This window comes from Podarcis filfolensis (assembly GCF_964270895.1).
Source record: "Podarcis filfolensis genome assembly, chromosome: 7".
NCBI classification, from domain to species: Eukaryota; Metazoa; Chordata; class Lepidosauria; order Squamata; family Lacertidae; genus Podarcis; species Podarcis filfolensis.
In genome coordinates this window covers 40,076,290-40,148,378 of record NC_139603.1, presented here as the reverse complement: position 1 = coordinate 40,148,378, position 72,089 = coordinate 40,076,290, and the positions used below count along the sequence as shown (strand labels likewise).

Below are 72,089 nucleotides of genomic sequence, written 5' to 3'. Positions count from 1 at the left end.
AAAACAAGTATGTTGTGCTGCCCACTTTCACACTGTTATATTTTCTGTTAAAATTTCAACCCCTGGTGGATATGTTTTCCTGACAAGCAGAAAGAAAATAACTCTCTCTCTCTGTGTGTGTGCGCACACACACACACACACACACACACATTATTTCATTTAAGAATCATTTTCTAGAAAACATCCCAAACTGACAATAAAAACATCAACACTAAAAGTATATTTTAAAACAACAGTACAAGTACAAGTATAGACTTTGATAAAAATATCCAGTTAAAAGGCTTATTAGAAAAGGGTGACCTTAAATAAGTACTGGGGGGAAACACAGAATATGATGCATGTCTGCTATGTAATATGAAAAGGAGCTGCCTATTAGTTCCACCCCTCCATTCCCATTGCCTTCTCTGCGTTGAAGAGTCTGGTGTGGTGTAGCTTCTGTAGTATTGGGTCTTCTTGTGCAACGTAAACCTCTGGAAAATTGGGGTTCTGACCATGTTAGGAGCCTATATGAGTAGAAGCAGGCTCTCCGCTTCGGACAGTCACCCCAGACAGTTACAGGGATGAGAGGTAGATCTAGCAGGTTCATCCCTACAGCCCAGATTAGGGCAGGGGGCCACACATGAACAGCATTCATGACATCTTCAGAGACTGAGTCTATGGCTTGAAAACTACCATTACCCATGAATCACATGATTGTTATCTGTCAACCCTAAGAAAAGAAGTTTACTGTTAAAACGACAGAACTACCAGGAAAAAAAGTAGGGAAGGGAAAAGCACTAACTGAATTAACCTTTTCCTTCCTTTCTCAAAGCACAACAGCTCCCCAAAGACCAAAAGAACCAAACAACCTGCATTGGTTTGTGGGGGATTGGTTTTTGGACCGATAGATCACTTGACTCCCATCAAAGCTGCTTCATACTTCAGAGTCAACAGAGTTGTCAAGGCTGCCATGACGGATGTTTTTGCCACGACCAGTTAAAAAGCAGAAGTAAATAAGGTATTTGCAGGTCTGTTATGCATGATTTATCTTCTCCTTGTGCTGGCTGAGAACACTGGGTCCCACAATGTGTATTATTTATGAATGGGTGTGGCGAAGATCAGAACCCGAAAACCTGCTCTGTTTTTACCACACATGCCGCAAAAAGACAAAGCATTCCTTGGAGAGGTCTCTGTCAGTGTGGTGCACCTGATGCCTGGTGGAGGAATTAACAGGTCAACAATACGTACAGAGTCAGCCAAAGGAAAATAAAAAAAAGAGAGAAAAAGAAAAGCTGGGCAATAAATGTCACCCAAATTCATGTGCTATGTGCAGTCTTGCCAGCGTGAGTACAACTTTGCTGCTGTGCTGTCAGCAGAAATTATGTTCTGCCTGTATTGCTGGGTCACATGGCAAGGATTTTCCTTGTTACACAGTGGCACGGGAGAGTTGCTCTCTGTCACCTTCCATCTGACATTTTATAGGGATTAAGAAAATAAGTCAGAAAGGAAAACATATTATATATTGTTTTCCCTCTGCAGCTGACTACCAGTAATCTTAAAAGTCAACAAATGTCAGATTTCAATTTGTTGTTCACTGAATTACTGCAATCCCTCAGAGCTTTGTTTCTCTAATTCATTCATGTAACGTTACTGGGAAGCACCATTTCGCCTTACTCTGCCTAAGTGTTTGTGCTGTGTATCTATGCATACACACATCTGATTGGGTGTGCACCCACATCATGCACGCTCTGAAATGAGTCGGTGGTCTGCACCCAATACTGCCTCCACAACATCCTTCCTCCTTTGACCTAAGATGGAGGAACGTACTTTGAGGCAGAAGGGGAGACAATGATCTTTCCCTGGTAGTAGGAAGATACTCCATTGGAATGTAGCAGTGCTCTCATCTGTGACCTCCTTCTCACCTTTTATCTGATTCCTAGGGTGGCTTTCTTCAACTTGGGGAAGGAAGAGGTAGAGTCAGCAGTTTTGAGGATAATGAGATTGTTTTTAGTTAATAGCAAACCAATGGAAATTAATTGACTTGAGTTAGTTACGCCCATTATTTTCAATGTGTCTACTTTGAGTAGGGCTGACACAGGATGCTACCTAAGATAAGCAGCATTTTGCTCACCACAAATTGTGTTGACCTCAACTCTGCTTGCAGGAATTTTAGGAGCAGTGTTCACTGATGAGAGAAACATACTCCTCTTCTCACAAGGCCCAAAGGGTTTGCATTGGGTCTGCTCTTGAAGGGAGGTGGAATAAGCTAAAATCATGTGGATATGTTGGACAGTGGGACCACACAATGCCCCCTTTCTGGTTTGTCTTTTTATGGCATGATGGATCACCTATTCCTGCCAACAGGTGTCAATATAGGTAAGACTGGGCGCTTTGGGATTGGGTAGATTTTTTTGGTCTATTTTCCTGTTTGTCTGTGAATACTGGGCATTTTACATATACATTATACTGCCCTTGGAGGGGCGATTGCACTATTGACAAGGGTGGTTGTCAGCATACATCTGTATCAAGAGACAATGGAAGAGTGTGTCATTGGGCATAAAGTCAAACCTCTGGAGAGTTACAGCATCTGCTGTGGCTGTCGAGATGTGTTTTATTGCGGATGAGGCAAATGAAGGCATCCAGTTTTGCTGCTACATATGCACCATGGTGTTTCTTCTTTTTGACAGGGGTGATGTCTGCTTAAATAGGTTGGTGACATAGGGCAGGGCGGGGGGGGGAGCACCAGGAGAGTCACAGGTGAGTGTCCTCTGTAGGGATAGAGGACAAATTTAATTCAGTTCACATTTAAAGGTGATTAAACCTTATTTGGGTTTACCTAATTTGCCCTTCCTGAAACAATATGCAAACCAAAATGCAGCCATCCTTCGAGAGTCACACTTCTCTGAATTTTGCAATGGAGTTTTCCCAGCAAGTAATGCGTACAGACATACATTCCCTGGATCATGGCTTCCGTTATTGCTGTGGAGCTCTTAAAGCTGGAAAGAACCCATCTTTGAGCTTAAATAGATTAAACTTTGCAAATAAAACTTTCAAGAAACTACAGGGTGGATTTCAACACAGTACTAGATAGAACTGCTGCAAATCTGCTTGGTAATGGTAAATAAATTTGTGGTAGTAATTGCCCAGTTACCTGTATCTTGCCTTTTTCTTTCAGGCATGGAAGTCGCCTACACTTCCATGTTTCCAACACACTGATTAAGTACTAAGCAGCAGCTATTGTCTTTTGCACTTACAAAAGAGAAGGATTATTTTCTGATTTCTCTTCTTAACCCACATTTGTAAACACATTTAAAGTGTACTGTTTTTTTACGTGTATAAGACGCCCCTATGTATAAGAAGCCCCTTATATGGGGGGACTCAGATTTAAGAAAACGGAGGGAGATCTACACATGTATAAGATGCCCCCAAATTTTGGGCATCATTTTTTAGGAAAAAAACCTAGTCTTATACAAGGAAAAATACGGTACATGCCAATGAATGTGATATGGGACAAAGTTTATAAATGTCACTGTGGCTATTGTTTCTTAGCGATGGCTTCTGTATCCCTATGTGGGGGTGGAGGAGGGAACCACAATGTTGTTTACTGCAGAAATCAGTGCAAATTGAATTATGAGAGATGGCATCACTTTAAGATTGTTCATTAGGCCACACCTACTGAGCAAACTAGTATTGATCATGGATTGCCCTTGATTTCACTTTGTGGTGTAACACTGAGAAAATCAACCACAGAAGATATTATCAGAATTTGGTTTTTCACTTAGCCATAAGTGAACATGTAAAGGCTAAGAATTTAAACTTTAAAAGGCTTTACATGTATTAGAAAGCCCCTTTCTGTCAAATTGGTTCTCTTTCTGCTTACTTGTTGACTTCTGTAAGAGTGCTATCATGGATTGCACACCTGCATATAAATATATACACACACCTTCACATATAAATTGCATGAAGGGGGAATCACAGGATGCTCCCTGGATGTTCACACATTGGCATGGCCATGTGTACTGAAGGAGATGATGACAGGATTACAACTAGTATGAGGGTTCCTACTTCTGTGTTCAGGAAGCCTATGTGTAAGCAACAGGTTACACAAAAACATCCAGATACCTCAGACATCTATGCAATCAGCAGTCCAAATCCCATGGAAGCCTAAAGGGGAGTCATCCATAGACTTATTCCATTCACTTGTTCAAGTTGACTCATGCACATATAGGGGTTGCCCCAGCAGCAAGTCCAGAGTAGGGCTGGATGAATCTGTAAATGTTGGTTTCTCTTGACTTCATTTCATAGTTTTAAATGCAGTGCATTTTATTTTTTTCAGTCCTGGAAAATTATCAGCATTTTGGCATGTTTTTGCAAGAAGTTCCCCCCTAATTGTATGTAATTTTGCATGAAATGTTCCCTAATAGAGTGCATTTTTGTATGCGATTGTCACAAATATATACCTATTGATGCATGCTTTCTCCTAATATATACATTGTTGTACGCATTTCTTTTTTATCAAACTGCACCGCAGAATCTGCTGCAAATTTTGAAGCATACCTGTGTTTCGGTTTCCCCAACATTTATGGAAGTGTAAATTAGGTAGGTTCTTATTAACCCAATTTTCTCCCTCCCCCTAGGCCAACGGCAGTAGCAAGATCAGCAAGAAGGCCCTGCTAACTGGTTATTATCACAAAATATTCCTTTTTTTTTTTTCCAGCAGAATAATTTTCTGAAGGCATGGTAGCAGCTAAATCCAAACACCCTAGACCCAAGTCTAAGACTTTTCTTTATCTTTCTCTGCACTTGTTGAATGCTTGGTGAGAAGGAGAACAGCTGCTTGCCCTTAGGAAGCCTGGAGCCTCTAACACAAGCTTCCAGAGGCCCTACAGCAACCCAACAGCCAGATCCTTATTCGCAAGGCAAGAAGGAGGACAAGGAGGTAAAGACAGCAATTCCTCTGAGCCCACCTATAGCTTTCCTTGTTTATCTGGAGTGAAAGTAATGAAAGCTGGAAAATCACTACCAGAGCAATCCACAGATTCATTTATTTGTTGCAGCAAAAACAACACAGAATCTTATAGTACCTTAACCTGAACACGTTTTATAGCATAAGCTTTCATGGTTGATTAAAAAGATATATAAAAGAGCAATCCTATGCTTGTATACTCCGAAGTCAATCTCACTGTGTGTTCAACAGAGTTAACTCACAGGAAAGTGTTTGTAAACTTAAAGCCTATTCCATTTAAAGGGGGGTTTCTTATTTATAGACCATCAGGTATAAATGTTTTCTACATACAGTAGTATCATGTGCAGTACATGCCAATGTTCCCATCAAAAAATGCAAAGCTCAGGTACTTGACAACTGACATGCCAATGCTACAGGCATGTGAACCGGTGGAGGATGGTCCACTAGGACAAATAGGGCATTATCCCACCAACGCCAGCCTGCTCTTAGTCAGCCCCAACCTGCTTGCATTCTTAGTTACAACCAGTGAGGGATGGGCCATGGCTCAGTGGTAGATCATTTGCTTTTCATGCAGAGGCCCCAGATTCAATGCCTGGCACCTCCAGGTAGAGGATCTGCAATCCTATAAAGATGCTACCAGCCAGTGTAGACAATAATGAGTTAGACAGGCTACTAGTCTGACTAAGGATAAGGCAGTTTCTTATGTTCCAGTCAGGGCATCGCTCTACCTGTCATTGGCTTTAGCTCCGTTTAGTCTTGGTCTCCTTGCCTTCCACTCCACCAGTTCCAATGGTCCCAAGTCCCAATTGATGTGGGCTGGTGAACAACTTATATAGAACAATGTCCTTCCCAGGTATCGGTCAGCTTAAAATTGACCTACTTTCCAAACTGAGAGTTCTTCTTTGGCTCTGATGGAAGAAAACAAATGAATATCAAACCCTCTCAAACAGAAAAAAGTATTTCTTATGTGAGAAGTCTTTGGGGACAAAACTGCTGCATCCCAGATCCACTTTTTGCTGTCAAATAATTGCCCATTGTAGGGATGTCAAACAATTACAAAGCAAAACACACTCGCTTTCCTTAAAGGACTGTATACCTCCTCACCCGCCCCCACTCCATTTTGCTTTCCAAAGAAAGATAACACAGCCGAGATTGTGTTTATTCTCCAACTACTTTTAGTACTATAAATATTTTACTCTCCACTTGCATCTGTTCGATAGTCTAAAGAGTTAAACTCCCCGAAGAACTGTTAATGCATCCAAAAGCTTTTCTGTGTCTCTCCCCCGCATGCCTTCCATTATTTAATGAATTTCAAAAGTCTAGTGGCCACCACCAGCTAGAATGCTAGGAATAGAGAAATTCCAAAATGGTATACAGGGAGCATTGCCAACTCTCCAAAAAATAGCAGAGAGGAGGCACTGGCAGTAAAGGCAGTGAGCTGGCCATCTGCTTAGTTAAAAAAAATAAAATTGCCTGAAAGAAAAGCAGAGGAGCAGCACTTCAGTTAAACAGAGCAATAAAACCAACAGGGAGAGGAGCATTGCAAACAGAGATAAAATAAGAGTCAATCAATTGTCAGTTTATCTGGCAATGCAGAGCACATGCAGATAGTGCCTCAAGGAATGGCTCACACATGCATGCTCATCCACAGATGACCTAATATTAGAATACTTTTTATAGGAAAATATTCAGTAGAGAATTATTGCAGTAGATAACAAAGGATCTGTGGCAGTTGATGAGCACAGTGTTATAAATGCTTATATGAACTCACTCAGAATTCAGGAACTGAATACACTGTTTCCACTGAGGCCTCATCGACACTTTGACTTGCCCATGCCAAGAAAGCACAGCAGTTCTCCATTTGTCCTATGCTTTCTAGACACAGGTCTGAGCAATTTTGCTTTTGCCTCCCCACTTTCCCCCAGAAAAAAACCACTCTTTAGCACTAAATTGGAACAAACGACAATCTGATTCAGCACAAAACCATGGTTTTTCCCAGGGGGGAGGAGTGTGTGGCTCAGTCAGGAGGCATAAGACACAAAGTCCAACTGCAGGGGTGGGGAATCAGCATTGCAATGTTTATTTATATTCTCTTAACTTCAAGCAAATACATACCATTTCATTAGCTTACTGTACAGGAAGTTACAACCCTTTCTTTCCAGACTGGTGTTTTATTGTAGGTGCATTCTGCAACATCTTAGCACAGTGATGGCCAAACTTGGCCCTCCAGCTGTTTTGGGACTACAATTCCAATCATCATTGACCACTGGTCCTGTTAGCTAGGAATGATGGGAGTTGTAGTCCCAAAACAGCTGGAGGGCCAAGTTTGGCCATCACAGTCTTAGCACAACAACAGTGCATCAGTGGTGGATATATACTGCTTTAAGATTGTACTGCGTTGCTTCTCCAGCGCTACCACATTATTGCTGTTTGGAAGTGCCTATAAGGGCAAAAAAACCCCAAAACATCTGTGATATTTTAAACAAAAAAAATGGGATTTCAGGAGGATGAGCTGGGATTTGCACTGATTGGACTGCCCCAAAACCTTTTCAGGCACAAACACTATTAAAAGCTAGATGGCATGTGACTGCCCCAATAGCGTCAAGAGCACAAATCATTCATGTAACCTCAGACTACTCCTCCTAACTAGAGAACATGAGGATAAATGCAAGAAGTTGACCTGCGAAATACAGAAGACTGCAGTATTTTTTAATCTTTAATATATTGATGAAGTCCTGCCAAGACCACACATCTCCGTATGTGATACTCCAATTTGATCTCAGTGGGCTGGAACAGTTATGACTGCATGAGCTACTGCTTCATATTAAAGAAGGGTAACCAACAGTTTTGCTTTTAAGAACTCACTTTGGCTCCATTTAGCTTGTGGTTTGTCCTTGGATGCCCTTTCCCTGCCTCTTTAAGTTGTTCTGATTTATACAGACACATCCTTGGGCGCTCCAGAGCAAGCACTGGATGATGAATGTTACAAATCTGCTGCATCACATTAACGGGAAATGTATCATTGGCTGACCAGAAGTTAATGAAACAATTCACCAAATACCAACACTTCCTCAGTTTAGTTTAGTTTTTATTATTATTATTATTATTCACATTTCATTACACTGAAGTTTTCTAAGTTCACAAACTTCTAAAAGAGAAACATTTGGTTTGAGTGAAGTGATGGTGTTCAAAAGGCTTAATGTGCTACTAGCATTGATTTGAAGCAGTTATGCTTCACAATATACAACTTGAGAGTGAAGTTTCTAAGATCATATGCATATTCATATCACAAAGATGCACAATGAATGTACAATGCTGTGCATATAATCAGAAGAATATAAGATGAGCCTGATTGGATCAGGCCAAAGGCCAATCTAGTCCAGTTTCCTGTTCTAACAATGAGAAACCAGATGCTGATGGGAAACTAGCAAACAGATCTGAGTGTCTTTTCCCCAGTTGTAATTTCCAGCAAGTGGTATTCAGAGGCATAGTTTCTCTTATAGTGGAGGTAAAGTATGGCCATCATTGCTAATGAGCATGCCTATCACTGATAGCCTTTATCTTTCATGAATCTGGCTAATCCTTTTTTAAGAGCCCTCCAAGTTGATGGCCATACTAAATCTTGTGGAACATGTGTTTGCCTTGGTATTTCAGAGTCAGTGTATGTAGTGGCTGGGATGCTGAATTTGTGCTTTAAATACTTGTGCTCAAATCCTTCTTTGGCCACAAATCCCATTAAGTAGCCTTGGGGCATTCAGTATATTCAGTATATCTCAGCCTAACCTATGCCAACAGGATAGTTGTGAAATTTAACCAGGAGAACCTATGTATGCCTCTCTAAACTGAAATGATGAGAGTTCAAATACATATTGCCTAGAGAATGCAGAAAATGCAATCACAATATGCCTTTTCCTCAAGGCCTCTTGGAAATTATACATAATATCAGAGATTGTGGACTAGTAAATCAATATATCTATGGTCCCCTAGGCTGGTTGGGGATTTTGTACATTGACTGAAAAATGTGCACACTTCCTACTTGTGTATCCATTCTCCATGAGGCCTGGGAAATGTGCACAATGGCCAGCCAGTATAACTATCATCATCTTCATCGTCACAATGTATTAATTGCCTTCTAAGCACAAGATGATTTAACATAAAATAATTAGTTACAAACACAAAATTAACAAATATGTTTAAAACAAGACTAAAACCATGAAAAGTGGACACCCATGGTAATGACTCATTAATGAAACAAAAATGTATTCTATTATGCACATTAACCACTCAGCCACATACCTCTTAACATATACACATGTCGCTGGAAAAATTACTGTAAGCATGATGGATCTTGGGGCAGATGACAGAACATTCAGATCCAAAATCCAACATGATGAATCCAATGTGGAATATTTATCTGGAATTCTAGGGTATGATAGATTGAAAAAAATTGCAGAAGGGTAAGTTTTGATCCAACCCAATATAACTTGATTTTCACAACCACCTTGATATATTCACAGACATGCTTGGTGAGGATGTGAGAGACTGCCTTCTTAGTGGCCCCTCGCAGACTTTGAAACTGTCCCTAGAGAAGCTAGAGTGGCTCCCTCCTTGCTGTCCTTCTGCCAGCAGGTGAAGACTTGTTCCAACAGGCTTTTGGGAATTGATTGCTTTTAATCAAAGGGCTGGAACCGTGCTGTTTTTATTGTAATTATCTGTATGTTAATTCTATCAGTGTTTAATTTAAGGTTACCAGACATCCCTGTTTCCCAGGGACAGTCCCCGGATTTACAAATCAGTCCCCATACAAAATCCATTGAAGTTGAAAAATGTCCCCAGATTCATTGAAAAAAAATCTGGTAACCTTGGTTTTAATTGTATTTTCATAACTGAATTTTCTGTCTTCACCTGTTCTTGTTTTTATCTGCAAGCCACTTAGAGTCCCATCAAATAATATTTCAAAAGATCTGACTTTGCTTAAAATATTGTCAAAAGTATAAGCTATGGTAGAAAGACTGAGCATACTGCACTAAGTAACAACCGAGTATAGATGTAATGACAGAAGGAAGGTGACTTAAACAAAAATGTACTTGACATCACCTTTGTGCACTTTCAAAGACTGGAATGTTTACAGTTATCCATTCCAATAAACCTTTCCCACTAGGGGTCATGGTTGTTTTCACAGTTTGTCTTCCTTCACAGACAGTTTCTTTTCTCTAGAAGTCTGGTGTTCTGTATGGAATAACTCCAGCTGAAGGAGGTTCACAATGAAAGCACTGATCCTGAAGAAATAGAAAGCGGATGTGGTAGCTAAAGAGATTTCCAGCTGTCCTGTGGCTCCATAGGCAGAAGTACAGATACAGATACAGTTCGTACAAAACTCTTAAGGATCAGAAAATGCATTTAAATCCATCACAACTGGCCACACCAAGCCACTTATTTTCCACTCTTCATCCTTCCCACTATGATCTGATTCTTTAAACCAGATTTTTGTACTATAAATGCTATGAAGTGTTATGGACATAGTGGTTGATAAGGATCATAGCAGGGTTTCCCCTTCGAAATCATGAAACTGAGTTGGCATGTAAGGTTTCACATGGTTCTATGATCTCTAGACAGTGTATCCCTTCCTTCCATCCACCTTCCTGGAGTTCAGAACCACAAGACCTGATACAGTCCCCAGTGGTACTGTATTGTGCTCTAAGAGCATAAAAAGAGCCTGCTGGATCTGGCCAACGACCCAGCTAATCCAGAATCCTGTTCTCACCATGGCCAATTAGATGCCTGTGCAAAACCCACAAGCAGGATCCAGCCACTGTTAGATAAATTCAGCTCCGGTCCTCCAAGCTGATATGGCTCATCTTCACTTGAGCCCAGCAGAGTATAAAACACCCAGAGTCCGCAACAGAAGGATGAGGCAGGTGTGGCTACATTGCTACGCTTTATTACTAAGCTATGCTGAGAGCATACAAATATACATCTTGTCTCTGTGAGAAGCAGAGAGCAACTCCAACAAAGAAACGACAGTACAAAGGAAACAGGAAACCAGTAAACGTCACATCCCGTCTCCCTTTCCCGTGGGAATCCAACAGTATCTGGACTATGGAATGAAAACATAGTCCTGTGACTACCAGCAGCTGCTCAGTGAGGTAAACAGAAACCAACAGCCACAAGAGCACTCTTCTTTCCTGTGATTTTCAGCAACTGGTATTTAGAAGCATTACTGCCTCTGAACATGTAGACAGATGGCAGCTATTGATAACCTTACCATCCATGAATTTGTCTAATACTGTTGTTCAGCCATCTAAGTTGGTGGCTGTTGCTGCATCCTGTGGGGGCGAGTTCTGTGGTTTAACTATACATTGCATGAAGAGTGCGTGCAGGAGCCAGGCCCTGTGACCAGTAGGGCTTTGCAGGACTGGGGCCTTCCCAAGTTTGTTCTGGAGAAGCAAGGCATGGCCACACAGGTGAGGCCGCTTGGTAACTCACTGCACCTGGTGGCAAGAGCCAAGAAGGGATATAAGGTCAGTGTTTCCTTTCGGCTCTTTGCCACAGCAACACGTTCCTGTCTTGCTGCATTTGGCATCTTCAGACTTCGGCTTCTTGACTCCTTGCTTCTCGACCCTCGGACCCGTGACTTCTTTCTTCTAGACCCTCGGACCCTTGACTTCATGACTCCTTTCTTCTCGACCCTTGGACCCTTGACTGCATGACTCCCTACTTCCTGACCCTCAGACCCCCCTGGCTTCTGGACTCTCATTCCTGCTCCCTCCCCACCATCTTGCCCCCGATCCCGACGTCCTCATCCGGGACTTCAATCACCCATAGACCAGACCATGACAGGTACTTTCTTTTATTTGTTCTGAATTTTCCAACATTCAGCTTCACTGGATGTCTACAAGTTCCAGTTTTAGAAGAAAGGGAGAAAAAAATGCAATGCCTTGCATAATTTTATAAGCACTTCTTATTTGCTTTTTCTCTAAACCGAAAAATCCGAGACACGGCAACCTTTCCTCATAGGGGAGTTGCTACTTGGCCATTTTGGTTACCCTCTGTTTCACTCCACTCCCAAAATGGGCCTTTTCTCTTAAAGTATTTTAACCATAACATTGCCTTGTCCTAAAACGTTGATTCTCTCTCCTCTCCGTCTCCTATTTGCAGAAAATCCCACCTAAAAAACCCAGTTATGTAGATTTGTTGCATGGCATCAGAGCCGGCAGGGGAAAACCATGCTCTCCCTGTCAATGACCATGGTAAGCAGCAATGACAAATGCAGGGCATTGTGGGAAGCTCATTCATTAGTCTGAGGCACTTGTAACAGAGCACAAACTGTTAACGAATCCTTTGGCAAAATGTTCTGGCACCTCTCATTTGTGGGGCCACATCTGACAGCACAAGAACAAAGGAGGTTCGCATTGCGCGTTCATGGGCTTGCCCAGACAAGTGCAATGCTTTTGATCCTAAATGGTTTAAATAAAGCAAGATAAATCATAGGTGACTTATTTAACTTCCGTGGTCACCGAAGTATGCAGAACTCACAGAAAAGACTATATGTTGCATACTAAACATTTGCTAACTACAGCTGCCAGCAATTATAGACCCCTTTTCAACCTAAACGCACACTGGCATAACAAATTGAAAAACAAACAAGTGTACCGTTTTCCCAACTGGCCACCAGAGACTTGAATACATAAATTACTCCCCACCCCCCTAAAATGTCATTACAGCATGAAAGGGCAGAGTGGTGCATTTTAATTAATTTCTAAAGGACACATTGTCTTGGCTTCCCCTCTCTCCTGCATCATTAATTTTGAAGCCTATACTATCTGAGATGTCTAATTAGCATTTCCTTGCATACACATCATTGCGACTGTGGCATCACACAGACAGCCATCTCTGAGGATTCAAATGCTCCCAAAGGCATCTGTAACTCTGAACAAGGAGTTTCCTGTATCATAAACTCGCCAAGCAGAATCCGTTCATGAGATGGGTCTTCCCTGTATTGTCTGGTGAAGGCAATCTGGCTTAATTTGTGCTTACTATACTTGATCATGTCCACATTTATAAGTCTGGTGACTTTCCTATGCCTGGTTTTCTATATTTTGCATAATATTCCCTCAAAGCTCCTGCATCAATTTCCCATTTCAACAACTTAATTCAATCTTGGGCCATAAAAATGTAATTGTTAATGGCAGAAATCACAGCTCCCCTATTCCCCAAAGGTCCATTCATTTCCACAAACCTCATCGACCACACAGCTGATTGGCCTTCATTGTCCATTATCCCAGTGCTTGGAGAAAACTTCTGCTTTGGGTAATGTTAATGAATAATGAAGATGGCTCCTAGAAGACTTTCTTATGAAGTGCAGCAAGAAGGATTTATTGCTGAAATCCATTTGCCAAGTGGAAACCAAGTGAATATCAAAGGACTCTTAGGACTATCTATTTTCCATGCAAGTTGGATACTATGTACCTAAGTGAGCACCAGGGGACAGATTTATGACTGTGCTTGAACTATTAAATAGTCTGGAACCAGATATTTAGGGAGATGGTCCCCCATCCCACCTCAGATCAACTCTGATGTGGCGGTTGGAATAGACATAGGAATAGCAAAACTTTTGGGTTCTCTCCATTTCTCATTTTTCCCATTCATAAGTTCAATTCTCCACATTTCCACATCAGCCTTTCTAAAAGATCAATTTCTTGCTAAGTGCAAAACAAACATTATGTGGCACTCAGTGGATGAGGAATTTGCAAAGGAATTTAGGAATGAGACAGAAATTTCATTCATTTAAAGGCAAATCTACCTAATTTGACCTTTCAGAAACAATATGTAAACCGAAGCACAGCCATCCTTTGAAATTCACATTTTCTGAATTTTTCATTGTAGTTCTCCAGTCAAGTAATGTGCACAAGAAATGCATATATAAGTGGATATGTGCAGATTTGCATTGCAATGGAGGAAAATGCATACAAAAATGGATGCAAAAAATGCATTAAAATGCTGTGAATACTTTTTTTATTACTATTAAAGCAAATCAATGTGGAAATGTGAAGAACTTGAATGGAAGAATGAGAAGCTAAGAGAAACCGTAATTGATAGATGTGCCCTTCCCTAACTGCTGGTCACTAAGCAAAAAATTTCACTGTGTATCTCTGGTTATTTCTCTTGCTTCTGAAGACTCTTTTTTGCACAAATTGTTATTTTCAGCCCCATTCTGCAGTGGAGTGTTGCTTCACGTATCTTTTAGAAAAGTACTGGCCCAATGCAGTATCATATCACTGAATAGCAAACTCATTCTCCAGGTATAAATTGTTATGTAGCCAAAACAGCACCATCCATTTACAAGAGGAGGCTTTTGGAAGCTAGGACAAACCACCAGGGCTGCATAATAAAAATCAAAAAAGCTTTTGAGAGAGAACCTTAAGTGGAAGAGAGAAAACCCCAAACACCTCCATAAGGACAGAGCATGCTAATTGACTATGCCAGGATGCGAAGTTGAATAAAATATTGGGGTGCCAGGTAAGCCCCGCCACACATAATCAATCACAAGATGCAATACACACTCACCATTTGAATTGCAATGCCCATCAACTTTGAGGGGCCCAGCCCCTTAAATATTTTATGGGGGAGTGAAGGAACCGCCAATGGAATTGGCTCCAATGGACTGTGGGATGTTGAATAAATACTGGAGGGGAGAAACTGTATTTACTCTCTCTGTGGTGACCCCTTTTATTTAGAACAAGTTATCCAGTGAGGTGCCAGGGGCTAGACAGAAGAGAAATGGTAGAAACCCCCTCTTCCTGCACCTTCCTGAGAAGAGGACAGTATAATAATAATAATAATAATAATAATAATAATAATAATAATAATAATATCTTTATTGTCATTGCCCCCTCTCAGGGACAACGAAATTACTTGACTGCTCCATAAAAACACTAATTAAAACAATACAGTATAGTACAGCAAGGAAGATTAGATGACTTTCAAAGTCCAGGCTTCCCATTCAGGGCCGAGATCGCTCTGGAAAAGAAGCTGTTCTTAAGACGGCTCGTTCTTGTCTTCATCGTCCTGTATCTCCGTCCCGACGGCAGGAGCTCGAAGAGACAGTGACCAGGATGCGATGGATCTTTTACTATGTCCAGTGCCTTCCTATGGCACCTTGTGGCATAAATCTGCTCTAAGGTGGAAAGTGGGCAGCCAACAATGCTCTCTGCTGCCTTAACAACTCTGCCCAACCCCATCCTGTCCTGGGTAGTACAGCTTCCGTACCACACACATAAGCCATAAGTGAGCACGCTCTCAATGGCACAGTGATAGAAGGCAAGCAGCAGTTTCTGCGGAAGATGGTTTTTCCTTAGAATTCTCAAAAAGTACAGTCTCTGCTGCGCCTTCTTCACAAGCCCCCTTGTGTTGACACTCCAGGACAGATCCTCTTGTAATTCAATGCCCAAAAATCTGAACGTTGTTACCCTCTCCACACAGACCCCATCAATCAAAAGTGGCTGGATATTGCTCTTCTGTCTCCTGAAGTCCACCACAAGCTCCTTTGTCTTCCTTGTATTTATGAGCAAGTTGTTAGCTCTGCACCACTCTGTCAGCCGCTCCACCTCATCTCTATAGTCCGTTTCACCCTCCCTTTCAGGGATGAGCCCAATCACGGTTGTGTCATCTGCAAATTTGACAACCCTATTACTAGGGTGAGCAGCGACACAATCGTACGTGTAGAGAATATAAAGGAGTGGACTGAGTACGCATCCCTGTGGTGTTCCTATGTTAGTCTTAAGCATTTTAGAGGTATAAGGGCCCAACCGAACCCTCTGGGAGCGGTCTGACAAAAAGTCCAGTATCCACCCACAAAGTGATAACGGAAGCCCCAGATCTTCCAGTTTAGACATCAGACGTTGTGGTAGAATGGTATTAAATGCCGAGCTGAAATCTAAAAAAAAGCAGTATAGATTTAGAACAGTGGTTTTCAGAAGGTCATAGTTCAGAGGCTGCAGAGGGGAGAAGCTGGGAAATATTGAGGGAGCAGCAAGAAGAAGCACCAGGGGAGAGACAGCTAACAGACTCAGTGTCTCTTGAAAGCATTCCTGATGCCCCCTCCCAGAACCAGGCATGGCTTGAGGGTATTAGAACAGAAAGCACAGAGACAGAAAGCACAGACCAGCCAGCACAGGGGTGATGTAGAATAGGAGGGACTGAGGGGGGGGGACTTGGAGCAATACCATTATCTAAGACAGACTGCATTCCTTCTTCTCTCTCTGTAAATATTTAATAAACCACCTTGGGTTTTTTTTTTGCTTCTTGGCATCCCACCATGGGAGAGATAGGATTCCCTGAAGCCTTGACATGAGGTGCAGTTCACCATGCTGGTGACAGGTGAAGGCAAACCTCTTTGAGAAGGCTTTTGGGGAGTGATGAGAGATACTAAGCATTTTAATGTCTGAAACTGCTACTGTTTTTTTATTGGTAACTTAAGTCTGCATTTTTGTTTTATGCTTTTTTAATTATAATGTTTCATTCTGGTTCTCAGCGATGCCACCCTGTGAAGCTGGGATGGAGGGGGGATTATAAATATGCCTGATAAATAAATACCTGGCATAGTAGAATAGAGTGGAATATTCTGGAAAAGGGCAGGGGTGGCTGGCTGGAATTCTGAACAGAAGCTCTCCACACTGTAACGTTTTGTGACAGGTCCCAGTTGCGGAAAACATGAACTATCAGACTATAAAATAACCTTGGAAGCAAATTATCTGTCTCTTCCCTTGACATGGGCCTTAGTGATACAAACCTAATAGGAGATGTTTCACTCTGAATGTTTCATCACATCAACGATCACATTCCATTTTTTTTTAACAAAGGCAAGAGAAAGAGATGGGAGATGCACAAAAATGCACGCAAAAATTATACTCCAACGTCACACAAATGGCTGATAAAGATTTTTTTATTAAGTGACCTGACTGGATGTGACAATGATGAAACTGCAGAACGGATAGTCTGGGTATTAGTGTGAACTTGATTGACTGGTGCAATGCCTGAAAATGATTGCCAATTCAGGAGAAATTTAGATAAACAAGAGTAAGGTTAATGATCTGTGAAAGGCATTGATAGACAATGCAAATTAAAAAAAAATGCATCAAAAGGAAACAATCAATGCTCACCATATGTTATTCACTGGACTTAAGCCTCAATTAGATCATAATGGTTCCATGCAACTAGCACAGTGTTCAAACACTGCAGGAAAAAAATAGTTGAGGAAGCAGTTTTCTGACAAAGTGATGCTTTACTCAACAGTCTAAAAAATATTGAAGTATTTTGAGTCGGCTGACAAAGTCTTTGAAAGCTTCTAATTTTCAAATGCTGGGTGAATTGACATGGTGCAATTCCTCAACAGTCTACCCTTTCTGTATTTAGAGCAGTGAAATAGAACTTTACAATGGAGAACAGGACAGTAGGATAATGCTGTAGGGAGTCAGTTCATTCCCATCTCAGTCTGATGTAGCCATCAAAGGTTTCACATGGTGTATTTAAAACCATTGTTTAATTTAACACGGTTCCCTGTTTTACAGCATGCTATATGGGAGAGAAATCTCATCCACTGACTCCTTTCACTTTTAGACACACACACACACACTCTGCTAAACAGTTGCTGCTGGTGGGGACGGGGGGAGAGAGCAACAGGGCCAGGACTGTGCTGCTTACACTGTAATTCAAGTACTATGCTTATGAGAAACGCTGAGGAATATCAGGTTTGGGCCATATTCAAACCATGTATGTAAAGCACTATGATGCTCCTTTAAACAGTCATGGCTTCCCCCAAATAATTTTGGGAGATGTCGTTTCTTTTTCTCGCCCCCCCAATAATATTTATTAAGTTTTCCATTTTAACAATCCAATAAAAACCACATTAAAAACATTCCAAATTATAAAATAACCCAACAGTCCAAATGTTATGCCAAATTATAAATCTTTGGTTGGCTTCCCATGCTCTGAGGTTGGGGAGTGATGATCATCTCACATTTATGCTGCTTCTCCAGGTAGTTCCAATAAATCAATCCGATGTTAATCCTTTGTTTATTTTTAACAGCCTCTGAGTTCATCTGGCAAGCGAGTTCAACCAATATAGTATATTTCTGTGTGGGTGTTTATTTTCTTTTTTCCTTCTTTATATTCTTTGTACTCAGAGTCTGTCCATGGTGTTTCACTTTCGCTTCCTCATGCCTGTGATTCTCCACTGTGACATGTCCCAAAATGGAGAAAATCTGGCTTTTGGCCAATTCTACCACGCATATGTCCAAACTTCTTTGTTTTATCTCATTCCAAAAGAAATAAGCCTGTACTTTAGCAAGAAACCACAATTTCCTTCTTCTAGTCTTAACAATTCGTTGAAGGTAATTGCAAATTCATAAATCATTTCCACACAGTTAATAATTAGACCAAAATTATATCAGTAATACAATACTCTACTTGAGTACATAAACAGTCCAGCAGTCAGTCCTTCCAGGGAGATTTGCCAGGTAAGATAGCATATACAAAGTATATCAGAAGGAAACAAAGGAGGCTCACTTCCCTTCCGTTCTGACATACTAGTCCCATACTGATGGTAATCCTCTCTTCCACTTGAATCCTTTGGTGGGGTGGCTGAATCAGTTAGCAGCATAGTTTATCTCCCCTCACTCAGAGCATGCCCGAAAAAACAGGTATTTGTTGCTCATGGCAGCAACTTTGAAGAGTTGCCAAAGAGATGCATGGTGCTTTGCACCCAGCACCTCCTGCCCCCTCATTCCTTCCGGATTGGGGGCAGGTGTTGGGCGATCTGCGGATGAAGCTGCCCCCCTGGGAGATGTCATTTCTTAAGGGTGCTGACAACGCCAAGGTTGCAGGTTCAATCCCCATAAGGGACAGTTGCATGTTCTTGCATTGCAGGGGGTTGGACTAGATTTGTGTTTCCCAAACTTGGCTCTGTCTCTGGACTACAACTCCCATCATCCTTGGCTGACAAGACCAAAAACATCTGGAGACCCAAGTTTGGGAAACACTGGACCAGATGATTCTCAGGATCCCTTCCAACTCTATGATTCTTTGAGGAGAACCATATTCCCCTCCCAAAGCTACATTTCCCACTGTTCCCTGGGAAGAGGGATTGGTAAATAACTACCACTGCTGAATATTTCCCCTAATATAAACACATAATTTAATTTACTGAGTAAGAGAGAGCAGAGTGGGGATTATGATCAAAGATGAACAAGCCCCAAAGCTTTCCCAAGCAATGCTTGGGGAAACAGATTTAGCAAATTCCCAAGAAATTACAGAAACATCCATTTGTCAATCATAGCTGACTGATTTCTCAGGGTCAGACACTCTAATTTTTAAGATGTATGCCAGTATACCCTCCTGCCTATAACAGTAGAATAACACTCTGGCAGTACCTATAATGACCTTTGTCATTACGCTGCACTAGCACAGCCATCAATACTCTCCATTGTAAGCATTTATTTCCTGGAATGTCAAGACTTTCCCTCTGGCTATAAATTAGCTGATTTGTTATATTTAAGACATTTCTAAACTGCTCTTCAAAAACATTTATCCCAGGGAAGTTTACAATGCAAATATATCCAAGTGCTATGTTTAAGCTGGAGAAGGCAAATAAAAATGAAGAACGGCTCACATCTAGAATTCAAGTCCATCCCAGAGCAAAACAAAAGAAGTCAGCCAAGCAAACGAAGACGTCAATAAACGGCAAACTATTCTCAGCAAGAGTGGAAATGCTAGCATTTATAATCCTCACTTGGTTAGGTAAAAGAGATAGGTAAACATTCACAATGCAGGCCTAGCTCTGCTGGGTTGAGTGAGTTGACCTGTGGTGGTTCTCCAGATCAGCCAGTGGGTTCCCAGCTCCAGCAGCATCAGTCCCAACTCCAGATAAACTGGGGCTAAGCCAGCTGAGCACAGACTGGCAAAATTTACATTAGCCTAAGCCCAGAAAAATTGGCATTCTGGGGAAGTAGTAGGGGCAGGCTGCTCCTTTCATCACACCTGCCTATTCACATGCATCACCTGCATTGGGCTAGCATGTTGTAGGTGCAATGGGAGCATTTATATGAGCCAATGCCATGCTGACTTTGAGAACGTGCAAAGGCGGCCTGAAATGCTTATGTATCCTGTTCATTTTATTTGAACCACTGGATCTTTCAAATTACGAAAGAACGCCATGAGCATTGACAACCAGTTATCCTAACAAACATTCTTCTATTAGCTTTTCACCTCCTCTTTTGAATTTCGTTTAAAAATTCCAAGCAGGTTCCAATTCTCCGGGCCACCATTTTTATTATAATACTGCTGTGCGATTCCTTTCTGCAGCAACCATATTTTAATGTAATAAACTCAATTAAACTTGCATACACAGGTTTTACTTTGCAGCCAGCGTTGTGCTAAGACTTGCAAATGTTCCATTTAAAGCTGTCATAATTATTTTATACCACTTATTTATTCATTATTCAGGCCCAGCTGGGCCAAAATCATTAAGGCTGTACTGCCTCAATAATGGGGAGTTTAGCACTTAATGACCCTATTTCAAAGCTCTGCAGGAACACTCATAGGACAACACAGAGGTTCCCTTAGAATGTTTATAGGCTTTCTCCATTAACCTGGGGCATCTATATATGTAGAACAAAGATATATACGCATAGATTTTTTTTAAAAAGTAATGCATGCAAAGAGCTTTTTTTGAAATAAGATGATGGTAAAAAGCTAAAGGTACCCCTGACCATTAGGTCCAGTTGCGGACGACTCTGGGGTTGCGGCGCTCATCTTGCTTTACTGGCTGAGGGAGCCGGTGTACAGCTTCCGGGTCATGTGGCCAGCATGACTAAGCCGCTTCTGGCGAACCAGAGCAGCGCACGGAAACACCGTTTACCTTCCTGCTGGAGCGGTACCTATTTATGTACTTGCACTTTCGAACTGCTAGGTGGGCAGGAGCAGGAGCAGGGACCGAGCAATAGGAGCTCACCCCATTGCGGGGATTCGAACCGCTAACCTTCTGATCAGCAAGACCTAGGCTCTGTGGTTTAGATCACAGCACCACCTGCGTCCCCTGATGATGGTGGGTCTCTATACAGCAGCTTTCAATAAAATATCACAAGATCTTGTGTGCTCCAAGAGATCTCACAAGATCTTGCCTGGTGAGATCTTGCCTGGTGCTGACACATGACCCAGGAAAGAGGCTTTGGGAGGGGAGGCAGCACCTACCCACTTCACCTCAGGCACAGAAATGGGGCAGACTGCTACTGTTCCTAGCCAGAGGTGTAGGAAGGGGGGTGCGGAGGTGGTGGACCACCCCAGGTGTAAATGCTGAGGGGGATGACATTCGGCGCACCACCAGCCCGTGACTCCCAAGCCTACCCTGAGCCGTCGATGGGGACGACGACAAAATAAATCCACACTGGGTTCCACCTGACCTTGCTATGCCTCTGCTCCTAGCCATATATGCAGATAACCAGGATTAAACCTGGGACCATTTGCAGGCGAAACAGATGCTCTGGCGCTAAGCTATGGCCATTCCTCCTGTCACTGGCAAACATGTAAAAAATGCTTCCCTCCCTGCTGTCTGCATTCTTGGATGAAGAACTGAAGGCGGGGGGAAATCAATTGTGTCCATGGGTACCATCTTGGTGTTCCCAAGTATAGAATATTGGATGTCGACAAGAAACACTTTCTGTTTGGCTCACATTTAGAAATCACAAGTAGAAAGGACAATTTATGGGACAAAAACAGCACAACTATTTTTAAAAATATTTTTTAAGAGAATGATTTAAAAAATGACCTTTAAGTGCATTTTGCTATAATATTACCATGTATCCACAATCCACTGCTCTACAATAAATTAATATCAGGATAAATCAATCAATTCCTTTCTGTCACCTCCCACCCAAAATGCACATAAAAGTAATGTCGTCAATCGCAATCCATTCTGTCATTCTCCTTGTCTTTAACAGCTTTTAAATCCATTAACACAGGACTGATTCATTCATCCCATGCTCTGGAAAATGTTAATTATTTTGTCAAGAAAAGAACATTACAGAATCAATTAGTCTATACTTTAATTTCCCTGGTAACTTTAAAAAAAGCACAACTCTTAAAAATTAGATCCTCCTTCCAAAACATATACTGCAAATTTTACTTCTCTCAAACTTCAAAATGAAAATTTTAACTTCTCTTTGGCTCCAAGGGAGGCATTATTTGACTAAAATGATGGATCACCAAATGTAATTGGGCTCCAGCTCCCATCAGCCCCAGGCAGTATGGCCAATGGTCAGGAATAATGGTAGGCCAGCAGCAACATCTGATGAGCCATAGGTTTCTCCACCCTGTACAGCCCAAAGTTGATCCTCTCAAGCTATAGTGTGCAATTTCTGTTGCAGTGTATAGGAGTGGTGGATATGTATGAATACTCTCATCCGGTATTTTCCATTTTGCTGCAATCGGTTTATTTGCCCCAGTTCTTTCTTCCATTTCATTGTCCACTGATGACAAAATATACATTTTTATGTACCCCATGATGTATAATAGGTACACATGTCTTAGTCATCAGCTGAAATTTACAAACCAATTATAATCGCCCCTGTGTGCTCCCTTTAAAGTTAATGAGTTTCCAGAGGAATGAGGCAGGTAAGGACATGGCTGAGCTGAAAGGGGCTTGTGGGAACCATTGATCAGCTGATTGACGGTACCTGCAGAGTGCTGTGTATCTGGTTTCCCAAGCTCCAACAATCAGTAGGTCATTCAAGCTGGTGAAGTCAGATACACTAGGCTTCAGAAGACCCAACAATCAGCTGTTTCTCTGGTGTTGTGAAGGACCCATGCTGATCATGGGCTCGCACAGCACTATTCAAACGACTTCACAAGTTCCATGCACAGTGCTTTGCATGGGCTATGCCTTTGCCCATATGGTTTTATTTTAAGACACGCAGCCAAAAATGGGACACCTGATATCCTCATAACATCAGATGATTGATAGATAACTGGCCCTACCCACCTGTTAAAACATGGCCTGTGAAGGATGGGGGAGATAATGGTCTCGCCCACTGGCCAGATCCGTTTTCCCATCTCTGATTTAGGGAATGGATGGTCAAAAAAAATCAGTCAAATCCAGATTGTGTTCTCCACTTTTACAAAGAAGCTCAAACTTTAAGAATCATAGATGAAGTCCATAGGTGACAAAATTTATCAACTTCTTTCCTTTGGAAAAGAACAATGAAAATTGCACTCTACTTGATTTTTTAAAAAATGACAGTAAGAAGCTGATTGAGGCTTCAATCCTAACCCCATTTACCTGGGAGCAATCCTCACTGAATTCAATGGGACTAATTTCTGAGTAGACATGGTTAGGATTGCAAACTTGGTGCATACAGGCTGCTTCTAACAATGTACAGCTTGCAAGATTTCAGAAAAACAGCAATGAGGTACCTTTTGGGAAAGCTGCAATTATACACTAATGTATCGCCTTCATTTGAAATTCCTGTTGTAGCAGGTTGGACTAGATGATCCTCACAGTCCCTTCCAACTCTACAAGCCTATGGTTCTATAATGTAATTGCAACAACTTGCCTTGTAAACAACTTCAGAAAAAGCCTTCATGGCAAGAGTCTATGCTATGATGGGGGTCAAATGGGCAGATGGAAGGAAATCTGCTTGATAGTCTGATTTCCACAGATTCCTCAGACATCCCTTTCAAGTGGTGCTAAGCAATGTAGGAGCCCCCAATTATAGTTGGAAGTGAACACAACTAAAAGTACACAAATGCACTTTTGTTGTTGTTGAAATCCACAATAAATGCAGCAAACAAGAAGCACAAGAAAGATCACTACATGTCACTTAAGTCCACATGCATTGGGGAAAACACAGGGAGATATGTCATTTTGACTTTTCATTTCAGGTGCAAATGGTCCTAAAGTCATGTCCCCAAAAGCAGAGCTGCTTCTTCAGAGGACATCTTCCTAGTCTACATTTATGTGTTGAGCTGGGTAGGAATAGACAGACTAAGTAATCACTGAAAAGATGAACAGTGAGAAATGTTACAAAAAGAAAATGGATTTTTAAACAAAAAACCTCTCCCTATGAAAATGAGCAGTGGGCTATTTCCGCTTCTATTGGAAATGGAAGAAGGTCAAATGAAATGCTTGTAAAGACGGCCAAGGATCTGAGCCAGGCAGCAAAGCTCTGCTACGGCCCCATCAATATTCCAACTCCTACGGAGTACGCCGACCTGCCATCAGTTTAAAGTCACTGTCCCATGCTGACATTTCTCTTGCAAACTCCGTGCTGCTTCCTCATCCGCTGTAATTTAGCATGACAGCTTTTGTCTCCAACCTAACTGAAAATTTACAGCAGCTTAGAAACCCAGGCCTAGAGATGCCCGGGAAATGTGCTCCCCTCCCATCTTCAGAGACTTGTTCATATGCGATAACATTTAATGCAGTTAAGCACAATTGTGTCTATTTGTTTGCAGAGTCAGCCCCCACCTTCTCTCTGGAGGAGGAAGAAGGGGAGGGAGGTTTTCACTCTTTCTTTCTGAAACTACTCAGATTTGGAAAACAACCATCAACTATAAATGATAGAAGCTTAAATGTGTTGGGGAGGGTGTTCTTTTCAGAATATAGCTGAAATCCTATAACCATTTATCTGGGGGTAAGACCCATTGATCTCAGTGGCCTGGTTCACTCATCATGCTAAGCCAGGGCTTAGGAGATCTTTCAGCATCCTCATTGTGCTGTTGTGTTGTGTTGTGTTGTGTTGTGCTGTGCTGTGCTGTGCTGTGCTGTGCTGTGCTAAGCTAAGCCAGGGTCTGGTCCAAAACTGGGCTTGTGGTTTAGGTCTCCTGAACAAACCATGAGCTGTAATCCATCGGACAAATCTTGGTTACAGCTCATGGTTATTCTGGAGAGAGCCATGAGCTTGGGTTTGGACAAAATACTAAGCCAAATCATTGCTTAGCTCAGCAGCAGGACAAGAAGAAAGGAGCAAAGAAAACCACAATCTTCTTTCCAGGAGTCCACACATATTCTTGAGCCCTGCTGCCATGGTTTGGCTTATCGTGATATGCAAACCAAGCCAGTCAGACTTACTTCTGAATAGACATGCATAGGTTTGTGCTCTAAGGGGCACATTACAGACCTATTGAGCATCATTGATAGATACTGTATTCCTAAGAGATGTAAATGAGGATGCAAGTGGCTTTTGTTAATCTTAGGTGATTACAAAGGAAAAGGAAAAGCACCTGCTCATGCAGACAGCCCTACTAATGGTCAAGCAGTGTGCCTGATAGCTGGGGACAGAATCAGAAGCACAACCCTATTCCCCAGTAACCATAAATCGACCCCTACACACCAGTAACACAGAGAGATAGATTGATATTGTTCAGGAACTCTTTTTCTTTTCCTGCACGACTTGATAACTTTTTGATTGCAGTGTCATCATTCACTGATCAGTTTGTTTCTCCAATTCCATAAACCATAATCTAACAATACTTTGTCCAGATGTGTGTTGTTAAAAAACCATGACCACATGTATTTATGCTAATGTCTCTATAACAGAGAAAGAAAACAGTGGCTTGGATCTTGAGTTGCTTTTCTTTTCACACAGGTTGCAATTTCTGTCAACTGTCTCCTTCATATGCTCCTCCCCATTAAGAATCGTATCCTACACCATTCCCTGGAACTTCAGATTTTTGGGATGCAAAGTGGTGAGATGGGAAAATCCTTTTCCATACGGGTGAAGTCTGTTTTGCTCTTAGAAGAAAAGTTTGAGTTCAAGTCAGAAAAGTTAATGTCCTTTGCAGCATATCCCTTTGAAAAAGGTATGTGTTTTTACAGCCCTCTAACCAATAACATTTTGTCCTGATTATGGTCTTGCTTCCCATGCAAGGAGCAATGGTCAAGGGGAAAGAGTATTGTCAGTATGATCCATGCAGCCTGTCTGGATTCACAGAATGCTGTGTAAGATAGTAAGTCTGCAGGCTTGAGTTTGCTGGTTGATGCAACAGGCTGATGCAATACTTTCTATGGAGGTGCTGGGTGAGAACGACTCAGCAGTAATGTGCTGACAGTTGATTGGCTGTCATCAGTTTAAAAGGGAAACCTATCCAGCAGTAAAGGTGGTGGTGTAGAGGAGTGTGGTCAGAGAGAAGGAGTCTTCCTATTTGCTTTAAGGTGCAGCCAGGTACTCTGTCTGACTGTATGAACTGCTTCTGTAGATATTTGTATATATTTAGCTCACAATAAATAATACTGCACTGAAGAACCTGGAACTCTGAGCATTTCTGCTTAAGCACCGCGAGGAATTCGTGACACAGCCTCCTGTAACTGATGAATCCATGAGTTACTGAGTTGATGTGAGAGCCAACTACATGGACAAATTTGTCCAGTGACTATTGCACCATCTTAATGACGTATGAATTGTGAATCAGCATGCCTGATTTTTAAGCATGTACATTCCTGATGGATGGTTTATAGCAATTATGATTTATTTGATGTGAATCTAATTGAGACACACTAAACTCTTTGCAGACTTAGAATAAAATAGCTCCAGTATTCATTCATGACCCTAGCTCTATCTACCAGTCATAAATTCAGTATCGATTCAAGTCATTTGAGTGGCAAAAGGATCCATTTTACACCTCATCCATCACTAACAGCTTCCAAACCACCAACTCCTTTTAGTAGTTATACTTACAAAATAAAACTCTGACAAGTCTAATAAAGATATAATCAATTGGCTATCCTGGAAGCAAAGGATGTTTATATCTTCCAGACAGAGTGATCTTTTATCCGAAACAACAAATATAAAAACAACAGAAGTGGCTCACTATTTTTCAAATAATAATTGAAACTGGGAGACTGCAAACAGTATAAATATTACTTTATTGCTTTGTTTACCTATAATGAATTACAAAAACTTCACTAAAAGCAAACTGAAAGAAAGAAAATTGTGGGACTCTGGAGCCCCATGAAAAATAGCCATTATGGGTTTTCACACAAGACCTCTAACTCAGATACTTGTGTCAATAAATTCATTGCCCAAACTTTCCTTAGCTAAAGCAAAGCTTTGTTATCCTTCTTTTTCCCAAATGAAACTCTGAACAACAAAGTCTGTTCTTTCTGAAAGGACTTGGTTATTAAATAGATCACACAAACATTCCAGCCAAAGTCATTTGACTTTGCTTCCATGTGGCTGTGCCCCAGCCCCGTAAAAAGGACAAAGGTAGCACAGAATGAGGAAGCAGTGTTGGGGGAAAGAGTGGAGACCAGTTGGGCTTAGCTGTACAAACCTTGCCTTCCTCTCTTGACAGGAGTGGAGGAAATTCCTGCTTCCTTGGCCAGGGCTAGTTCTACCATTAGGCAGAGTTAGGTGGCTACCCCTGGCATATGCTAGTGGTTGGGGAATGCTGGTGAGGGGTTTCCATACCCTCCAACTTTTTGAGAGGGCAAATCGGGACACACACACACCCCTCCTGCACTATGCCACCACCACAGCCCTACTGCTGCCTTATCTTTGCCAGCTCATGCCCTAGCAACCTGAGGCCCCCTTAGAGCATGCACTATATGGCAGCCACATAGGGACATTCTGGGTGAGCATCTCAGTGCCAACAGCAGGCCTGTCTCTCACTCTCTCTGCCATTGCAGCCTTGGTCTCTATGCCACAGCCTCCATCTCCATGCCACTGCCACTGCTGTCACCATACTTCCAGAGGCCGCTGCCACTCTTCTAGAAGCTGGCACTTTTGGAAGTGCAGCAGCAGTGATGGAAGAGAAATTGGGATATCTGGGATTGCGACTGGAAGCCAGGGCGGTTTCTGTCAATCCAGAATGTCCCACTCAAAATGGGATACTTGTCTGGTATAGGTTTCCTGTATTCACACCCGAAGCTAGTCTGCTATGTCCCATTACCATTGGTGAAACAAGATTCTGCATGCCCCATTGGCTTCTGATCTTGGACTTGTGGCATATCACCTCAGAAAGCAAAATGTCTTAGATGGATCCTGGCCCTGGAGCAACTGGCCATCAGAAAGTCCAGGGCAGAATGCATCCCTCAAGCAGTAGAGAGAGCAAGGACTAGGAGCACAAAACCCTAAGCCCACTACCCACCTTCCACAATCCTTTGGGCTGGAGCTCAAGAAAACAACTTGCAACAGAAGGTGCACAGCAAATTGTCTCCTGACGCTAGACGAAGTGACCTTAAAGAGACATTGACTCTTTCTTCTTCTTCTTCTTCTTCTTCTTCTTCTTCTTCTTCTTCTTCTTCTTCTTTTTCTTTTTCTTGGGACTGCGATGAAGGGGAGAATCGAGTAACACTTGAGCAGCATTTATTCAGAGTCTGGTGTTTTATCAGATGCACGAGATTTCATATCACACCTGAAATATTCAGTGTCTCTCACATGACAGCTAGCACTTAAGAGTGTCAGACTCAGGTTAAAATCCCATCTCAGCCATGAAACTCACTGTGTAGCTTTGGGCCAGTCATTGCTTCTCAGCCTAACCTACCTCACAGGATTGTTGTGGGGATTAAATGAGGAGGGAGGAGCCATGTACCTTGAGCTCCTTGGAAAAATGGGTGGAATATAAATGAAACAAACAAACAAATAATAATAAATATTATGTTGTTCTGGACTTCTTAAACAATAAAAAGACTTCTGTTTTCCCATGCTGATTGTTTGGCTTCCTATTTCTCCTCTCGTATCCTCCTTTACAAATTAAGCCCGCCATGTTGTCAACTGGCTGCAGTCCCATTATGAATGCTTACTGGCACGCATCAAGTTCTTAGCTTGCCCCTGACTGATTTGTATTATACTGATTGATTTGTACCATCCACCCAGGACCTGCAGTGATGTTTCCCGTCATCCCATTATTGGGCTTGGCCTGCTAGATGATGATGCATGAAAAAGGCTTCTGGAGACTGTGATGGGATTTGGCCGACAAGTAAAAATACACTTACCACCCCAGGCATTTAAATGAGTAAGACTGCCAGGTTTGGTATTTAGTATTCGTATATTGTTGTTCTTATTGATAGTTTTAATTAAAGGATTGTTTTAAAAATTGTTATGTATATGTTGTTGCCAGTGATAGACTTGTGCTATTCTGTAGTAATCCAAACATCCAGAGAATTACTTTTGGTTAGCTAGACATTTAATTTTAGCAATTTACTAAGAATTGCTTGTCTACCTACAAGTAATCTGATACGGGCACATGTCAAATAAATATTTGGGGTGAAACCAGTCATCCTTCCAGATGAAGTGTATATTGAGCAATTGCCCTGATTTCTTTTCACAAAATATGTACAGGGGTTATATATCACCAATATGTTTCCACTGTAGTTGTCCATTGCTTTTTTAATCAAAAGCTCTGTTTTTATGTAGATTTGTTATGCAATAGTGGTATTTAGTCATTGTATTTCTGGTTCAGCTGGGGGAGGGGGCTTATACAAGTGTAGCCCTGCTGAGGTGGTAACTTGCTGGTTGAGCTGGAGAACTTCCACATCCTAATTTGCTTACTCCAACCGATCTAGGATTAGGATTGCACCTTTTACTATCTTTGTTTTTGGAATTGTTTTATGGCTGTGGTATAAATGCTATTAATAAATAGAAATAATACTGCTTAGAAATGTAAAAGAGAGAGCAGAAATAAACAATATTTAGTACAGTTATATATTATTTCTCTACTAGAAAATACATCACAAATATAATCTGTCAGAAATTAATTTTGCTTTTAGTAAAAAAATTCCCCATTACAGACTTATTTATTAAATTCCAAGAGATAAAATATGCAACACCATGAAGTGGTAAAAAACAATCAGAAAAATGAAAGTGTTATCTATGAGAGGTTAAAATAAACCTTTTCAAATGAGAGGTTACCAGTTGACATTGTGTATATGAAACAGAACGTACTGAAATGCTGTCCCTGGAAAACTCTTTCATGAATCATAATTGAGGTGTTTGGTTTTAACAGATGACAAATACATCCTTTTGTGTGTTTTATTCCATCTGTGTACAGGTTAGGAAGGTGGGCAAGCTATTTTCTTTTGTGCAGCTCCCATTCATTTCAAAGGGGCCTTGCAGGAGACCTCGGTGGATAGTGTCCAACCATGTCATGGTGTTGGGATCAGCTAAGACTAGCTAGGGATCAATTAAATCTAGCTTAGCCCTGACACCTGGTTTTGGTGCCAAGACTCAAACGATATTCCACCATGTAGCTAATCTTGCTTTTGCTGATACTGTTTCAAGCCTTATTTCTTGCCAAAACAATTCCTGGCTCTCTTTCTTTTTTAAAAAAAAGAATAAAAATCATAGCAGCAGCTATGAAACTGGCCTGCTGTTTCATGTTTTCCTCTGAAAACACAGAAAGAGGCCAGGTTAGATTATTTCCACATGATTTCAGTATTCCATTCAGAAGGTCACTGCGATCTTCAGACCTGTTCTGTTGGCAGCAAAATGGATGTGGTTCATGCCAGCTAAGCAGCTTTAAACACATTTCCATTACTTCCCATGGTATTCCTAAGGCTTCTATTTCCAGTTGTCAAAGATACATTGCTTCCCACTTGTCTGGCAAAAGACATTATGGAAAGATCTGCATCAAGTTTTCATTTGCTGTCTCATAAGACTGTAGCCAACCTGCTCCTTTCCTCTCAGTACTCACTAGTGACTCCCTAAGTCTGCCTACTCCACAAATAAATCGCTAATGTCTTTGGAAACCCAGTAAAACTTGTGGATTTTCTTTATTTGTAGAAAATCCACAAGTTTTACTGGGCTTCAGGGAAAGTTATCTAACTGCAGTCTCCTTGATCTGATGGAGGCAAATTGGAAATGCCCGTTACATGGACCACAGTCATTTGGAAAGATACCCTTTGGATAAATTGGAAATCAGCCTTGGCTGAAGACTCCCAGTAATAGATACAATAGGGTTCCAATTTGCTGCAAAAGCATATCTGATTCTTGAGTTAGCTGAATATTGATGCTTAGTTATTAATTATTAACTCATTATGGGAATGAAATAATGTCAAAGGCCCTTTCTAATGCCTTTTTAATAAAATAAAAAGATAAGCAGTACATAATAATTTGGGATGGCAGAGAAGGCCTTCTTAAAGTGTCTTATTCTCAGAATGTGTAATGCCTCACAAAGGGCAAGATCTGCTTAGCCTCTTCCCTCATTGTTGTTCTTCAACTGAAGCTCTCCTGTTTCGGCAAACACTTCATTAGTCACGCACATGCTTTTTATGTGATACATCTTTGTTTCAGAATATTCTTCATTGTTTTCCTTTTTATGCTGTGGTTTTATTTCTTTGAGGGAAAATGTTCTGTTGGAACCACACAGACTGATGCAAGGACATTGGCAAACATGTTTCCTAACTAAATACAGGTGACACCCTACTTACACAGGGATTACGTCCTGGGCCCCATGTACATAAGTGAAATGTGAGTAATTGGGAGGCACCCTGAAGAGTCCTTGTGCCTCATGAGGAGACCCTTCCCAGAGCCCAAGGAGGACATCCTCTTCAGGCTCTGAGGATGGTCTTCTCACGATACAGAGGCAGTGGCGTAGCGTGGGGGGTGCAGGGGGGGCGGGCCGCACCGGGCGCAACATCTGGGGTTAGGGCAAATCCATGGGTTAGGGGGCGCAAATCCACGGGTTAGGGGGCGCAAATTACTTGCCTTGCCCCGGGTGCTGACAACCCACGCTACGCCACTGTACAGAGGTGCAGTAGGACTTTGTTGAGGCTGCTCATCTGACATGAAGGAAAACTTCCTCAAGTCAGCTAAGCAACTCAACAAACCCCCACTGAGGTGACCCTCCCTGCAGCCCAAAGAGGATGTCCTACACTGCCATAGGTGATTAATGCATAACTTCACCAATGCCACAAACTATAAGCTGTTCTTTGTTACGTTAAAAAAAAAAATGAAATTTGTGTAAAGGTCATAATTTGTATTTTTTTGAAAGGATTCTCTATCCTTTATCAAAGTTACAATGGAAGGCTAGAGAAATAAGACATTTTGTCTGGACTTCAGTTTGAAAAAGCTTTATACACCTTTGCCAACCAAAAGAATAGTAACTGGCAAACCTGTATCATTGGATTGAAGAATCAAAAAGGAAATTTTACGCAGCGACAACAATGCTCCAAACACCTGAATTCATACCACTAAAACAGGCACGTCCAACTCTCAAGAGACTGCGAACTACTCACATTATTAAAATACTAGCTGTGATCAACCCATTGTTATTTTCAGGCAATGTGGTTGAGCTTTTTTAGGAGAGCCAAGGCTATTGAGCTCTTGTTTTTTTGGGAGGGGAGAACACGTCACACAATCTACCATGATCTATCATAGACATTCTGCGATCTACCGGTGGATCACGATCTACCTGTTGGACATGCCTGCACTAAAAGATTGAAAAGATCCATCTTATAGGCCTCAGTATGTGCCTCAGCAATGTCACAGGCTCCATTTTAGAAAAAGCAAAAAAAAAGGAGGCATTGGCCTAAAATCATAAAATAAACTGTTTATGGGGAAAGCTTAGTATGTCAAACCATCTTCCAAAATATATAGAATTTCTCCTCACCTCCTTCTGTGGATCCTTTATGAGAAATGCCACCAACACTATCAAAATTTTCAATGTTTCTTCCGTATTTCTAAAGTTGTTGCCCCCTGAATCAAACCCTCAGAATTCAAAATCACTTTTGCATTGTACGAAATACTATGATGATTAGAGCTCAGCCAAAATTTCTTTGGAGACATTTTTTTTTTGAGAAAGATGATGATGATGATGAATTTCTAAACCCCCCCTCTTAAAAAAATCTGAAAGCCACTATGAAGAATTTTCTGTAAATACTCTTTGTGTGTTTGGTGGCCAACATTCCCCCCACCCCACAATGCCCTAGTGCAAGGTCAAAGGCAATGTGGAGAACACTTTCTGGCTAGGCTGCCAAAGCAGTAACTTTTCCTGTCATTTGTAGTAGGGAGGGAGAAGAATCATGGGGCTGATGGAGAAAAAGGCTGCTGCCACTGCCAAATGGTGGCCCCACCTCCAAGTGAGAGTTGAATAACTGCTCTGAATGATCATCCTCCAATTCCTCTGCCCATAAATCGAGTGGAGAATACATCATACGGACAACTGTGGGAAATACAGGGATATCACAGTACTTGGATTAAAACAACCAAATAATGTAGAGCAATGAAGACCTATGCTATCTGGCGAAATTGAAATGATTTTTGCCCAAGGCACACTGTAACTGGAATGAGTGGAAGCAAACCTGCCTTAGTTAATAGGATTTCACTAGATGATCTCAAGGCCCCATCCATCCTACAATATTGAAATTGTTCAACTGATATCTGCAGAATTAGAATGCTTGCTTGTGGAAGGGAACAAACCAGGTTTCTTTATCCATATGAGAATGTATAGATCCAAGAAACATAACAACCACTTCAAAACTTCTGGCATACTTAGTTTCCTTTACTTTGCCCCTTACTTTCTTTTGTTCTCTTTAACATATGACCCCACAACAGGAAGTCTCCCCAGGCCTGTAGATAAAAGATTTATGAGGCTATTCATTCAAATCACATCTGCAAGTTCCACCTTTGAACTAGACTACAGATCATCAATTTCTTTAGTGGGGGAAAAAAGATAAATCCTACCTTCCAGCTTCTTTTTTAAAACAACCAAGGGATCTCATCATTTATGATACTGTATTTCAAAATTGAAAAATACAGGGAGGAAAAGTGGAAAGATCATAGATATGTCTGTTTTGCCACACGTCTACCCTTTGTAAACCACACTTGAGAGGAACACACACACACACACAGTACACACAAACAGCACTCAGTTACTACAAGCATGAACTGAATTAACTAAAAAAATTAACTATCACAAAATACAGTGATTGCCACAAAAGTAACTGACTTTCAGAAACTATTAGACAAATTAATGGAAGGTAGTACTATCACCATCCATCCATGATAATTAAATGGAACTTTCATATTAAGAAAAACAAAATAATGCATCTTTTTGAAATACTCCTTAAAATCAGATGCTGGGAAAAAGGTCACAGGCAATAGCTGATGCCATCATGCCCTGCTGATAAGCTTTCCAAAAGTGTCTAGAAGACCATTGTTCACTTGATGAACCTTTGTTCTGACAAAACATGAACTTTCTTCCAACAAATTCATGTTTTCTGTTATAATAGGAAGAATATTATTGATGAAGAAAACCTGATTGCCAATCCCACAGCATCTAACACAGAAACAAAATAGAAGCCTCACGCAGAATAAAGTGCATTTAGTGTCATATCTAAGGAGAGACTTCTAATAATGGAAATCGGATATTTGCGGTACACCTATGTGACTTACACATATTTCAAAATCATATTTTAAAACACTTGTATTTTTCAAATATTCTATAATACATGGCTGTTTCATGCTTCCTTTCCTTTCCTCAGGCATGCAAGAAAAATAAGAGGGAGAAGAGACAACAAATGAGAGCTGCTATTCAGGATCAGGCATCAGCACCAGAATCCCAGCTGACATCTTACTTCCCTCCCTCCCAAGCCCTACACCAATATACACCCTTCACATGGAGGGGGCAGGGGGGATTTTAAAATATGAACCACGGAATGCATCCCACCATTATCAGATTCTGCTTCTTTGTACCATCTGATTGAAAAACTAATGGACTTCCTTTATACACAAACATTTTCAGGATACAGAAGTATTAGCTCTGAACAGAATTAGAAGTCATTTAAGGAATATTTATTGCAAACACTAAAATATTTTAAAGTAAAACCCTGTTTCCATTTTCCTCCACTATTAGCTACCGCCTTGTGATTAATACGCCCCCACAGCAGAAGGACGCGTGGATCCAGATTTGGCCTCCACAGTCACTTACGGACTAACTGTTAAAACCATGTTTGTGGAAGACAATCTTACTCTGCTATGAGTGATCGCCAAAGAAGAAGAAGAATATATTCATGCTTCCTTCCTCTTTCCCAAGCAAGCAAGTATTCCAGCTTGATTCCACTGTCATTGTTTCTGTTGCAAAGGCACCGTGTGGCCCATTTGTGGAGTGTAATTTAACAATGTTGCTTACAAATAGAACTTTCCCCATTTGTGGTTTTCAAAACAGCGATTTTCCTTCATTATATATCACTGCAGTTGCAGTACAAGCTTCCTTTCCGCCAACCCCTGGGAATATTTACTGACCAGCAGGAAATAACACAAAAACATTGCACAACAATATGTATGTACACAACGCATGCAGCTAATGACTTAGGTAATGGATACTCAGGCTACACTGTGCCTTTCAGCCATTTCAAATGCAGCATCTCTGTACAGCAAACCTGTGGGGTGCTGTTCCAAAAGAAGGTGGTTCATAATATAAAGTGGTCTGCATTTGGTAGGCCAGTCTGGTAGATCAGTATTACAGGCAAGCAGCACTGGGGAATTCTGCAGTGACAGGGCCAAGGACTCCCCAAGAGCATAGCCCTTGTTCATTTCAGTGATGGTTACATAGGAGAAGTTACAATACACATATATTAGAACTCTTTCTGTCACACACAGGCACAAATACACTCTGAGCAGTCACTGCATTGGCTCCCATTTTTCCATTTTAGCACACCAGAAGTATGCAAAACATATCTAGGAAAAAAATTAAGTCATTTTGTTTGAGATAGTCCCTTCACATTACCAAGAGGCCAGGGTGTGCCTGGAGCTGCCCTGATGAGCTGGGTGCTATATGGGATTATATATCAGTTACCGTATTTTTTGCTCTATAAGACTCACTTTTCCCCTCCTAAAAAGCAACGGGAAATGTGTGTGCATCTTATGGAGCGAATGCAGGCTGCGCAGCTATCCCAGAAGCCAGAACAGCAAGAGGGATTGCTGCTTTCACTGTGCAGCAATCCCTCTTGCTGTTCTGGCTTCTGAGATTCAGAATATTTTTTTTCTTGTTTTCCTCCTCCAAAAACTAGGTGCGTCTTGTGGTCTGGTGCGTCTTATAGAGCGAAAAATACGGTATGCCATAGAAACACATAAGAAGAGCCTGCTGGGCTCGAACTAAAAGGTCTATCCAGTCCAGCATTCTGTTCTCATGCTGCTCAACCAGATGCCCAGAGGAAGCCCACAGGCAGGAGACAAGTACAACAGCATTCCCGTCGATGCTCAGAGTGAATGCTGTGAAGCTGAAGCAAAAATAAAAGCTACTTTCAAATTTCATTCCAGTGTTCTATTTGTCCCATGTTTCAAGGTGCTCACTCTGTGGAAAGAGAAGCTACAATTATTGGTATTTTCTCATCAAGGTGAATATTTTAACGATCACCATATCAAGGACATGCGTTACAAACCCTTTCTTGTTTGAAGAATGGCACGCAACACTGTCTCCCTAGTTTCACTGAACTCTCAATTTCCTACCATCGGCGGTGTTGAAAGTATTATCAGAGACCAGCCATTTTGCTGGTTTCTCTCAAATCTTCACTGAAAGGAAATTCTTTGTGTTAAACCCTGATCCTTGAACAAGGCACTGGGAGTCAGCCAAGCAGTTTGAAGAGTGAAGATTCACTTTGGCAATGTCGAAAAAAGAAAGAAAAAAGAACCACCTCATTTTGCATATGTTTGATACTTGGATGGCAGGAGAGGGAGAGAGAGAAACAGCCTGGCATGAATGAAAGTGATGATCCAAGGTTTCACTGACACATCAGTGCACATTAATACACTTTGCCATTTCCTTTAGCATGTGACAGTCTACCTAGCCAGAGGACAGCTTGGGAAAGAGAAAGAGGGCTGCCAGTCCCTCTTCTAATCCAGGACAAGTGACAGCCAAGTTACACTCAGTGAAACTGCAACATATCAACAGCTCTATCAGGCTAGAGGCACATTTTGACATAATAATGAACGGCTGGGAATGAGCTACTTTTATCTAGGTCAGAATGAGAGATCACAGAATGTTGCAACATGTTAGTGGAGGACAGGAAGGGTGGGGGGAGAGGACATCACAGCAAAGCATTCAGGATCACCAGGAGAATTTCCTAACAGTGTGAGGAGACAAACTCATTAAATCTCTTGACATCAGCTAATTTTTTGTCACCCAAATGAAAGGCAATTACTCATCTGGCATATTTCAACACTGTGGCACCAAACCCCGATTCTGGTTCAAACAAAGAAGATGAAACATATTTCATAGCAACTTCATTTGTAAGGAAATGCTAGACAGAAAAGGAGTAAGAAACAGGCGTCTCTGATAGCTAGAGCTTGGTACACACATCTGCAGACATTTACAACAGGCATGCTTCTGCAGAGAATGTGAAGCAAGAGATCAGGAGAATACATTCCATTTTAAAGGGGGGGAGAGGGAGAACTGCCTGCTACTTGGATAGGGGTTAGAATAGTGTGGAAGAGGGTGGCTGCCTTTAAAGATATATATTTTCAGTGCAATTCAAGGAATGGTGGAACTGGTTTACTAGACATGAAAATGCAAACAGATTTTGGAAATGGATTGGCGAGATTAAATATCATTCATCATTAACCGGAATTTGACACACAGGTGGAAAGTAAACCTGTGAAGTGAGAAAGCATAAGGTCATCCCAGCATTCTTTACAAATTCATTGTAGTAAAGCCACAATCCTAAACAAATTTACTTGCAAGTGAACCTGCAATCCTAATCCCACTTCTCTGGCCATAAACCCCACTGAATTCAATAACACTTACTTCTGATTAGACATGTTGGGATTGTCTAAAAGGCCTGTTCCCCCTAACAAAAATCCTGCCTATGCCCCTGGCTGTTAGTCACCATTGTGATTTATTATTTAGAAAGTGCCTAGTATGTGCTGGGGGCTGTTTAGAAATTAAAAAACGATTTTAAAACCAACCTAGTCCCTGCTTCCTCCAGTTGGCAATCTGAAAGGTAAGCCCCGTTATATCAGCAAATTTACTCCAGAAGTCAAGAGTAAGGGGCCCTGAGAAATCAGGGTAGTGTTGCACATGTTCCCACTCCTTGAGCAAGTATTTATCTCTGTGATTTAAGAACTGGGGTGTTAAAATATTCTCTTGAATCTGTTCCAGCTGATGAAAGTGGCATTTATTTTCTTCCTGCCACATGAAGATGCTACCACAGCCATCTCGACCCTTAAAATCTGGCATTAAAAAATCAACTTTTTAGGAAAAGGAGGAATCGGCCTTAGGCTGCAATTTTACACTGCAGTCATTGTGTTAAAAGTCTGCGGAGCTATTCTCTAGTTTGTAGGATATAGATAAAACTGTGATATACATCCTATTAACCACATCATTAACAATGAATGGATAAATAAATACATTTCAATGAGAAGGGCATCAAATACTGTAATGCAACACCATACATTTTCTCCATTGTTCCCAACAGAGAGCTGGAACTTAATTCAAAGCCCACAAATTATACTATGCCCCTGTGAACACCAGATACACACTACACACATCCACACTCCCAAGCAGGTTCATTGAAACTGTTGCATGTAGATTGTGTGGAAAGAACTTGTGGAGAGAGAAGAAAGGTGACTCTAATTTATTTGTGAACCTGCATTGGTCGAATACCTATTAGCACAGCAAAGGAATAGGAAACCCTTCAACTCTCATCAGCCCCAGCTAACATGGGAAGTGGTCAGGGATGGTGGGAGTTGTATTCCAGCAACATCTGATTCCCCATCCCTGAGAAAAGCAAAACCAAGATGGGCATTGTTGGCACAGCCCCAGTTACTGCTTAATCTGCCCATGGTTCTCCCCATCTATATGTCCCTTATTTTTCAGGCAACAAGATGAAGAAGATTTTGTGCAGATGTAATCCAGATAAAACAACAGAAGATGCCCGTGTCAGAAAGACAATCACAGAAATGGGCTCTGTATGTATATTTATCATTACTTCTGACTATGAATTATTTACTCACAGCACAGTAACAGTAGGAACCGCTATCCTGAAATTACCTTACAGATTCAGATTCCTTACTGCTGAGGAATGGAAGAAACACATGAAATAGTATTAATATGCTTCCATGTCAGTTTGGGTCTTGGTCTCTTTGCTAAGGCTGCCAATAGGATGCCAAGATTGTGCCAGTGTGTGTGTGTGTGATCTGCTTTCTGTCACTTCAGTGATGTCAGGCAATCATAAAACACAGTTTAACTGGCTGGTTAGGTTGACTTTATGGCTTCTCAGCACCGCTGGGGTAGTTAAAAGCAGACATAACATGTCAGTAAATCCAGCCCATGGGAGATCACTGCTGCCAAACGCCAAGTCTGCTTTGCAATACAAACAGTTGTTCATTGAAAACTAGGGCTGAGCCCAACCTCCTCCCAACACTGGCCACCAAATAACCAGCAGATGGCAGTGACACTTGGCAACTCCCTGCCCGGCTGGGATTCATGCCAAGAGCCAAGGAATATAAGGCCCTGATCCTATTACCCATCCTCTGAGCTATAGTCAGTCCCCATCTGGAAACAAATGCAAAGATTCACACAGCTTTATTTTCAAAGGCAGCAAAAGTAATTACGAGGGGGCTTTTTCTCGTTGTTGTTGTTTAGGAAGGAAAAGGGAGGGTGGGGGAAGCTTACCAGACCAAATATTTCATTTCCTTTAAAATAATCTCTCTCTCTGCAAGTGTTAACAGACTGTACAGACATTTTACAAGAATAAACCAGCTTTTTGGATTCTTATCTACAAATTGAAGAGCCTGGGGATCCTTAGTGCAAACTACCGCTGACCCGCAGCTTCTAAATCGGTAAACTTTGGATAGCCTAAGCGGTCCATTAGAGTCAAACAGATGTCCTCGATCTGCTTAATTTCCTCGCGAGGCATCTCATGTCGCCAAGCCTGGATGCTGGCCGGGGAGACCTCTCCTTCGTAAGGAAGGTAGAAAAGGTTGGTGGATGTGGCAAATAGGATTTGGTTTAAGCTAGCGGGAGACAGAGGGATGCCCAGAAAGGCATAGATGGATTCGGCCACCTTCTGGGGGAAGTTGACTAGGTCTTCAAACTTGAGCAGCCGGTAATTCTCCGGCAGCAAATCCCCATTGAGTCTCAGGGCTGCCGCTGTGTTTGCCAGCCACAAATGGGACATCACAGAGACAGCGTTTGAATTTGAATCAGAGAGTTCCTCCCTCAGCGATTCATATTCAAAAGCATAGCCTGCATTTAAACTACACTTTTCTTTCCTGCCCTCTGCTTTAAACAGCATCGCTAAGCGCTGGGGAACCTTCCTCAAGGAGTAAAGGCTCGGCTGGCTTTTGTGCAGTACTGAGTAGATCCATGCCCGGGGGTCTCGTACTACATAGAGCGCTCTCAAGGAAGGGCCTATGATTTCTTGAAAGAAAGGCAGCTTTAATGTCCAGCTCCCACTGCTCAGGCTAAGCACGGGGCGTGCGTTTGGATAAGAGGCTATGTGTCTCCTGAGCTCCCTAATGTAATCAGCATCTTTCTCTGAACTCCCTCTCAATCGGCTTCTTTGCTCCGCTATGGATTCTCTTTTTCTGGGCCGCCGCTTTTTGTCCAGTCTGGCAGCAGGATGCTGCACAGACTTACTTCTGCTGGTTTCATGTAAATGGATATTCTGAAGGTGGAGTTTTGTGTCTTTGACTAGGGAATGCAGCCAGCCCTGGAACAGCCGGAAACGGCCGCTCCGAACATCGGACGCCTTCCACTCGCAGGCATCGACGAAGGAGTCGATCTCAAACTCAGCTTCGGGGACGTCAAGGTAGCCTGAAGGGATCCTGATGTATAGGAAGTCACTGCTGTTGAAGAACAGCTGCTTCAGGATTTCCGCACCTGAGCTGGGCAGGGAGGTAATGACCACATCAGGCAAACTCACAGGGTGTGCCTGGTCCTTCCCTGTGCTGTGCTCCGCACTCATTGCATCGCTGCTCCACTTTCCGCAGATGGGCTGGGTGCAAGAGCTCCACACATCAACCAGCTCGACAAACCACAACGTGATGACCAGGATGAGGATCCAACGCAAGAGTCTGCTGAAGGAAATGTAAAAGTGCCACTGGAAGGCCAGCAAAGCCAAGCTAATCCCTAAGATCAACCCTGCAACAACATTCACTTTAAATCCAAAGGGGAAAGCGATCCTGTTGCTGGGTGCCTCTTTTGCTACAGTTTCGGTGCCCAGGCCAAACCTCGTCACCTTTCCCTGAGTGGCTACCTTGGCATAGCCACCAAAGCCTAAATAGCTGAACCTTGTCCTCAGATTTAGATAGTCTGTAACGACAGAAAGAACTGTTTCTGTATTGTTGACATTGAGAGAAATCTGATACCCTGATCGGGCATCGTCAACAAACCTACAGCTAGAAATATTGACATACGGCCCATAGAAAATGTAGGCAATCCTTGCTACAGTGGTCTTTGCAGAGAAAGTGACGTTTACAAACTGAGTCCACCGCTTTTTGAATTCGGCCGCCTGCTCTGCTTCTTGTATCCTAGCGACAGGGCTATTCCCATGATGGTCGAACCAAAACATTTTATAGTGGGCATCCCAGACGTCCATCATGGCTCCATTATATTTGCTCATAAATTTATATGGTACGTATTTAAAGTCAATGTCAAGGTTATGAAAAAAGGCACTGATGGAGTCAATGGGAGAGTCCTCCTCTTTCTCCACATGGTCCACCACTAGCAACATTTGAGGATTCAGCAGGAGCAGAGAACGGTACACGCTTTTCAGCTTCATTGCTGATGAGTAGGCAGGCGCTGCCTCACCGCTCACAAACATCATCTCCTCGTGCTGAGACGATGTAATGATCTCACCAGCAGCTTCCCCAACTTCATCCCCAGTCCACTTAAGCCACTGTGTGCATTCCCCAAGCTGACCCTCCCAAGGCTGATTGCACTGGCTTGTGGGAGATGGAGCGAACACCAGAACATTATTCAGGTGGCTCAGCTTGGGTCCATAGAGGGCCTCGGAGACAAACACTTGCCCATTTGGAGCAAAGGTAAAAGAGTTCTGATCTGGATGTTCATGGCCTGGGTTGAAGCTTCGCCACCCATCAATCCAAGAATAGGGCTGAAAATGGACTATGTCATAGACAGCACGGCCACCCAGCTTCCCAGATTTAAAAGAAACAAAGGTATTTGTCTGAGCGTTAGGCAAACCTGCTCCGTACGTAACTACCCCCCAGTTAGGGAACACATGCATTTTAGGAGTGCCGTAATTAGGTGGAGGGTGGGGAGTTAACCCCGGGTCGTACCATATGTACTCGGTGTGAAGCGTGCTCCACCTCTGGGCAGTGGAGGGCACCATTGGACCATCCTTTGGGCGGTGCTTTCTAATTTGTTGTGCAAGCCAATTGCCTACCCCACTCTTCAGTACAAACTTATCCAGGAAAACCAGCTGGCTTTCAGGGCCGTAAAACCAATTGTAATTTGAATCGGCTATGCCGACAGTCCTCTGAAAGCCCGGCAGAAGGGTAGCATAGTAAAACCAAAAGTGCATTTTGAGCCAGTGGTTTTCGAGGTTGTTAATCCCAAAGTGGCGCTGTGCCAGAAATATATACTGAGTGATCGATTTGGCGGTGTAGCTACCATAAGCCACGCCTTCGTCCAAAGAGCCATCAACAATGTGGTTGAGCAAAAACATGGTTTTCTCCATCACGTCCACCACGGCGTGTTTCCAGGCATTTGCTTGGGACTCTAGGCCCCCTCCAGTGACCAGGGCCCCAATGAGCAATGCCAGCATGTTAGTGGCCTGGTGGTTATGAAGAAGTTGCTTGCCCCAGGAACGGACTTTGGAATACTCGTACATTTCCTCAGTCGCAGCCCATATCTTGGCAAAGTATTTTTGCCTTCTGACATCATCCAATGAGGCATATAAAAAATCAAAAGCGGTGGCAAAGCCGGTTAAGGAGTGGCCCAGAGGAACTTCGTCACCTGGGGCATTCTCCACCAGCCAGTCTTTGTATCCAGCCATTCTGTCCATATATTCTAGCACAAAATCAAAGGCAGCTTTATCTTCCGGGCACAGGAGGCAGTAAAAGGCTAAAGGAGGGAGATTGTTCCCATATATCTCATTCCACTTGGCAGCAAAATCAGCATGCTTGGGGGGAGGGAGGTAGTATGATGGACTGGACAGCATCACTGACACTGCATTTCTGAGGGCTCTGAAGAGGTGGAGATGGCTGGTGTGAGATTTCTGTCTCAGCGCTGGGAGCTCTTCAGCACTAAAATATAAGCTTGGGTGAAGCACGGCCTTTTTCGTCTTCTGACTAGTCCTGAAATCATCTAGCCTCTGTTTCTCATACGGATCCACATCCTCTGTAAAAGTCACCCAGTCAGAGTAATTGCTTACAGACTCTTCAAAAGTAGAGGCTGCCAACATCACTAAGGCTAGAAATAAGGAATGTCCTGTAAACATTAGAGCCATGATCCATTAGGCAGTTTCCTCCCTTCGGGCATACACCTCTTTCGAAAAAACAAAACCACTGTTCAGATTTCAAACATGAATCAGACTCGCCAGCGTGGGAAAAATACACTTGAAAGCTTTTTACGCAAACCCAGGCGGCAGTAGCAGAGGGGACCTTGTGCTACCAGGTACACACAGTTCTGAGCTGAAGCGATCAGTTGACACAGCACTGGAAAAACGCTGGCGTGCAGGCGCTTAGACTAGAAACCCTTTGGCCACGCTGAAAAGTGTTTTTTGCCCAGAGGGCTAAAAAACAATGAAACCTTTCACTAGCTTCCATGTACATTAGACTAACAAGTAAATTTAATGACAGAAAGGATGTCTATTGAACCATGAAGAAAAACACATCCAGGGTGTTACTCGTGGAAGTGTTCTTATTTAGTTTTGTTTTTTTAAAAAAAATTCATTGATTTCTTCTGTTGTGATAGGATGGCACTGATAACAATACACGTACAGCAAATGAGGAAACAAATGTAATTTAGTGCCAAAGATATGAACTAATGAGTTCAAGTTGCCCTCTTCTGTCCCATTCTCTCCTAGTTCACACACATCCGCAGAAGTTTGTCCTTTATTTTGGTGGGGAAGGGATACTCAGCAAAATGTCTCCATTGGCCAATTTTGGCAGAGCTGCCATCCTTCTCACACTTGCTAACCTCCAGTTGTGAAAACTCTGTTGGGTTTGATGATCGTCTAACAGACTCGCTGCTTTCATGTCGCCTTTCATTATCTTCAGGTCCTCATCAGTCTGCGAAGCCAGACCCTGTCTCTGAGTTTCAATTAATTCTATTGCCTCATCACAAAGCCAAATTAAAAATACGAAATGGGATGCACAAATAGCTGGCTCTGGAATCTGTTCGCTTTGCATGTTGATCTCCTCTGTTAAAACAAACAGACAAACATGTGTCCCTCAAAATGTACAAGAAAAGTGTTCTTATGATAGCCAACTACTGGTTTTGTTTTTTAAAGATCATCTCACTGTAAATAGTTTTTCTACATATTCATGTCAGAAGTAATATGATAACTTTTTAACTGTTTTTAAAATCTACTTTTTAATATATTTTACTTCTAACTGAATAACTGTTCAGTATTCAGAAAATCTCATAAATTGATGTAATGCTTCATTTAGTAAAGCACTATTTTACTAGTTAAGCAAAATAGCCTTCCTTCAAAAGCACAATCTGGACTGCTATTTGCCTGTCATCTTCAAACATAACAGAATTAACAAAAGTTGTTGTTGTTTTAACACCAAGCTGTTCTACAATTAAGACACCCATTCATGTCTCTGTACACTGCAACCTGCAACTCAAACGGCTTTTTTCTTTTTCAAAGGCAAACTTTACAATTTAAAAAATCCCACAATGCAATCGTTGTGCATAACTGTGTACATTTTGCATTTGTGCCCCCCACCCTATCTTCACCTGTGACTTACTAATCGAGACAGTCCCTTGCAAGTCACCAGAGGGCGCTATGAGCCAATTAGTATACCCCCCAAATAAATGTCTCCGGGCTGAAGAAGTTAGAACAAGTTTTTCTTTGCCAACAGCTGCAAATATTTAAAAGTCATCGCCAACAGGAGGTCGGCCGTACAGAACCAAACAAAGAGAAAAAGACCTCATGCTCTCCCTTTACATTGTTTAACAAACGTTTTTAAGAAAGACGTACCTTAAAAAGCAGCCTACTTTGGGGGTCGGGGGTCGTATCCCATCAGCAATGATGCCAGTATATCAAGAGGAAACAGGAGTAGAACTATCCGGTTGCCACATCGCTCCTTTCTCTTCTTCTCCCCTCCTCTTCTAGCTGGATTTGCATTCGCCCGGTTTCGTTTTAAGTAGCGAAGCCTGAACTTCAGCTGCCCATCGAAAGGCTCTGTCCCCAGACCTGGGTGCCGCCTGTCATTTCTCCCGTTCCCATCCTTTGCTCTCTCTCCCCCTCCAAAAAAGAAAAAAAGTGCAATGATGCTGCTACTACGTCTGAGTTCGAACTTCCATCAAGCCAGCTCCGAAACGACTTTCCAAATGGGGAAGAAGGCAGCCAGTGTCAACCAAGAGAAAAAGTGGTCCTGCATGCAGAGCAAGGGACTCTTCTCTTCCTTTTTCTCGAGGAATCGTCACCAGCAGCCTGGAGCCGTCTTCCAGATGCAACTCCTGCAAAGAACTTGACTCCCGCCGCGGCGATCCCCGGACGGGGGATGCTGCTCGACCCAGGGAAGACTCCGCCGGAGGCTTCTCCGGCTGGGACTCCGCCGCGCTCCTTCCCGCTCCGGCTGCTGGCTGGCGGCGGCACCGGCGTCTGGCTCCTTCGCTCAGCTCCGCCGCTGCGGTCGGCAGTTCAGGCAGCCGAGAAAGCAGCAAGAGCCGAGGCGGCGGCGGCGGCGGCGGCGGCGGCGGAGGCAGCAAATCTCTCAAGCCAGGCGGAGCGAGGACGGGTCTTGCCGCTGCCTTCGCCAGAGCAGGAATGTGCTCATTTTCAGCTCGGCTTTGTAACGCCTGCTGGGCGCCCCCTTCCCACTGAGCATGTGCAGAGGCCGCGTACACATGCTCCGCGCCAGACGGTGAAGCCGCTGCCCTTAGCCTGCCCTGAGCTCAGCTCGTGCAAGCTCAGGGGAGGAAAGGAAGGTGGCTGGGGGCAAGACATTGGAAATGGGGGTGGGGGGAGGTGGGATCAGAGGTGTTAGGAGGGTGAGAAAAGGTGCGAGCGAGCGAGTCGAGAGGGGTTATTGCTTTGATCTAAAACCCCTTCCCGAATGTTTATGCAGGCTGAGATTTAACAGCCTCTCCAGGGTTAAGTGGAAATACAGTGCTAAGGAAATTCCGAGGTGTCCTATCGCCAAATCTTCATCGTCAGCATCATCCTAAGCAAGAATGCAGAGCAAATTTAAGAAGCAAAGGTTGCTGTGTTGGTCCATATGGGGAAGGGGAGCAATGCAAAAGCCACATTTCAGCAATAATGGTTTGGGGGACCAGCTTTTGAGTTCTTCAGCAGTCTTCATCAGGGTGGATGAACCCTGATACTACTGAGCAAGATGGACCAATGACCTGACTCTTTGAGGGAACTTAATATGTTCTTATGTCGTCGTAATTACTGAAATGATTGCTGCTCTTTCATTTGGTGGCCTCTGTGTCACTCAATCTAATGGTAGGGCTGACCCTACTTCACATTCTCCCCGCCCCGCCCCGCCCCGCCCCCCAGCAGATGGAACAGAGCGGGTGGCACTGTGGTCTAAACCACTGAACCTCTTGGGCTTGCTGATCAGAAGGTCGACGGTTTGAATCTGCGTGACGGGTGAGCTCCCCTTGCGCTGTCCCAGCTCCTGCCAACCTAGGAGTCCAAAAGCATGCCAGTGCAAGTAGATAAATAGGTACCGCTGCAGTGGGAAGGTAAATGGTGTTTCCGTGCGCTCTGGCTTCCGTCATGGTGTTCCATTGTGTCAGAAGCAGTTTAGTCATGCTGGCCACATGATCCGGAAATCTGTCTGTGGACAAACGCCTGCTCTCTCGGTCTGAAAGCGAGATGAACGCTGCAACCCCATAGTCATGTTTGATTGGACTTAACCGTCCAGGGGTCCTTTACCTTTTACAGAACCTGGAAGATGCATTGAGCCATCATGGCTCATAGTCACTGATTGACCCCTCACCCATGTATTTGTCTAATCCCATTTAAAAGTCATCTAAGCTAGCGCCAGTTGTCAAATTTCATGGCAAAGGGTTACTTATACACAGCTAGTAATCGGAGAAAAATGAACCTGTGGTACTGAAATCAGAGGCCAAAATATGAGGCCAAAACAGAGGCTAATATGTCTGTTTCAGGTGTGAGGAACATTTTCAGCCACATTCCCTTCAACCTTCTGGGGCTCACATGCCGGTGGGGGGGGCGGCGGCTCAGAGGTAAAAGTGGGAACTGAGCAGAGAAACAAATGTGAATCTTACCTTTGGATGGGAGGCTAATTTCTGCACACATTTTCCTCCACTGAGACAAGCAAGAAGTATTTCCAGAGATCCTCAAGGGGAGTTCAAAGCAGGGAGAGTAGTAATGGGGTGTGGCTTGAGGAGAATCCCAAGGGCCAGAGGCCAGGGAGGAATATTTGGTCCCTGGGTCTGGGGTTTCCCATCCCTGTTTTAGAGCCCCCTTGAGGGAAAAGTAAGAACCTCTCACAACATCAGACACATCATTCCACAGCCTTTTGGGATTCGCAGTGCGGTCTTGCTTCTTGCAGCTCATCTGACCCAACGTCCCATAGTGAAGGCTCCGAGACTGAGGTATCAGCTATGTAATGCAGGATGGGAACTCAACCCTGCATCTGTCACACAGCCTTCCCCAACCTGGTGCCCTCCAGATCTTTAAACTGCAACTCTCAGCAACCTGACAATTAGCCATGCTGACTGGGGATAATGGGAGTTGTATTGCAAAACAGTGTATGGCAAAACAATGTATTGCATGGCACCAGATTGAGGAAGGCTTCCCTCACATATGTGGCCTGGAGGCTCTGCAAGGCTTTGAATGTGAACACCAGTGCCTTGACTGGAGTTTGGAAGCTAACTGGCAGCTGGTAGAGTTGCCGACTTTCCGTCCAGCACCCTTCATTGGGTGACAGTGGTGTTTGTGAGTCACTGTGAAAAGGGAGCCCTAGCAGTCAAACCTAACGGTTTCAAGAGCAGAAAATAGCTTGAAAGGGTTTCAAAGACCTGAGGGGAGAGAAAAAGATGGGAAGAAGATAATAATGCCGCTTTCAGTTCTTTATATCAAGGACAAAAACTGTACAATGGGGGAACAGTCAGGTTCAAAACCTTAAAAGGAAACAGAAGGGCAGCAAAGAGCAATATAATTTAAAGTACAGATAGCTCCTTGTTTGTACCAGAAGGAAAGGAAGTTATAACATAAAGGTTACCTTCAGACTGTTAATACTGTATCCATTGTTAGACCTACTCAGAGTAGACCCTTTGAAATTAATGGACATGACTAATTTAGGCCTGCTAATTTCAGTCAGTCTACTCTGAGTAGGAGTTAGCTGGCTACAGCGCTCCCTTTTTGTAGGACGGGTTCATTTGAATACTGGAAATTTAGGTTTGCACAATTAAAAGTGGATTAAAGAGCTCAGGCACAAGAAGCCTACTTTTTCTTTTTGAAGGATCTTTTGCATTTAAGAAAGTGATGGGGAAATGCAGCGGCGGAGCTTCAAGCTCGGGCACGGGGGGGGGGGGGGCGGAGAGCAGGCAGGGGCAGGGCTGGTGTGCGTCCCGGGGGCGTGGTGTGTGTTCTGGGGGCAGAGTGTGTGTTCTGGGGGCGGGGCAGCAGCCGCAATGGAACCCCAACGGGATCACGCTGCTGGGGCTGGTGTGCTGCCTCCCAGCACCCCTCTTCCTCCGCCAGTGGGGAAATGAACTAATAAGTGTGGGATAACCAACTGATTAACGGGAAGATGTGCAAGGAAATTGGGATGAAGCGAGGAGGGATGCGAACAAATCAAAACAAATGCTTAGTAAAGCTCAGACATTGTCTTTCCTTCGCATAAGCTTTGGGAAAACAAATCAGGATCAATGTTCAATAAACACATTTTCTCTGGGAGTGCCCTAAAATCTCCCATTGTAAATATGTGAGAAGTGGGGAATGGAGAGGTTGTACTTTGATGGTAGTGGCAATTGAAGGCCAAACATTTAACACTTAATGAGCATCATACAGTGATGTCTCTGGATTTTCTTTGACTTCAGATGAGGGGAGGGGGGTGTTGTTATCTAAGCCACAACACACAGGGAGGGGAGATTTATCACTGTCTCCCTCCAGCTATGATTGGGATTACGACCCCCTCTCCTTGTGGCAAGGCAGTCTGGATAACAATGCCTGCCCCCCCCCCCGAAAAAAATATATGCAATGAAAGTGAGTCTCAAGATGTTGCTGTAGGCATCTCACGAAGCACAAAAATTAATTATTTTAAAGCTTTAAAATACCCTTAAAATACCTACAATGTAAAATCAATCTTCATTAAAACAAAAATACAACCTAAAACTAATAAAACAGTATGAAAACATTAAAAAGCAAATAAAGCAGAGATTAGGGGGATTCTTACACATAAATTAGGGACCAGTTTTCTGGATCAAGGAAAAGCATTTGAAGCCACTGTCGACCATTGCTTCACCTCTGAATTGCATTCCACATTACAGGGGCAGCAGCAGAAAATGCCTATTTTTGAGACACTGCCCTAGTGATATTCTGTAGGGCGCAGTGCATTTTGGCCCTGAGTGTCATGAAGTAGTGATCCTGTGAGCAAGTATCACTGGGTGGATCCCCTCAGGCAGATGGTAACAATTAGCCCCCCAAGTGGGAGCCTGTGATGGGGCTGGCTGGTTGCCAGCATTCCCCAGCCCCTATAAATATTCAAGTTAACCTTCTGGAGCGGGAGAGAACACGCCGTGTTTTAGACTTGCCGTTTGATGTTCTGTAGCTGTTGCTGGAGAAGAAGCCAATCCAACCTGGTAACCCGTTCGGTGCCTGTGTGTGATTGATTAGTAGCTTGGAGGGAGGACTCGGGTAAGCGACCCCCTCCTTGGCACCGAGATGAATGGGAGTCTTGCTTAGGTGTCACTAGGGGGCAGGCTGGGCTGGCACTTCTTATGCCGAGAGTATCTGCAAAGGCTTTCTGGAACCATTTCAAAGCAATTGTCTTATTCTATTGCTTTTGCACACTATCCCATTTGCAGAACCTGTTTTGTTGCTCTGCGGAGACCTCTCTTTGCTTTGTTTCATTTTCATCAGTTACACTGGAATGAAATTAGTCACTTGGTCAAATATTTAAAGACACTGGGCTCCAGGGGGTTCAGATCTTGTTCTTGGTATAAGCATCGCAGGCATCGCTTTGTATCACACTAAAGGAGTGTGACACAAACTAAATTGGTGACTGGGCAAACATAGACCCTATGCTGGGCTTGGGTCTTTTGAGAATATTTGTTGAAAAGCAACATTGCACATTCTTTTGTAATTCAAGAGAATCTTTAATACAAATTATTTCAGAAAATGCTTTTATTAGTCGTACTATCCTTGCACTTGTCCTTATGCTTCACAAGCAGTATAATATCCAATTCCCATATAAAAGATGTCATGAGTTGGGGCTACAGGTACAGCCCCACAGCCCCTTTCCTCAGCCTCTGAAGCAATAATGCAAGTCACACATGGAGGTGGCTTAAGAAGCATGTGTTTACTGCATGAAAAACCAAGTTAGCAAAATTCACAGTACAGTGCAGAAGGCAACATAATTATCTTTTTTTATTTATTTAGGAGCGTTGTTAGTGTGAATGGAGACTGTGCTACAAATGACTCAGTTGGTTTGGTTTCAAAGTAAACAGGCTGCTAATGTCCTACAGTGAAGCAACTTTTACTCAAAAGGATGTTGGCTGTTCTGAAACCTTCACATTACTCCCCACCCACCCACAGAAGACGACTTACGGATGGAAGAAGAATCTGCCTTAGTTGGATTCCAAAGCAGACTCACCTTATCAAATCTGGATGGATTATGACCTGGAACAGATCAGTGGTCCACTTCAGAACCCGCAGTCCTGCAGATTCCATTATGAGGTGATCCAAGGGTTCTGTTCTGAATTTCCTCCATCTCCCCACCCCACCCCTTTATTTGTTTATTTAAAAATCGTGCAAGGAAATATTGTATGGGGTGTGGGGAAAAGCATCTTTGTCCCCAGTGTTTGCTCTGACGGTTACTGCTGAAAGCCGAACTAAGCTTCCATGGATGGAATGCCATTGCATTCTCCCTAAAATGCCTGATATTCTAACCACTACCCATCTGCATCTTTCCATACTGTGCTTCTATCCACCTGGTTAGAAAATTTCACAGCGGTGCAGAGGGCAAATGCATGGAAATAAAACCACGTTCGGTATAAACTTCCTTGCAGAGAACAACCTGTGAAGGGCCCTCTGGCAAAAGTGGTGCTGGAATTTCAAGCATTAGGTGATGTATTATCCTTCCAGCTGTACATTTTTTTCCACGTCTCTTAAGAGAAGGATGCAATTCAGTAAAGTGCACTTCTGCCTTTTAAAAGCAACATGTGTTGTGGACCCTTCTATTTAATCAGGTCGCAAAGAAATAAATGAGTTACACCAGCCTGGGAAAATAACTGAGGATCAGTGTGAAATCTCCAACTTGGGTAATAGCATGTTTCCCCCCCTACATATTATAATGATTTTAAACACAGAGAGGATGCTCCCCCTCTTTATAACATAACATGCTATTTACATAGATGATGGGTAGCCGCCACATTTACTCTCAGACTGCCGCATTAGCTTTGTACATTTCTAGGAGTGATTTATCGAGGAACCTTGGGAAGGTGTCAGCAAATTCTGCTATGTTGTGATCATTCTAAGTATTTCTCATGATGTGGTACTGACTAAAAAACCAGCTTACTTTATCACTATAGGCAGAGGACAGCTTGTGTTTGTTGCACTACCTTCTATGAAAAATGACATTTGATTTCACTTGCTTAATATGAAATTCCATAACCCACAGTGACAATAATTCTCATGCATTATTATTATTATTATTAATAATAATAATAATAATAATAATAATAATAATAATAATAATATACCACCCTATATGCCGATATAAGTGGATACTTATGGGGTAGAAAATAATAAATACAGCAAGTGTGATGTAGTGGTCAACATGTTGCACTAGGACCTGGGAGACGAGGACTCAAACCCCATTCAGACATTTCACTGGTTGACCTTGGGTTAGTCACTGTCTCTTAGTCTAACCCATAGGGGGTTACAGAGCTACTGTGAGCATAAAATGGAGAGCAACAAAACCATGTTGGTCACTGTGAGCTTGTGGAATATATAATATGGAATATAAATGGAATAAAAATAATGGCAACATGGTGGCAGACTCAATATGGCCAGTGCAGGCATGGCCAAACTCGGCCCTCCAGCTGTTTTGGGACTACAGTTCCCATCATCCCTGACCACCGGTCCTGTTAGCTAGGGATGATGGGAGTTGTAGTCCCAAAACAGCTGGAGGGCTAAGTTTGGCCACACCTAGGCTAGTGAATGTGAGCCAACATTGAGCAGTCACACTTTTCATTTTTAGGTATATACTTAAAATATCTAGATAGACAGATGATAGATAGATAGATGATAGATAGATGATAGATAATTTTTAAAGTGTTCCAGAAGCTTTTATAGCACATGACTTTGCACTACTCTGTTGAAAACTCATGCCACTGATGAATAAATATTAGGTCCTGAAAGGACTCTCACGCTCTTCAATAGCTTATAGATTTTGTGTTTAGTGGGATCCTAGTACAGTTGGCATACAGGAAAAAAATTCTAAGACGATCAACATGAAGCACAAATGACTGAATAAAATTTGACAACTCCCAGAAGAGACATTTCCATCATGCAAGTGTGCAGCTGGCTTTATCCAAATAAATATTTAAAATAGTCTCCTGGTTGAGGTGGACCCTAGTTACATTCAAATGGAAGATGATGCTTAGAGTTGCTTTTCTTTTCTGCTACACAAATGCTTGTATGATGAAAAGTTCAGTGCAGCCTATTTTACTTTTGGCAGATCTCTGGTCCTTCCTTACATATCAACTATAAAAAGCAGGAGCTTGGTAGGTTTAATTATAATAAAGACACAAAAATAGCAGATATGAGTTTGCAGCCAAGGACTCATTTCATTTTTTGTACTGGTGCCAGTCTAGCATGAGAATCTCTTGAAACTGAGTCAGTGAGGAACAAAAAAAGGAGTGACTGGGTGTTCATATCAGTTGCTAATCTGAGAAACAGCTGGTATCCATGGAGTAAGCTTCCAAAAATATGTGCAACACGTCGGTATAAGCCAAAGACCACACTTTTAAAAGCTTGGATATTGCTCAAAAACCAGCACAAACTGCTTTCCTACTAGGGAGTCCCAATTTCATGACAGCTTTTTTTTCCTTTTCTTTTTAGTACTAAGGGCTGTAGTGGACCCACTGCACAGCTTCTACATCTGCAGAGCCTTCCACTGAAATGCAAATAAAGAAATGTTTCTCCTCCACTCTCATGAATGGAGAAATCCATCAGGTATGTGCACAGGGTACATAGGGAGGAATGATTAGAGAGGAAAGCATTCTTTCACATCCCATTATCCCCATCAGAAATGCTCTGCCATTTCATTAACTGTTTGAGGTTTTGTGATTAGGAAATTGATGGGGAAATGCATTGCGAGTTTTGGACTGAAGCCATGATGAACAGGAAGTTGTATATACACCCCACAAGCAAATCAGGAAGAATACAGTATTCATTTATGTATAACCACCTCACCAACTAATCAAACCAAATGCTCTGTGAAGTCCGGATATCATTTAACCTCCATTTAAGCTTTCTGCAAACAAATCGGGATAAATGCTCAATAAGTAGGTCACCTGCAGGAACTCATAGCAATCTAGGAGAAATCCAGTATTATTCCTCATGTCAAAAGGCCAAAGGGAGGCAGAATATAGTGTCAAAATCTAGCACAGGCAATGCCAAGTAATGGAATTCAGCTTTAAAATTTAAGAGGAGAAAGCCAACATCACATATAATAATCAGAGCCTGGGGGGGTGAGGGACTATAGACCTAGCTTACAAAACCCACTCCCATTTTGTTCCCCATCCAGGGGCAAGACTCCTCCTCCAAATTCCACTGATTCCCCCCTCTTGTTGGCAACCCCCCCAAACCCTGGTGCCCAATCCCAAGATTTTCCTGAGAGTCCCGCTTTCTGTAGCAGAGGTTTCCTAGAGAGCACAAGGAGCCAGGAGTGGGAGAAGAGGGTGGGAAAGCCAGGTCACATGACTGTATTTCGAAGGAAGGTTAACTTTGTGTGCCACACAATATTAAAAAAAAAAATCCCCTTTCAAAATAAAACATTTTTCATTAATTTATCGGATTGCTATTTACACAGCTATTTGAACAGATCACAAAATGTTCACATAGCATACAATCACAGACAATTTGTTCAACCTGCTTGGGGGTGGGGGTGGGGCGGAAATGCCTTTATTACTGAGAATTGCCTTTACAAACTATACATGTCATCCACATGCATCTGAGTAAATCAGAATCTTTTTCGCTACTTCCTGCATCTTATGGATAAACTGCCAAGGCCAAGAACGTAAAGGTTAGCGCGACTAGTAGCTGCATATTAAGAAATTGACGTGGGTGGTTCCTAATTGGTGGGCAGTGAAAGGTCGGGTTTAATATTTTAACCTCACTGGGGGGAAAGCAATAATAGTCTGTGCCAGCGAGAAATGTTCTCAAGAGCAGGTGCAAGACATACAGAGCACTTAGATGTAGCAATTAAACTTGTAATACTGGGTGCAAAACAATTATGATCTGCGCGTCTTCCCTCAAATCATTTTATTATAAGGAGGCACTGTGTTGAAATAGAGGTTATATCGGCTAGAAACACATCGACCAATCTCAAAAAGGCACGTTTCCCCCTAATCATCTCTGCTCTGTCAGTGTGCAGATCCAGACTTAGAGGCTTTGGAAGCATTAGAAATGTGAACCTTCAGATTACAGTCCATCTGGGTATGCTTAGCTTGAGTACGCCGGTTGTTACTAGCTTCTTTTCATAGCATGGGCGGGGGGTGAGGAATAGCTCGGAAACATCCCAGTTCTCATCAGCACCCTGTAAAACCTGGATGCCATTTTTGCTTAGCAAATGAGAGAGCATTTATTTGAAAGGATCTGGAAGGCTTTCTTATTATTTGACATCCTGGATGCAGACACCCCCTGCATTTAAAAACAGGATCCCAGGAAGTGTAGTTTGTTAAGGGTGCTAGGAATCGTAGCTCTGTGAACTACAGATCCCAGGATTCTAAGCCTGCCTTAAATGTATGGTGTGTATGCAGCTTGTGTGCAAATTCTCAGGTTCAAATGGACTGGTGGAGATTAGAGAAGGTAAGGATTTCAACATAGGCAGCTAGGAATTGGGCAGAATCTGGAACTGACTTGCAAGGTTTGGGTGTGCTTATTTATTTGGCCCCAAGTTGGACTTCCTTTTAAAGCCATAATTCCCAGCTCAGGCACAAGGGCTGCTTTTCTGCCAGATCTCTGAATCCAGTTACAGTATGTGCCCTAAACCATAAGAGTGGTCTGTCTGTAAATGGGATATTGAAAAATGCCCGCCCAGTTTGCAAATACTTAATAATAATTACTTATGTTATACATTGCTATGAAAGGCAAATGAAACTTTAGTCTTTCCCCCTTAATGCCTGGAGCCAAAGTGGTGTGGAAAAGGATTCTGGAGAAGATCCAGTATTAAATATCCTTCTACAGAGTTATGCAAAGTCTGGCATTTAAACAACTGCTTTTGGTTGAGAAATCATATTCCAACTTTCCAATTTTTAAATTGTATTTTGACATGTCTTCCTTTGAGATCAGATAGGAGCACAGTTGCGGCAGAATAATGGAGGAGCATAAGAGCACCCTCATTCCTTACCCCATCAAACATGCACTTGAATTCCCATGAGAAGAGATGGGAAGACAGATGTGGCCAGTGCAGGGAGACTTTTGTTTTAGCTTTACATTTCAGAGATACCAAAGTGAGGATTTGATATTTGTATCTTTTCACTGCTGGCTAAAGAGTAGGTTTTTGCAAGCCTCATTGTCTATATTGTTCCCCTCTCCCTTCTGTTTTCACATTTCAATCCAATACAGTGGACACTTGGGTTGCGACATGATCCGTGCTGGATGCATGTTCGCAACCTGCAGCATTCGCAACCCACGTCTGCACATGCCCGGGTTGCGATTCGGCGCTTCTGCACATGTGCAACCTCTGAAACCCAGAAGTAACCCGTTCTGGTACTTCCAGGTTTCGGCGGTCCGTAACCCGAAAAAACGCAACCTGAAGCATCTGTAGCCCGAGGTATGACTGTATACCTCTTTCTTTCATGAACCTTGACTTGCTAGGGCTTCAATCCTAAGGTGAAGGAGGGACCAAATCTAAAGTTGCTACAGCTGTATTGCCAAACACCCTGCCAGGCTCAAGCTGGCAGGGCAAATGTGAAGGCATGGGAATAATCCATTGGTACCATCAAAAGCAACATTCCTTATTTCCCTGGCTCTGGCTCACTCCACAAAAGAGCCAAGTCACACAGCCATTTTCTCAGTTGTTGTTTTCCTCTTGTCTTGCTTGTTCTATCTTTTTGCTGCTATGCTGCTCTCCTGCAGCCATTTTGTTGTATTAATGTAATTTTTGATGAACTCACTGTTTATTGTGTAACTACCAAGTAAAGCCTGCCTTTCAGGGATCATATCATGAACTGAAATGTGAGTAAACTTTTTGTTACTTTACTCAGAAAGACTCCTGTGTCTTTATTCTTTTAAGAGGGATTAAAGGGGACACCAGGAAATAATCTTAACTAAGAGATTCAAACAAATCTTCAAACTAGCTTCCAGCTATATTGAGGGGAATTTGCTCTGCTACATCACTTACTAGCGTGAGTGAAGAAAAGATAATACCTATTCAATATATCCTTTCCTACTATCCTTAACATTCCCACACTTAGTTCCTTCATTCCATCTTTCAAATGTTTTTTAAAAGTGTTTTTGTTTGTTTTTACTTTTTCCCTCCCAGTGGAAACAACTCACATGACATTGGGAACCAGGATGGATTTGAAGGATTCAAACCACTTCCTGGTCCTCTGGCACACACCCTTTTTGGTACCACCAACATCAGAATTCTGACATCCGTTTGGCTGGGTCATTTTAGAATCCAGCAGTGGCAGGGAGATAGGATCAATATTGGAGAGGAAGATTCAAATTGGAGTTTCAACGAAGAGGAGGAAATCCGCTTGGTCCCAACATGATGGTGAGCATATACCTTTCTTGTTAAGGAGTGAACGGTTCTTCCATCCTACAATAACCAAATCAGCAAGAAAGATGGGATTTTTTAGGGGCTTGGAAGCCCTGCTATAATTCAGATGCCTTCCCAACATGCAGAGATACACAGCATAGACATGGACCAATGAATGCATTGTTTTCCTTACCCTTTGTTGACTGTTCATAGTTTTGACATTTGGTGAACTCTAGAGACAGACTGATATCGAGGCAAATTTTGCAATGATCGCTCCCCACATCAAATGCGGGGCACCTTTTGCATGGTCGCGCATAGCCCCCCAGATCCCAGTGTGGCTGTAGTAGTACGGGCTGGCTTCGCCCTTCCCAGGCTGGATACCTGGGGGTCTCCGCCTACCTCAGCCAATCACCCAATCCCGCCTGGGGAGTCATTGCCAGGGATCAGCCAGGTAGGGGGAGGGACCGCCCTGCCCACACAACAGCAGGTGAATAATTTTGCAATGGACACCACTATTGGTTTCAGTGGGTGTACTATGATTATGAGAGAATAAAGGCTGCTGAGAAAATAACAATGGGAGAATTGTTCAGCAGGGAACAGTTCTGTAAAGTTTGCTGAAAGGCCACCCAGATGATGATAGGTGATAATGGTGATAATGATAATTATCATGTTTGCTTTCCCCATTCATCAGAGCAAATTAAACAATGGGTGTAAATTATCATTTGGGTATCAGGCAGTATGTAAGGTTCATCTATAGTCTGAAGACTGACATGCATAAGTTTTAAATGCAGTAGCGAGCAGGAGCAATTGTTGAGCTTGTGAATGCTCCCTTCATGTGTGTGATTGGGCCAATAAGTGCATATGCCATCTAAGCTACTGTGAAGCTTCTGCTACAGCAGATCTCCTGTTTAACAAACAAAAAGAACGTTTTGTCCCTTTTCACAGTGATGATGATCAGGAGGAGGATATTTAAGACATAATGCAATTTCAAATATGATTTATATAACAAATGGGGAGCTTTTTAAAAATATACAACACTTTATTGTATTAGGCTTTAAAACGTGTCTAGCAATGTTCAGTTTGGGCTATCATTCCTCCTCACATGTCACCGTCCTTGGTTAACTTTCCATCTTCCAACAAGGGATGGGGGAGAAATTAAATTCTGTTCTCATTTGAAGGTGAGTCTACTCAATTTACACTTTCTGAAACTGTGTATGAATCAAAACACAGCCGTCCTTTAACGTCAGCTCTCCAGCCAAGTAATGTGTACATAAATGTATATGCTGGAATAACGTGTTCACAAAAATGCACATATTAGTGAAAATAACATACAGAATTGCATTATATTAGGAAAGACTGCTTCGCAGAAATGTGTACATTGGAAGAAATTGCAATATCAGAAGAAATTTGCACAAAAATGCTGATGAATCTTCATGTGGAGAACTGAATATTGGAAATAAGAGAAACCAGAATTGACAAACTTTCCTGTCCCTATCCCCAAATCTCTTCCACTCCTTCCAATAGCGCACTTTCTGCCTTCAGTTCCCCATCCCTCTGTAGAACTAGCTTAATAGGAAACTCTTCTAAAGAGCTGAAGTAATGTGAAGTGGTTTGGCTATGAGATGTTGCTTGCCTTTTCATCTGGAGAACCATAGCTGGCCTATTTCTATGCAGGGTTGTGATGCAGTATTGCAGCCTCACAATGATTACTCAAACATAAGTACCACTTAGTTCAGTGGAGCTTTCTCCCCCAGTTTATTTGCTGGCATATGTCAGTCCTCTGCAAAATAATAAAATAAAATAGAAGAAAAACAGATTGCTTCATTTTGATGAAGAACTTTCTAACCAGAAAGAAAGCGGGGAAAACCCAGCCTAGAGATTCATTTTCTTCTCAGTAGTAGTGAAATAGAAATATTTCCACAACACCTTCTTAAATATTACTTCTTTTGATCTCTGAGCCAGCCTAAAGACAAATGTGAACAAAATAAAAATGTGTTCCAAACAAAATCTATTAAACTAAAAGGTGTGAAACTAACAGGACTCATATGTTAGCTTCACTGCTCTGTCACTGCATTTCACGGATACATTTTGTTGAGCAAAAACTCTGTGCATGGGGGTGGGGGAAGAGGAATGAGCATTCAGAGGCCTAGTTCTTGCTGAAGCAGTAGACCCTTGTCTATGCTGTAACTGCATCACCAGCTTGGAGGCATAGGCTCATGTGACTGATGAGGCTGGCATGTCAAGAACTCTTCATTAAATTTAGATACCTAAAAATTCAATCATTTGGGTTCCAGTGGACTGTATATTTGCCATCCACAGGCTCTTTTGGCAATTCCCTCAAGGCATATACTTCACTTGCAGGGTCAAGAGCTAGACCAAACCCATCAGTTCAACCTCCAATTTGGGATCAAATTAGAACAGCTAAAAACAAAGCTCAGTTTCCTCCCCATTCACCAAAGGAGGGAATTTTAGAATGGCTATAATTTTTTAAAAAAACAAAAAACTTTTTCTTTTTTTTTTACAATTTTCCTGCATTCCCATCAACCCCAGCTAGTGTGACCGATGGTCAGGGATGATGGGATGTAGAGTCCAACAATTGGAGGGGACTGTGTTATCTACCCCTAGGGTACACAGTCCAGAAAAAAATGTTTCAATTCAGGCCTTAAATCTTGTGATATTTTTTATTGTTTCCATGTAATTCTTTTGCACACACTTTTTAGACTGAAAAGAGGAAGAGCAGGATTTAGAGGATATAACCTCAGAATAAGCCAGAAAGCAAGTGAATTCTATTTTCCCTCGGCTAACAGCTTGACTCTCAGCACTTGTTAACAGCATGTTCATGTCAGTTGTAGGCTGTGGCATATCTTTGCGCAATGTACCTGTCTTCTGGCAACATCAGTGGGACGTACAAGGCCTGGTAGCCAAGGCTGGGGAATTCAAAATTCACGTTAGTCAAGGCCTTCACGAGTTTACATGCTTTCCCTACAAAAATAAATAAATAAACACAGTTTGCACCAGATGTGGAAAAGCTGGAGGAGATTTGTGTGATATCTTCCTAACTCCAAGCCTAAAGAATTCAGCTTATGGAAATGCTATATTGGACATACTGATTCCAGATAACGCCATGTGTTGATTCTGGGTAACAGCCAAACTACTGACATTGGGACAGCACTAACGGAAAGCTTTGGACTGTGATGAACATATGCTTCTCTACAAGCAATATAATGCTGCTTAAACAGAGACTTACACAGCTGGCAGTTTCCTTCCTTGCCACCACTGAGTGACTTTCATGATAGCATAATGGACAGAGGTTCAACAGATGAAGCTCCCCCCCCCCCGACGCCCGTAATGAAGTGCAGTGCTGAGGAGAGCTGAACCAGTTCAAAATTATTATTACTTATTAAATATTAGTTATATATATGAAAAATGCCAATTATTAAAATTACTAATTGTTATTTTTATTACCGTATATAAATGATGATGATAATAATGATAATTAATAATTTCCCACCCTTCTCCCTAAGGTCCCAGGGTATAAGATTAAAAAAGCTGTTTAAAACAGCTTACAATAACAAAAATAGAGTGGATCCCAAACAATGTCCATCTCACTTGTCAAGCATGCCTGCTACATAACTGTTAAATGCCAGAAAGAAAGGTTGGTGGTCATACTGTGGATGATATACTCTCATTGATTACTTTGAGAGCTTATAAATATTCCAGTGTTCCAAATACCTCTAATTCTAGATCATGATCTCTCCATTTCTGACCATGTCATCCAGAAAAAAAACCAGGTGGTCACTAGTGGATAACTCCAGCTTACACTAACTGCTCATATGCTACCAGACTAGGTTTCTTGTATTAATTTAGAGAGCACTTAATGAATTGGGTTGATGATTTCTTAGGAACATCCCAGTTCCATAAATTCCTGTTCCATCACTGAGATCTTCACTGGAGTCCCTGCTAGTGGTTCCCCATGACTTAGATGCAGGGCTCATACAGGATGTAGCACTCGGGGACGAGAGGCAGAAAGCCTTTAATTTTAATTTTAATTACTTAGGGATTTCTATACTGCTGTTTACCTAATCATAAATAAGTAATATAAAGCATAGCATAATAAAAAAAATGTTAAAATAATTCACACAGCAAGGTAAAATGATACATCAGGAAACGGACAACTGTTCCAACAATTACATAACTCTGCAATAGCTACAGATGTTTTTTCTCTACCAAATGGCTGGTGGGAGATTGACTATTTTCCATAGGGTCAGACATAAAAACTGGGCAGTTGCTCCAGGCCAATGCTGAGGTAACTGGTCTTTCTGCAGGATTCATAGTTGTGTTTCTGGCACTTTGCCTCTGGGCTCTGGATCAGCATGTTCAGAGCTGTCCAAGGTCCTGACCGTGTCCCTGTTTCAGACCCATAGACTAAAGGTTTCCCAATGCTGCCATTGCATTGCATTATCAGCAGTGAGAGAACCACCCTAAGGCAGAGTTGTAGACTAGGACCTATTGCTTTTGCCACAACAGTGGTCTCAGGTACCAGGGGCATGCGGTGAATTTTTTCATAGGGGAACAGTTAGGGCCAGAGGCACCAGCTTGTGAGGGTGATGGGAGTGGGTGGGTGTCCTGACGTCACAATGTCGTGACGTTATGCACCTGAGCATTCTGCCTAAGCCAGACAGACGCTTCCCAGGCTTTGGGAAGGAGGTAGCAGGAAAACAATTAGAGACCTAGCCTAGTCGCCCTAGTCCACTGACCACACACCACTGTCAGATACTTACTTTCAGAGGAGCAGGAATAATAAGAAATTTCTCACAAAATTCTAGCACTGGGTGTGCAGAATTCCCAGGGACAGACATGCATTGTTCCATCTTGATTACCCACCTCTTCTCTGTCTCTTAAACAACTGCAGCCAGCAGCAAACTGTTATCAAGTTGAGTATGCAAAGACCTGAAACATGTGAAACATAATATGGAAATGAATCAATTTTCACCACCACAATAGTATGCAAAGCACACCACCTCTTTTAAGAGACAGTCAAATAACCTGCAGACGTGCAGATGAGGGGAGTAAATTGAAAAGTGAGGAATAAACTTGCCAGAGGGGAAAGCACACAGATCATAACTTAAAAATCAGTAAGCAGGTGAGAAATTAAATAATGAGCTGGTGGAATGTTGAATGCAATTAATGTCTCATTCTATTTAGCACCGTCGTGGAGTGAGGAAAATACCTTCATTTGAACATGCAGCGTATTTATCTGTTTTGATGGAAGATGGAAGATATGCGCTGCCCAGGCAGAGGGAAAGGGAAATGTTATTTTGGCTGTTATCCTATATATACTTACCCCAGAAGGAAGTCTCATTGAACTCAATGAAGCTTACTTTTGAATAGAAACAAATAAGTGTGCCCTGTTAGTCACTTTTTGTTTGTGATTGATTCAGTTATTTAAAAGGATGTTTCTGATGTTGTACTCGCAGAAACACCAAGTGACTTTTTTACCTCCTGTGTGCTGTTGCCCATTATGAAGACTAATGAGCATTCTAATTAGCATAGTTATTTTCTCAAGTTTTAATTATTTCAGTTTCTCTTTATCTTCTCTGCTTGGGCCTCATGGCATGATACCTGCCTAGGAAGTAAATGTATTGATTTAATTTTATTTAGTGTAATTACTATTGCCCTTGGCAAGGCAGCAATGAAATAAGCAAATTAGACTTTCCACTTTCCTCCCATCTTTCAAACGGGACAGAAAATAGAGAATTGACTGGCCAGTTGATTTATTTTCAGTTAATACTAAATTCAGGTATATTGTTACTTTGTTATTATTTCAGCTATTAATAAAGGAGTGAGTTTACATCCCCCCTGCCCCCATAGTGCTCACAATATTATCATTATTGTTATTGTTATTAGTATTAATTTATTTAAAATCCAGCCTTCATCCCACAAAATCAGCTGATTCCGTAGGTCTGGACAAAAAGTAAGTCTAAATTCAGGCATGGGGATCTGGTTAAGTTCTTATCTCCCCATCCCTCTTGGGCCATGATTGACAGCTGGTTGTTGGGGCTTGCAGAGCCACAGAGCTGATTGGACTCCAAATTTCCTTTAGCTCAGCTACATCTTTACCTGTCCCACAGGTAAATACTTAAGGTATAAGGCAGGGTGCAATGGTTTGACCCAAACAGCCTCACGGGTTGAATGAGGAGGGCTAGCAGGCCTCTAATCAGACCCATGGTTTGTAGGTTATATGTTATGGAAATATCTGGAGGTTGCTAATGTGGGAAGGCAACTATCTCCAGCGGGATGGAGTCGCACATCCAGGGTGTCATGACAGAGAACAAGCTTGCTTCATAGGGTTTTACAACAAACTACACTACAGCCATTGATGGAACTGTAAGCGAGGCATCTCAACTAATTGTAGGACCCTGCAAAGATGGTTAATCCCTTTGGAGTAGATGGTGGGGGAATGGTTGTGTCCAGGAACGTACTTGTGGTATATTCTTTTGGACTGTGATGCTACACTCACTGCTAAAGAAATACTTGTTACTGACAACTCTGACAGTGCCACCACTTGTTTTGGAGAAAGCAGGTGGATTAATTCTAGTCACTCTCTGCACCAAAAGGTAATTAGCACTTTAAAAGCTTACCACGTCAACCCATTTTCAGGAAGATTGTCACACATGGTGGCATCTCCTGATCAGGGCTGTTTGGTTTGATTCACTGTTAGTTTCTGAATAATAGTTGTCATGTAACTTTGTTACAAGTGCTTAGAAAGCAATCTTTTTCTTTCTTTTTAATGCTTTCAAGCTCCAGGCCACCACCTTCAAATATTTAAAACCTTGCATGTACTTACTGCTTCCTACTGCTATTTGCTCAAAGTGTGACATTATGACTATGAGCATTTGGATGGGAGATTACAGAAATAAAAGTATTTGTATCACCCTCTGAGACAGTCTGTCAAAGATTAGCCCTGTTTACTAAGTAGCCTTCACAATTTTTATCCCTGGAAACATAAATATTGCATCAGTGATAGAGATAATAATGTGTGCATGCTGTGCGCGTGCACACACACACACACACATACATATATATACTATTATTGTTTTGAAATATTTTATATTTTATTTTATTTTAATCGTATTGTTTTACAGTTTGGTTGTATGTTACCCTGGGCTCCTTTGAGAAGACGAATAGGGCAGAAATTTAATTAATATTGCTGATAATACTTACAGCTCTTATGATCTGGGCAGGTTGTTCACCTGTGCATCCGTTATCGTACTGCTAATGCATTCTACAGACAGTAGGGGACATGGGTGCTGCTGTGGTCTAAAGTTGGTGGTTTGAATCCCCATGATGGGGTGAGCTCCCGTTGCTCTGCTCCTGCTCCTGCCAACCTAACAGTTTGAAAGCATGCCAGTGCAAGTAGATAAATAGGTACCGCTGTGGTGGGAAGGTAATTGGCATTTCCTTGCGCTCTGGTTTCCCTCACAGTGTTCTGTTGTGCCAGAAGCAGTTTCGTCATGCTGGCCACATGACCTGGAAAGCTGTCTGTGGACAAACGCCAGCTCCCTCGGTCTGAATGCAAGATGAGCGCCGCAATCCCATAGTCACCTTTGGCTGGACTTAATCATCCAGGGGTCCTTTACCTACCTTACAGACAGTAGATACACTTTTCTATATGCCTTCGTGACATTAGTCCCTTATTTATTTTCCTGAAACAAAAATACAAGTTGCACTAAATGTTTTAACTCTTCAACAGCACACTCCTTCATGTGCCTACATGTGAGTAAGTCCCATTGAGTCCAGTGTAGACTTCATTCCAGATAAGTGTGTTTATCTAGTCTTATGCACCCTTTCATCAACAGAAACCCCAATGAACTCAGTGACACTTATTTCTGGGTAAACACGCATAGGACTGGGTTGTTAAAATATGAATGCCCTACCAGCAGTTCCTCGTTGTTTCCAATATATTTTAAAATGGCCAGCAGATTCTAATGAGCTCTGCTCCGTTTGATGCTGAAGGGGGTATAATGTGAATAATGCTGGGTGGAAAGGAAACCAAATGATTTTATCAACATTTTAAAAATATTAGAAATCACCACCTTTCTCCTACTCAATTTTCACCCAAGCACACAAAAGTCTCATCAGCTACTCAGCACTGTGTTGAATGAAAGAAGGTAGAGTGATAGAACCTTTCCTGCTCAGAGGCATCTAATTAAAGTTTATTCAATCATTTGTGCCATTCAGCTACAACCCTGCTATGAGTGTAGCCGGGTGGTGAGGGAAAATGAAATCCTGATGAAATGAAAAGAATAATTGGCCAAGATTCACGAAGTGTTAACCATCTTTCAGAGTGCTGTAATAGACTAAGATAATGGGAAATCACAGTGAGCTGTCATTGATCCAACATTCCTATGTAGATCTATAACAATATATTGCTCAGAGGTTTATTCCCTTTGTACATTGCAGCTCATTCCATGTTTAACTATAATTAAAATACCCTTTCCCCCAGAAAGCAAAAAAGGCAAGTTGAGTTAAAAGGAACTATTTTGTCCTGTTGGAGTTCACATGAATTCATGGGTGGAAGAAATAGTCCTGAAGACAATTTCCTTTTCAGAATTTATGTAAACTATTTGGCAGCGAAGACACGCTTTCCTGGAGAGTTATTTGGGAGTTAAGATTGGTTTCAATATATAGGCTGTGTGACAATAGTGTTCTATTGATGTTGATGATGCTCCAAATCCAGTGGAAGTGAGTCATGTTTTTTCTTCCCATTGAAATTTATGGAAGCCTAGCTTGCAATGTAATCATATGTGTCTACTCCGAAGTAAGTCCCATGTATTTCCACAGGGCTGATGTGTGTCTTGAATGGCACTTTAAATGGAGAACTATTAACTTCAGTGAACTTCAGCAAACTCCAGAATGACTTGTAATTTTAAAATCCCCCCTTCAACCAGTTATATGTTTTTGAAAGAGCTGTGCAAGAATCATTCATGTGTGTTAGAATCATATCTGTACAACTCATATCTAGAATCATATCTGTACAACTCAGTCTGCCAACACTTGCTACATGACAAGGAGTGCTAATTCAACTCCCACCCAATTTTAAAATTCATGGTGAACATGGGAAGGAATGAAAACCATTGACCTATCTGGGGGAGGCATGGAAGAATTCACACTATTTTTTGGAGTGGGGGGTTGCTAGAAGTGCATTCATAAGACAAGTTAAAAGGGGGGGACATAACAGCAGCAGTGGCACCCCTACATTATATATCCCCCCTCCTTCCCAGTGTACCACTGGGACAGTACTACATCATTGCATTGAGGGGAGTGGCTTGCCTCTGCGCTGGTAGCTTCAGAACTCTATTTTTTCCTAGGAGGACTAGAGACTTATTTTTTTGGAAGAAAGAAAAAAGAAAGAAAGAAAATTCAGAGTCTGGGCCCCCTGCCTTTGGGGCACCAGGTCAGCAACCCCCAGTGTGCATAACACCAACTCTGACTCAGTATAAGGCACATTACTATGTTCCTACATAATGTGAGGATCACCATCTTCCTATGTGGAAACAGGCTAGCAGTTTTCAACAGTGACAACAATTATGCAGTGCCAGGAAAAACAGAGGGGGAGGGCAGAAAGGTAAAAGGGAAGCCAACAGAGCATTTTTGCTCCATCTCAAATTACATGGCTATTTAGGGGTTGATTAGGAAGCCCATGAGAAGATGAATGAAGAGGAATGTGATGAATTGCTGGCGCCAATATCCTGGAATACAATTGCCCAACAGCTGTGTGCACACATGATTCTGTTTCACAAACATGAAGATGTTTCGGAGAGTGCAAATATTTATTCTCAATTAATGGGATCATCTTAAACATCTGAAATGATCTCAGCAATTCATTCGAAAGAGGAAAATGTGAGGTTAATCTATAAGCAAAATCAATGCTTGTAATTACGCATTCCACAAGCTGCTCTTTTTTTAAAAAAGAAGTGCACTCTTTTGCAGGATAAATATATAAAAACCTACCCACATATAAGTAATGTAGTTTATCCATATTGCTATATTCAGAAATGTTAGGAGTATATCAGAAACTGCCTTAAAAGCAGAGCTTTTTTCTGGCATATATGCCTGCACTTATGGAACTCAAAATAAAAATAAAAATTGGAGAGTTTCCTGGCATGGAACTTTACAGGACACACACACACACACACACACACACACACACACATATATAGTATTGAGGTGCATCAAATGGATCAATCTTCTCTCTGCTTCCAGTCTTATAAGGTCTCCCACACCAAATGTTTATTTTGGAAGACTCACATTCTTATAAGAGAACTTTGTGACATCATCATTAGGTCTTTGCCCCACTGTGTTTTCCCATCTCTTTTCATTGTCAGATGGCAGAAAAATCTAACTAAAAATTGTTTGCTTTGGCAACAAAAATAACACTAGCACAATATCCTTAGGGAAGTGTACCATCAAATCAATGATACACTCTTCCCTCTTTTTAAAGAAGCGTAGTTCCGATGCAAAGAGTGGCGTGTAAGATGGGGAAACCTCTTGCCATGCATCTAGTTTGGCACACCTCTTTCCTACAGGTGCCTTGTTTATTTTTTATTGATCTTTTGCACTAAAACCTCATTTCACTTTTTTTAAAGCGTATTGGGGTGCAACCATAACTTTCACTTCCCACTGGTGACATTTTGTAGAACAGCAGAGCCACTGTTTCATCTTTAGCCCTGCCGGTGGTGGCAGCCACGATGAAATCTGGGAGTGGGGGCAAGATGATTAGGCCCAATTGGGACCCTATGCAGATGCCACGGCAGCTCAGCCTCTGCCCTATCCTTAAAACACTCTGTTTCAGAGCTTCCCACTGGCCCTTCCACATTTGCTGGCTGAGAAGAGGAACCTCTGCCTAATCCAGCCCTCTCCCAGCCTGGTATAAGGGATATTTGGGTTGCTGTGCCAGTACATTGTTTTTAAAGGGTAGGGGTGGGGGCATTTAGACATGCTGCCTTTCCAGAAGGCACCATTTTAATACTATATTCATTTCCCTTTCCCTTTTCTTGCTGGTCTTTTAATTAGTATTTCAACACTTTTTAGCCTCTCTCTTTTTTAAAAAAAAAGTTATGAAAGTAATTATGAAAGAGTGCTGATATAAAAAGTACTTTAAATCAAAGAATTGATTAAAAACGGCTGGCTCACAATTTCAGATTTCCCATCCCTTTAACTATGTCATCTCTACTAGTGGATCAAATAAAGTTACACACACTACTATACCTCACCCCTCAAAAGTGTGGAAAGCCAGTTATAATTCTGAATGTAGCTGACAGTGGGAAATTGATGGCTGGTTGGCAGTAGGAGTTGCCAGTCTGAAAGTGGCTGTATTCTGCTTCCTTTCTCATTTCCCCCTATCCCTGCTTTTGTGATGGTGTAGATCAGTACAACCACACTTTGTACCTCCGTGGGTAGACAGAAACAGGCTTCTGACTTGGGCATCTAAAGATGGGCATTTTTACATATCTAATGGGGCGTATTCCACTGAAACCAGCTGCTCTGTGGTGAGTTTCTTAACTTTTGAACTAGATGACGCTTGGGGTCCCTTCCAACTGTACAATTCTATGATTCTGCAATTCTGTGATTCTTCCTAAGACCACCAAGAGTGTGGATAGGAGCGGTGGTGATAAAAGAACATCATATAATGTGCTGATGAGAAATGGTAGCCTTGCAACATATATATATGGTACATTTTTGTTTTAAAAATGATGAAACAGTTCCAAAATTGTTCTGAGAATATGGTTATCTGTCCTGGCCACTATGCAATCACCATATTAAAATGTACATATTTCTACTGCAGAAGTGCTCAGTGTTCTAAAAGCTCATCTAGACATTCTAGTTATTCAGCATGCATCCTGATTTGTTTGCGCAGAGCCTACATTTTTTGTGGGCACCTATCAGTCTTGAAAGACAATGGAGTGTGCCTCTAAGGGTGAAGTCAAACAGCTGCATGAGCAGCACCAAAGTGACCTCCCTGGTGCGCAAACCTGGACAGTGCATATTGAGGTCCTGGGCTGCCCAGACAACTGATGTGGCCTCCCTGATGTGGTCCAAAGGAAAGCAGAATAAAACATTTGGCACTGGCTTGGATGCAGGAGTTGCCAAAATTACATTACATGAAAGTCAGATAATATCTGGGCTTTATGGAGCATCTATTCTGATTCATTAGTGGGTTGGTTATACAACAATGAGAATTCATCCCGATTTCCTTCTGGGGTGTTAATACATCTTCCTATTTAACATTTAACATTTACTGTAATAAATCTGTTTCTTTTCTAAAGGGGATTTCTTGCACAAGAGCCATTTAATCTTTACTTGCACAAACCTAAATTTCTGGTATGTGCTTGAATCCATTCCACAAAACACTGATGGTCTGGAGGTGACCTTTGTTGGCTGTAAATGGACAACACATAGGTTTCTTTTTATAGTAAAAAGGGACATGGGTGGTGACACTCACCACCTTCAGGACATCTTGCCTATTATGTGTTGAGCTGCCATGATTAGTGCATCTGAAAAGGACCTCTAATAATGCATTGAGTGTACTGTAAAATAATAAATGTTCCGTAGAATGGTAACTCAACTTTTCTTTTTATTTCCAGCTTTCAGACACAAAATGATGTCGAAGTCAGTTATCAGAAAGAATCCACGCTTTTTCCTCTCCTTAAGCCCGAGTGAATCCTTCTGCAAACAGAAAGCCAAAATCAGCAGCAGTATGGGGTTTAAGGAAACCTTACAGCATAGACAAGAAAATCCTGGTATTTGAACATTTTCAGGACATGTAATACAAAGCAGTAGACAAATGAACAACAGTTGTGCTCTAAGTCCCCTGCTTTGGAAGGTAAACCCGTAAATATTAATTTTACTAATTCCCTGGGTTTTGTTTCCACTCCTGTTTCTTCCAGGAAACAAAAGGAAACCAACAAAATAAAACATTATTCAATGGCCTGTCTGAAAAATGACCTCAGTTCTGGAAATCGCATTAAAAACAAACACAGCAAAGTCTGTCTTTTGCTACCGTCTCAAGTTATTCCGAATGCAGAGGAGGGGAAGTGGAGGAAATATTTCTTTTGTTGAAGTTGTTGTTTTTCTCCAAGTCAATCTTACAAAATATTTGCTTTGAAAGGAGACATTTTCAAACAGATCCTCATCAGTACCTTGACCTTGTTTTATGGCCTGACTTCTGACAAACTGTAGATCCATACACACCCGCCCTGACACAGAGAACTTTCATTTCTGGGTGAAGAAGCAATCGTTTGAATGTACATCAAACAAGGCAACAGAGTCCAGTTTATATTTCCATTAGAAATGTGCTTTGCTTATAAGAAATCAATTTCCCCTTCCTTTCTCTTACACCTGCACACCAATGATTACAAGCCAGGCCGCTTTGCTTTCGTTGTTACTGCTGGATTTCAGGTACTCTTTCCCTGTGCCCTGGGCAGTCCAACTCCTCTCAGTTCACTGTGGTTAAGCCTGTGGGTTAAACACAGGTGGTACAAGGGAAAGACAGTGAGTTTGCCTTGCAGCGCTTAATCTTTGGGCCTACATCGCACAAAGTCCCACCAGGCCAAGGACTTGGCACGGATTTCACAAAACAAAAGCCTTTCCTTCCTGGACAAATGTTGAGTTTGGAGAGGCAGGCAGAGCAAACCCAGCAACCACCCATTCACTGGATTGCTGCTGATTGCTTTTTGTGGGGACCAGGAATATATATATATTTCCTCTAGTCCTGAGTAAATTAGTCAAAACTGCATACCTGAACGTGTGTGTATTGAGAGAAATTAGCACTAAATGCTGACAAATTTGCACAAGGATTTTATAAAAAAATATTGCAGATTGCTTTGGAAATGGGGAGAACTGAATGTAAGCATGGAAAAATGAGAAACCAAAATTCATCCCTCTCCACATGATTGGCATTGCACACACATGCACACACCACTAAGGTTACTGATGTCGACACATATCTGAAGTCAACCTCACTGAAACCTCTAAGGCAGTGATATCTAGTACTTTCCCACCGGCTTGAAGCTGTCAGCTTAACCCCTTGAAGGCATCACAGGTTGTATAAAAGCCTAACCATACAGCAGCTCCCTACATATTCATATAAATGCCCTTTTCTTTTGTTCTGCGATACACTGCATTCACTTCTCATTCTCTTTCATCTGCAGTGTGCTCTGTGTGGGCTAAAACAAGGAAGCAGGAAACAGCTAGGGGAAAAGAAAGAGACAGGTAGAATTGTGAATGCACCAGCAGAGACATAAGAGACCTGGGACAGCCAGCTTTGGCAGCGGAAGTGGGAATCAATATTAATGCATTGTTTCAAAGTTCTTCACCCAGGGAAGCTTCAAAATGGTTTTCTTGTACCAGAAGTTTATAGTTCATTGCCTTGCTGCTAAGTATCCCATTCATTTAGTGTCTGGGACGGTTGCCCTTTTTCTCTGGAAGTGCCTAGATCCCCCTGAGGAAACCAAGCTGAAGCCATCTTCAGCGGCAGCCGAGATTAAGCTTTGACTAAATAAGCATGGAGGATAATTCACTTTCTCCTTCTGTTCTTGTTTTCTTCATCCTTGGATCCCAGGTAATTTATTGTAAAGGTATACAAATTTTTGTTGGTAGCTGCTGTCAGCTACCTCATGATTTAACAGTCATTTGTAGCTCTGCCGCAATGCATTTTAAAGGGATGAAGCTGTGCCGGGAATGAAAATATTTCTTTTATCAATATCCAGCTCTTGGTTTGGCCAGTGAAATACTAATGCAGTATTCCTTATCCCCTATGATTCAGAGATACAGAAAAGAAGGAGACATATGCTGCTAACTTCACATAGAATGTGAAGCAGCTA

General features: G+C 42.2%; 1 protein-coding gene and 1 long non-coding RNA gene across 2 annotated transcripts; both read right to left on the bottom strand.

Moving 5' to 3' along the window:
• Window positions 1-33,652: 33,652 nt before the first annotated feature.
• Window positions 33,653-38,748, bottom strand: LOC310766475. Its single transcript, XR_014550183.1, has 2 exons — window positions 34,357-38,748; window positions 33,653-34,316 (listed from the first exon to the last, which is right to left on the bottom strand). It is a non-coding gene; the product is annotated as an uncharacterized lncRNA (long non-coding RNA).
• Window positions 38,749-39,441: 693 nt separating this feature from the next.
• On the bottom strand, window positions 39,442-45,894 carry DSEL (dermatan sulfate epimerase like). The gene is made up of 2 exons (XM_083622548.1): window positions 45,048-45,894; window positions 39,442-44,261 (listed from the first exon to the last, which is right to left on the bottom strand). Exon 2 carries the CDS (start codon window positions 43,344-43,346, stop codon window positions 39,687-39,689), a length of 3,660 nt encoding a protein of 1,219 aa, XP_083478674.1. The 5' UTR covers window positions 43,347-44,261; window positions 45,048-45,894; the 3' UTR covers window positions 39,442-39,686.
• Between the last annotated feature and the right edge of the window lie 26,195 nt (window positions 45,895-72,089).

Bases quoted from the DNA above. Each gene is read 5' to 3' on its own strand.
- DSEL (XM_083622548.1), bottom strand. From the start codon at position 43,346: ATGGCTCTAATGTTTACAGGACATTCCTTATTTCTAGCCTTAGTGATG.